We start from the raw sequence: 72089 nt of genomic DNA on the forward strand, positions 1-72089 counted from the left end.
CTTACCTGAGAGCCATTTCAGCATATATAGTAAAAATTCCTTCACTTGTTTCCACCCAGTTTCGAACTGGGGACCTTTCGCGTGTGAGGCAAACTTGATAACCACTACACTATGGAAACCTGTCGTGAGAAGCTTGCATGTTAAAAAACTTATATGTAAAAGAGAGCTAGATCCTCTTAGCACAGCAAGCAATTTATACTTTCTGTCAAAAGCAGACCGCTGTTTCTGCTCGGTTTCGAACCGAGGACCTTTCGCGTGTTAGGCGAACGTGATAACCACTACACTACAGAAACCTCACATTGGCTTTTGTGGCCTTTTTCCAAGCAAGGTTCATCCCATAATCTGCCCTGCAAGCAGATTGTTAGTCTGTGTAAATTCCACAGACAACAGGACAGAGCTCATTCGGCTTGGCAGTCTTGCTTGAGATCCTTGGTACAATTGCCTTCAACTAGCTTGCAAGTAAGGCTTTTGTAGCGTGGACATCTGCTTACCTGAGAGCAGAGTGTAGGTCTGTGTAAATTCCACAAACAACAGGACAGAGCTCATTCGTCTTGGTAGTCTGGCTTGAGATCCTTAGTATGATTGCCTTCAACTAGCCTGAAAGTGAAGCCTTTGTAGTGTGGACATCTGCTTGCCGGAGAGCCATTTCAGCATGTTTAGTTTAAAAAAAGGCTCCATTTGTTTCTGCCCAGTTTCGAACTGAGGACCTTTCGCGTGTAAAGCGAACGTGATAACCACTAATCTACAGAAACCTCACATTGGCCTTTTTCCAAGCAAGGTTCATCCCATAATCTGCCCTGCAAGCAGAGTGTCAGTCTGTGTAGATTCCACAGACAACAGGACAGAACTCCTTCAGCATGGTTGTCTGGCTTGAGATCCTTAGTATGGTTGCCTTCAACTAGCTTGAAAGTGAGGCCTTTGTAGTGTGGACATCTGCTTACCTGAGAGCCATTTCAGCATATATAGTAATAATTCGTTCACTTGTTTCCACCCAGTTTCGAACTGGGGACCTTTCGCGTGTTAGGCGAACATGATAACCACTACACTACAGAAACCTCACATTGGCTTTTGTGGCCTTTTTCCAAGCAAGGTTCATCCCATAATCTGCCCTGCAAGCAGATTGTTAGTCTGTGTAAATTCCACAGACAACAGGACAGAGCTCATTCGGCTTGGCAGTCTTGCTTGAGATCCTTGGTACAGTTGCCTTCAACTAGCTTGCAAGTAAGGCTTTTGTAGCGTGGACATCTGCTTACCTGAGAGCAGAGTGTAGGTCTGTGTAAATTCCACAAACAACAGGCCAGAGCTCATTCGTCTTGGTAGTCTGGCTTGAGATCCCTAGTATGATTGCCTTCAACTAGCCTGAAAGTGAAGCCTTTGTAGTGTGGACATCTGCTTGCCGGAGAGCCATTTCAGCATGTTTAGTTTAAAAAAAGGCTCCATTTGTTTCTGCCCAGTTTCGAACTGAGGACCTTTCGCGTGTAAAGCGAACGTGATAACCACTAAACTACAGAAACCTCACATTGGCTTTTTTGGCCTTTTTCCAAGCAAGGTTCATCCCATAATCTGCCCTGCAAGCAGAGTGTCAGTCTGTGTAGATTCCACAGACAACAGGACAGAACTCCTTCAGCATGGTTGTCTGGCTTGAGATCCTTAGTATGGTTGCCTTCAACTAGCTTGAAAGTGAGGCCTTTGTAGTGTGGACATCTGCTTACCTGAGAGCCATTTCAGCATATATAGTAATAATTCGTTCACATGTTTCCACCCAGTTTCGAACTGGGGACCTTTCGCGTGTTAGGCGAACATGATAACCACTACACTACAGAAACCTCACATTGGCTTTTGTGGCCTTTTTCCAAGCAAGGTTCATCCCATAATCTGCCCTGCAAGCAGATTGTTAGTCTGTGTAAATTCCACAGACAACAGGACAGATCTCATTCGGCTTGGCAGTCTTGCTTGAGATCCTTAGTATGGTTGCCTTCAACTAGCTTGAAAGTGAGGCCTTTGTAGTGTGGACATCCGCTTACCTGAGAGCCATTTCAGCATATATAGTAAAAATTGCTTCACTTGTTTCCACCCAGTTTCGAACTGGGGACCTTTCGCGTGTTAGGCGAACGTGATAACCACTACACTACAGAAATCTCACATTGGCTTTTGTGGCCTTTTTCCAAGCAAGGTTCATCCAATAATCTGCCCTGCAAGCAGATTGTTAGTCTGTGTAAATTCCACAGACAACAGGACAGAGCTCATTCGGCTTGGCAGTCTTGCTTGAGATCCTTGGTACAATTGCCTTCAACTAGCTTGCAAGTAAGGCTTTTGTAGCGTGGACATCTGCTTACCTGAGAGCAGAGTGTAGGTCTGTGTAAATTCCACAAACAACAGGACAGAGCTCATTCGTCTTGGTAGTCTGGCTTGAGATCCTTAGTATGATTGCCTTCAACTAGCCTGAAAGTGAAGCCTTTGTAGTGTGGACATCTGCTTGCCGGAGAGCCATTTCAGCATGTTTAGTTTAAATAAAGGCTCCATTTGTTTCTGCCCAGTTTCGAACTGAGGACCTTTCGCGTGTAAAGCGAACGTGATAACCACTACACTACAGAAACCTCACATTGGCCTTTTTCCAAGCAAGGTTTACCCCATAATCTGCCCTGCAAGCAGAGTGTCAGTCTGTGTAGATTCCACAGACAACAGGACAGAACTCCTTCAGCATGGTTGTCTGGCTTGAGATCCTTAGTATGGTTGCCTTCAACTAGCTTGAAAGTGAGGCCTTTGTAGTGTGGACATCCGCTTACCTGAGAGCCATTTCAGCATATATAGTAAAAATTCCTTCACTTGTTTCCACCCAGTTTCGAACTGGGGACCTTTCGCGTGTGAGGCAAACGTGATAACCACTACACTATGGAAACCTGTCATGAGAAGCTTGCATGTTAAAAAACTTATATGTAAAAGAGAGCTAGATCCTCTTAGCACAGCAAGCAATTTATACTTTCTGTCAAAAGCAGACCGATGTTTCTGCTCGGTTTCGAACCGAGGACCTTTCGCGTGTTAGGCGAACGTGATAACCACTACACTACAGAAACCTCTCATTGCCTTTTGTGGCCTTTATCCAAGCAAGGTTCATCCCATAATCTGCCCTGCAAGCAGATTGTTAGTCTGTGTAAATTCCACAGACAACAGGACAGAGCTCATTCGGCTTGGCAGTCTTGCTTGAGATCCTTGGTACAGTTGCCTTCAACTAGCTTGCAAGTAAGGCTTTTGTAGCGTGGACATCTGCTTACCTGAGAGCAGAGTGTAGGTCTGTGTAAATTCCACAAACAACAGGCCAGAGCTCATTCGTCTTGGTAGTCTGGCTTGAGATCCCTAGTATGATTGCCTTCAACTAGCCTGAAAGTGAAGCCTTTGTAGTGTGGACATCTGCTTGCCGGAGAGCCATTTCAGCATGTTTAGTTTAAAAAAAGGCTCCATTTGTTTCTGCCCAGTTTCGAACTGAGGACCTTTCGCGTGTAAAGCGAACGTGATAACCACTAAACTACAGAAACCTCACATTGGCTTTTTTGGCCTTTTTCCAAGCAAGGTTCATCCCATAATCTGCCCTGCAAGCAGAGTGTCAGTCTGTGTAGATTCCACAGACAACAGGACAGAACTCCTTCAGCATGGTTGTCTGGCTTGAGATCCTTAGTATGGTTGCCTTCAACTAGCTTGAAAGTGAGGCCTTTGTAGTGTGGACATCTGCTTACCTGAGAGCCATTTCAGCATATATAGTAATAATTCGTTCACTTGTTTCCACCCAGTTTCGAACTGGGGACCTTTCGCGTGTTAGGCGAACATGATAACCACTACACTACAGAAACCTCACATTGGCTTTTGTGGCCTTTTTCCAAGCAAGGTTCATCCCATAATCTGCCCTGCAAGCAGATTGTTAGTCTGTGTAAATTCCACAGACAACAGGACAGATCTCATTCGGCTTGGCAGTCTTGCTTGAGATCCTTGGTACAATTGCCTTCAACTAGCTTGCAAGTAAGGCTTTTGTAGCGTGGACATCTGCTTACCTGAGAGCAGAGTGTAGGTCTGTGTAAATTCCACAAACAACAGGACAGAGCTCATTCGTCTTGGTAGTCTGGCTTGAGATCCTTAGTATGATTGCCTTCAACTAGCCTGAAAGTGAAGCCTTTGTAGTGTGGACATCTGCTTGCCGGAGAGCCATTTCAGCATGTTTAGTTTAAAAAAAGGCTCCATTTGTTTCTGCCCAGTTTCGAACTGAGGACCTTTCGCGTGTAAAGCGAACGTGATAACCACTACACTACAGAAACCTCACATTGGCCTTTTTCCAAGCAAGGTTCATCCCATAATCTGCCCTGCAAGCAGAGTGTCAGTCTGTGTAGATTCCACAGACAACAGGACAGAACTCCTTCAGCATGGTTGTCTGGCTTGAGATCCTTAGTATGGTTGCTTTCAACTGGCTTGAAAGTGAGGCCTTTGTAGTGTGGACATCCGCTTACCTGAGAGCCATTTCAGCATATATAGTAAAAAATCCTTCACTTGTTTCCACCCAGTTTCGAACTGGAGACCTTTCGCGTGTGAGGCGAACGTGATAACCACTACACTATGGAAACCTGTCATGAGAAGGTTGCATGTTAAAAACTTATATGTAAAAGAGAGCTAGATCCTCTTAGCACAGCAAGCAATTTATACTTTCTGTCAAAAGCAGACCGCTGTTTCTGCTCGGTTTCGAACCGAGGACCTTTCGCGTGTTAGGCGAACGTGATAACCACTACACTACAGAAACCTCACATTGCCTTTTGTGGCCTTTTTCCAAGAAAGGTTCATCCCATAATCTGCCCTGCAAGCAGATTGTTAGTCTGTGTAAATTCCACAGACAACAGGACAGATCTCATTCGGCTTGGCAGTCTTGCTTGAGATCCTTGGTACAATTGCCTTCAACTAGCTTGCAAGTAAGGCTTTTGTAGCGTGGACATCTGCTTACCTGAGAGCAGAGTGTAGGTCTGTGTAAATTCCACAAACAACAGGACAGAGCTCATTCGTCTTGGTAGTCTGGCTTGAGATCCTTAGTATGATTGCCTTCAACTAGCCTGAAAGTGAAGCCTTTGTAGTGTGGACATCTGCTTGCCGGAGAGCCATTTCAGCATGTTTAGTTTAAAAAAAGGCTCCATTTGTTTCTGCCCAGTTTCGAACTGAGGACCTTTCGCGTGTAAAGCGAACGTGATAACCACTACACTACAGAAACCTCACATTGGCCTTTTTCCAAGCAAGGTTCATCCCATAATCTGCCCTGCAAGCAGAGTGTCAGTCTGTGTAGATTCCACAGACAACAGGACAGAACTCCTTCAGCATGGTTGTCGGGCTTGAGATCCTTTGTATGGTTGCCTTCAACTAGCTTGAAAGTGAGGCCTTTGTAGTGTGGACATCCGCTTACCTGAGAGCCATTTCAGCATATATAGTAAAAATTCCTTCACTTGTTTCCACCCAGTTTCGAACTGGGGACCTTTCGCGTGTGAGGCGAACGTGATAACCACTACACTATGGAAACCTGTCATGAGAAGCTTGCATGTTAAAAAACTTATATGTAAAAGAGAGCTAGATCCTCTTAGCACGGCAAGCAATTTATACTTTCTGTCAAAAGCAGACCGCTCTTTCTGCTCGGTTTCGAACCGAGGACCTTTCGCGTGTTAGGCGAACGTGATAACCACTACACTACAGAAACCTCACATTGCCTTTTGTGGCCTTTTTCCAAGCAAGGTTCATCCCATAATCTGCCCTGCAAGCAGATTGTTAGTCTGTGTAAATTCCACAGACAACAGGACAGATCTCATTCGGCTTGGCAGTCTTGCTTGAGATCCTTGGTACAATTGCCTTCAACTAGCTTGCAAGTAAGGCTTTTGTAGCGTGGACATCTGCTTACCTGAGAGCAGAGTGTAGGTCTGTGTAAATTCCACAAACAACAGGACAGAGCTCATTCGTCTTGGTAGTCTGGCTTGAGATCCTTAGTATGATTGCCTTCAACTAGCCTGAAAGTGAAGCCTTTGTAGTGTGGACATCTGCTTGCCGGAGAGCCATTTCAGCATGTTTAGTTTAAATAAAGGCTCCATTTGTTTCTGCCCAGTTTCGAACTGAGGACCTTTCGCGTGTAAAGCGAACGTGATAACCACTACACTACAGAAACCTCACATTGGCCTTTTTCCAAGCAAGGTTCATCCCATAATCTGCCCTGCAAGCAGAGTGTCAGTCTGTGTAGATTCCACAGACAACAGGACAGAACTCCTTCAGCATGGTTGTCTGGCTTGAGATCCTTAGTATGGTTGCTTTCAACTGGCTTGAAAGTGAGGCCTTTGTAGTGTGGACATCCGCTTACCTGAGAGCCATTTCAGCATATATAGTAAAAATTCCTTCACTTGTTTCCACCCAGTTTCGAACTGGGGACCTTTCGCGTGTGAGGCGAACGTGATAACCACTACACTATGGAAACCTGTCGAGAGAAGCTTGCAGGTTAAAAAACTTATATGTAAAAGAGAGCTAGATCCTCTTAGCACAGCAAGCAATTTATACTTTCTGTCTAAAGCAGACCGCTGTTTCTGCTCGGTTTCGAACCGAGGACCTTTCGCGTGTTAGGCGAACGTGATAACCACTACACTACAGAAACCTCACATTGGCTTTTGTGGCCTTTTTCCAAGCAAGGTTCATCCCATAATCTGCCCTGCAAGCAGATTGTTAGTCTGTGTAAATTCCACAGACAACAGGACAGATCTCATTCGGCTTGGCAGTCTTGCTTGAGATCCTTAGTATGGTTGCCTTCAACTAGCTTGAAAGTGAGGCCTTTGTAGTGTGGACATCCGCTTACCTGAGAGCCATTTCAGCACATATAGTAAAAATTGCTTCACTTGTTTCCACCCAGTTTCGAACTGGGGACCTTTCGCGTGTTAGGCGAACGTGATAACCACTACACTACAGAAATCTCACATTGGCTTTTGTGGCCTTTTTCCAAGCAAGGTTCATCCCATAATCTGCCCTGCAAGCAGATTGTTAGTCTGTGTAAATTCCACAGACAACAGGACAGATCTCATTCGGCTTGGCAGTCTTGCTTGAGATCCTTGGTACAATTGCCTTCAACTAGCTTGCAAGTAAGGCTTTTGTAGCGTGGACATCTGCTTACCTGAGAGCAGAGTGTAGGTCTGTGTAAATTCCACAAACAACAGGACAGAGCTCATTCGTCTTGGTAGTCTGGCTTGAGATCCTTAGTATGATTGCCTTCAACTAGCCTGAAAGTGAAGCCTTTGTAGTGTGGACATCTGCTTGCCGGAGAGCCATTTCAGCATGTTTAGTTTAAAAAAAGGCTCCATTTGTTTCTGCCCAGTTTCGAACTGGGACCTTTCGCGTGTAAAGCGAACGTGATAACCACTACACTACAGAAACCTCACATTGGCCTTTTTCCAAGCAAGGTTCATCCCATAATCTGCCCTGCAAGCAGAGCGTCCGTCTGTGTAGATTCCACAGACAACAGGACAGAACTCCTTCAGCATGGTTGTCTGGCTTGAGATCCTTAGTATGGTTGCCTTCAACTAGCTTGAAAGTGAGGCCTTTGTAGTGTGGACATCCGCTTACCTGAGAGCCATTTCAGCATATATAGTAAAAATTCCTTCACTTGTTTCCACCCAGTTTCGAACTGGGGACCTTTCGCGTGTGAGGCGAACGTGATAACCACAACACTATGGAAACCAGTCATGAGAAGCTTGCATGTTAAAAAACTTATATGTAAAAGAGAGCTAGATCCTCTTAGCACAGCAAGCAATTTATACTTTCTGTCAAAAGCAGACCGCTGTTTCTATTCGGTTTCGAACCGAGGACCTTTCGCGTGTTAGACGAACGTGATAACCACTACACTACAGAAACCTCATATTGGCTTTTGTGGCCTTTTTCCAAGCAAGGTTCATCCCATAATCTGCCCTGCAAGCAGATTGTTAGTCTGTGTAAATTCCACAGACAACAGGACAGATCTCATTCGGCTTGGCAGTCTTGCTTGAGATCCTTGGTACAATTGCCTTCAACTAGCTTGCAAGTAAGGCTTTTGTAGCGTGGACATCTGCTTACCTGAGAGCAGAGTGTAGGTCTGTGTAAATTCCACAAACAACAGGACAGAGCTCATTCGTCTTGGTAGTCTGGCTTGAGATCCTTAGTATGATTGCCTTCAACTAGCCTGAAAGTGAAGCCTTTGTAGTGTGGACATCTGCTTGCCGGAGAGCCATTTCAGCATGTTTAGTTTAAAAAAAGGCTCCATTTGTTTCTGCCCAGTTTCGAACTGGGACCTTTCGCGTGTAAAGCGAACGTGATAACCACTACACTACAGAAACCTCACATTGGCCTTTTTCCAAGCAAGGTTCATCCCATAATCTGCCCTGCAAGCAGAGCGTCAGTCTGTGTAGATTCCACAGACAACAGGACAGAACTCCTTCAGCATGGTTGTCTGGCTTGAGATCCTTAGTATGGTTGCCTTCAACTAGCTTGAAAGTGAGGCCTTTGTAGTGTGGACATCCGCTTACCTGAGAGCCATTTCAGCATATATAGTAAAAATTCCTTCACTTGTTTCCACCCAGTTTCGAACTGGGGACCTTTCGCGTGTGAGGCGAACGTGATAACCACTACACTATGGAAACCTGTCATGAGAAGCTTGCATGTTAAAAAACTTATATGTAAAAGAGAGCTAGATCCTCTTAGCACAGCAAGCAATTTATACTTTCTGTCAAAAGCAGACCGCTGTTTCTGCTCGGTTTCGAAACGAGGACCTTTCGCGTGTTAGGCGAACGTGATAACCACTACACTACAGAAACCTCACATTAGATTTTGTGGCCTTTTTCCAAGCAAGGTTCATCCCATAATCTGCCCTGCAAGCAGATTGTTAGTCTGTGTAAATTCCACAGACAACAGGACAGATCTCATTCGGCTTGGCAGTCTTGCTTGAGATCCTTGGTACAATTGCCTTCAACTAGCTTGCAAGTAAGGCTTTTGTAGCGTGGACATCTGCTTACCTGAGAGCAGAGTGTAGGTCTGTGTAAATTCCACAAACAACAGGACAGAGCTCATTCGTCTTGGTAGTCTGGCTTGAGATCCTTAGTATGATTGCCTTCAACTAGCCTGAAAGTGAAGCCTTTGTAGTGTGGACATCTGCTTGCCGGAGAGCCATTTCAGCATGTTTAGTTTAAAAAAAGGCTCCATTTGTTTCTGCCCAGTTTCGAACTGAGGACTTTTCGCGTGTAAAGCGAACGTGATAACCACTACACTACAGAAACCTCACATTGGCCTTTTTCCAAGCAAGGTTCATCCCATAATCTGCCCTGCAAGCAGAGTGTCAGTCTGTGTAGATTCCACAGACAACAGGACAGAACTCCTTCAGCATGGTTGTCTGGCTTGAGATCCTTAGTATGGTTGCCTTCAACTAGCTTGAAAGTGAGGCCTTTGTAGTGTGGACATCCGCTTACCTGAGAGCCATTTCAGCATATATAGTAAAAATTCCTTCACTTGTTTCCACCCAGTTTCGAACTGGTGACCTTTCGCGTGTGAGGCAAACGTGATAACCACTACACTATGGAAACCTGTCATGAGAAGCTTGCATGTTAAAAAACTTATATGTAAAAGAGAGCTAGATCCTCTTAGCACAGCAAGCAATTTATACTTTCTGTCAAAAGCAGACCGCTGTTTCTGCTCGGTTTCGAACCGAGGACCTTTTGCGTGTTAGGCGAACGTGATAACCACTACACTACAGAAACCTCACGTTGGCTTTCGTGGCCTTTTTCCAAGCAAGGTTCATCCCATGATCTGCCCTGCAAGCAGATTGTTAGTCTGTGTAAATTCCACAGACAACAGGACAGAGCTCATTCGGCTTGGCAGTCTGGCTTGAGATCCTTAGTATGATTGCCTTCAACTAGCCTGAAAGTGAAGCCTTTGTAGTGTGGACATCTGCTTGCCGGAGAGCCATTTCAGCATGTTTAGTTTAAAAAAAGGCTCCATTTGTTTATGCCCAGTTTCGAACTGGGACCTTTCGCGTGTAAAGCGAACGTGATAACCACTACAATACAGAAACCTCACATTGGCCTTTTTCCAAGCAAGGTTCATCCCATAATCTGCCCTGCAAGCAGATTGTTAGTCTGTGTAAATTCCACAGACAACAGGACAGAGCTCATTCGGCTTGGCAGTCTTGCTTGAGATCCTTGGTACAATTGCCTTCAACTAGCTTGCAAGTAAGGCTTTTGTAGCGTGGACATCTGCTTACCTGAGAGCAGAGTGTAGTTCTGTGTAAATTCCACAAACAACAGGACAGAGCTCATTCGTCTTGGTAGTCTGGCTTGAGATCCTTAGTATGATTGCCTTCAACTAGCCTGAAAGTGAAGCCTTTGTAGTGTGGACATCTGCTTGCCGAAGAGCCATTTCAGCATGTTTAGTTTAAAAAAAGGCTCCATTTGTTTCTGCCCAGTTTCCAACTGAGGACCTTTCGCGTGTAAAGCAAACGTGATAACCACTACACTACAGAAACCTCTCATTGGCCTTTTTCCAAGCAAGGTTCATCCCATAATCTGCCCTGCAAGCAGAGCGTCAGTCTGTGTAGATTCCACAGACAACAGGACAGAACTCCTTCAGCATGGTTGTCTGGCTTGAGATCCTTAGTATGGTTGCCTTCAACTAGCTTGAAAGTGAGGCCTTTGTAGTGTGGACATCCGCTTACCTGAGAGCCATTTCAGCATATATAGTAAAAATTCCTTCACTTGTTTCCACCCAGTTTCGAACTGGGGACCTTTCGCATGTGAGGCGAACGTGATAACCACTACACTACAGAAACCTCACATTGGCTTTTGTGGCCTTTTTCCAAGCAAGGCTCATCCCATAATCTGCCCTGCAAGCAGATTGTTAGTCTGTGTAAATTCCACAGACAACAGGACAGAGCTCATTCGGCTTGGCAGTCTTGCTTGAGATCCTTGTTACAATTGCCTTCAACTAGCTTGCAAGTAAGGCTTTTGTAGCGTGGACATCTGCTTACCTGAGAGCAGAGTGTAGGTCTGTGTAAATTCCACAAACAACAGGACAGAGCTCATTCGTCTTGGTAGTCTGGCTTGAGATCCTTAGTATGATTGCCTTCAACTAGCCTGAAAGTGAAGCCTTTGTAGTGTGGACATCTGCTTGCCGGATAGCCATTTCAGCATGTTTAGTTTAAAAAAAGGCTCCATTTGTTTCTGCCCAGTTTCGAACTGAGGACCTTTCGCGTGTAAAGCGAACGTGATAACCACTACACTACAGAAACCTCACATTGTCCTTTTTCCAAGCAAGGTTCATCCCATAATCTGCCCTGCAAGCAGAGTGTCAGTCTGTGTAGATTCCACAGACAACAGGACAGAACTCCTTCAGCATGGTTGTCTGGCTTGAGATCCTTAGTATGGTTGCCTTCAACTAGCTTGAAAGTGAGGCCTTTGTAGTGTGGACATCCGCTTACCTGAGAGCCATTTCAGCATATATAGTAAAAATTCCTTCACTTGTTTCCACCCAGTTTCGAACTGGGGACCTTTCGCGTGTGAGGCAAACGTGATAACCACTACACTATGGAAACCTGTCATGAGAAGCTTGCATGTTAAAAAACTTATATGTAAAAGAGAGCTAGATCCTCTTAGCACAGCAAGCAATTTATACTTTCTGTCAAAAGCAGACCGCTGTTTCTGTTCGGTTTCGAACCGAGGTCCTTTCGCGTGTTAGACGAACGTGATAACCACTACACTACAGAAACCTCACATTGGCTTTTGTGGCCTTTTTCCAAGCAAGGTTCATCCCATAATCTGCCCTGCAAGCAGATTGTTAGTCTGTGTAAATTCCACAGACAACAGGACAGATCTCATTCGGCTTGGCAGTCTTGCTTGAGATCCTTGGTACAATTGCCTTCAACTAGCTTGCAAGTAAGGCTTTTGTAGCGTGGACATCTGCTTACCTGAGAGCAGAGTGTAGGTCTGTGTAAATTCCACAAACAACAGGACAGAGCTCATTCGTCTTGGTAGTCTGGCTTGAGATCCTTAGTATGATTGCCTTCAACTAGCCTGAAAGTGAAGCCTTTGTAGTGTGGACATCTGCTTTGCCGGAGAGCCATTTCAGCATGTTTAGTTTAAAAAAAGGCTCCATTTGCTTCTGCCCAGTTTCGAACTAAGGACCTTTCGCGTGTAAAGCGAACGTGATAACCACTACACTACAGAAACCTCACATTGGCCTTTTTCCAAGCAAGGTTCATCCCATAATCTGCCCTGCAAGCAGAGTGTCAGTCTGTGTAGATTCCACAGACAACAGGACAGAACTCCTTCAGCATGGTTGTCTGGCTTGAGATCCTTAGTATGGTTGCCTTCAACTAGCTTGAAAGTGAGGCCTTTGTAGTGTGGACATCTGCTTACCTGAGAGGCATTTCAGCATATATAGTAAAAATTCCTTCACTTGTTTCCACCCAGTTTCGAACTGGGGACCTTTCGCGTGTGAGGCGAACGTGATAACCACAACACTATGGAAACCAGTCATGAGAAGCTTGCATGTTAAAAAACTTATATGTAAAAGAGAGCTAGATCCTCTTAGCACAGCAAGCAATTTATACTTTCTGTCAAAAGCAGACCGCTGTTTCTGTTCGGTTTCGAACCGAGGACCTTTCGCGTGTTAGACGAACGTGATAACCACTACACTACAGAAACCTCATATTGGCTTTTGTGGCCTTTTTCCAAGCAAGGTTCATCCCATAATCTGCCCTGCAAGCAGATTGTTAGTCTGTGTAAATTCCACAGACAACAGGACAGATCTCATTCGGCTTGGCAGTCTTGCTTGAGATCCTTGGTACAATTGCCTTCAACTAGCTTGCAAGTAAGGCTTTTGTAGCGTGGACATCTGCTTACCTGAGAGCAGAGTGTAGGTCTGTGTAAATTCCACAAACAACAGGACAGAGCTCATTCGTCTTGGTAGTCTGGCTTGAGATCCTTAGTATGATTGCCTTCAACTAGCCTGAAAGTGAAGCCTTTGTAGTGTGGACATCTGCTTGCCGGAGAGCCATTTCAGCATGTTTAGTTTAAAAAAAGGCTCCATTTGTTTCTGCCCAGTTTCGAACTGGGACCTTTCGCGTGTAAAGCGAACGTGATAACCACTACACTACAGAAACCTCACATTGGCCTTTTTCCAAGCAAGGTTCATCCCATAATCTGCCCTGCAAGCAGAGCGTCAGTCTGTGTAGATTCCACAGACAACAGGACAGAACTCCTTCAGCATGGTTGTCTGGCTTGAGATCCTTAGTATGGTTGCCTTCAACTAGCTTGAAAGTGAGGCCTTTGTAGTGTGGACATCCGCTTACCTGAGAGCCATTTCAGCATATATAGTAAAAATTCCTTCACTTGTTTCCACCCAGTTTCGAACTGGGGACCTTTCGCGTGTGAGGCGAACGTGATAACCACTACACTATGGAAACCTGTCATGAGAAGCTTGCATGTTAAAAAACTTATATGTAAAAGAGAGCTAGATCCTCTTAGCACAGCAAGCAATTTATACTTTCTGTCAAAAGCAGACCGCTGTTTCTGCTCGGTTTCGAAACGAGGACCTTTCGCGTGTTAGGCGAACGTGATAACCACTACACTACAGAAACCTCACATTGGCTTTTGTGGCCTTTTTCCAAGCAAGGTTCATCCCATAATCTGCCCTGCAAGCAGATTGTTAGTCTGTGTAAATTCCACAGACAACAGGACAGATCTCATTCGGCTTGGCAGTCTTGCTTGAGATCCTTGGTACAATTGCCTTCAACTAGCTTGCAAGTAAGGCTTTTGTAGCGTGGACATCTGCTTACCTGAGAGCAGAGTGTAGGTCTGTGTAAATTCCACAAACAACAGGACAGAGCTCATTCGTCTTGGTAGTCTGGCTTGAGATCCTTAGTATGATTGCCTTCAACTAGCCTGAAAGTGAAGCCTTTGTAGTGTGGACATCTGCTTGCCGGAGAGCCATTTCAGCATGTTTAGTTTAAAAAAAGGCTCCATTTGTTTCTGCCCAGTTTCGAACTGAGGACTTTTCGCGTGTAAAGCGAACGTGATAACCACTACACTACAGAAACCTCACATTGGCCTTTTTCCAAGCAAGGTTCATCCCATAATCTGCCCTGCAAGCAGAGTGTCAGTCTGTGTAGATTCCACAGACAACAGGACAGAACTCCTTCAGCATGGTTGTCTGGCTTGAGATCCTTAGTATGGTTGCCTTCAACTAGCTTGAAAGTGAGGCCTTTGTAGTGTGGACATCCGCTTACCTGAGAGCCATTTCAGCATATATAGTAAAAATTCCTTCACTTGTTTCCACCCAGTTTCGAACTGGTGACCTTTCGCGTGTGAGGCAAACGTGATAACCACTACACTATGGAAACCTGTCATGAGAAGCTTGCATGTTAAAAAACTTATATGTAAAAGAGCGCTAGATCCTCTTAGCACAGCAAGCAATTTATACTTTCTGTCAAAAGCACACCGCTGTTTCTGCTCGGTTTCGAACCGAGGACCTTTTGCGTGTTAGGCGAACGTGATAACCACTACACTACAGAAACCTCACGTTGGCTTTCGTGGCCTTTTTCCAAGCAAGGTTCATCCCATAATCTGCCCTGCAAGCAGATTGTTAGTCTGTGTAAATTCCACAGACAACAGGACAGAGCTCATTCGGCTTGGCAGTCTGGCTTGAGATCCTTAGTATGATTGCCTTCAACTAGCCTGAAAGTGAAGCCTTTGTAGTGTGGACATCTGCTTGCCGGAGAGCCATTTCAGCATGTTTAGTTTAAAAAAAGGCTCCATTTGTTTCTGCCCAGTTTCGAACTGGGACCTTTCGCGTGTAAAGCGAACGTGATAACCACTACACTACAGAAACCTCACATTGGCCTTTTTCCAAGCAAGGTTCATCCCATAATCTGCCCTGCAAGCAGATTGTTAGTCTGTGTAAATTCCACAGACAACAGGACAGAGCTCATTCGGCTTGGCAGTCTTGCTTGAGATCCTTGGTACAATTGCCTTCAACTAGCTTGCAAGTAAGGCTTTTGTAGCGTGGACATCTGCTTACCTGAGAGCAGAGTGTAGTTCTGTGTAAATTCCACAAACAACAGGACAGAGCTCATTCGTCTTGGTAGTCTGGCTTGAGATCCTTAGTATGATTGCCTTCAACTAGCCTGAAAGTGAAGCCTTTGTAGTGTGGACATCTGCTTGCCGAAGAGCCATTTCAGCATGTTTAGTTTAAAAAAAGGCTCAATTTGTTTCTGCCCAGTTTCCAACTGAGGACCTTTCGCGTGTAAAGCGAACGTGATAACCACTACACTACAGAAACCTCTCATTGGCCTTTTTCCAAGCAAGGTTCATCCCATAATCTGCCCTGCAAGCAGAGCGTCAGTCTGTGTAGATTCCACAGACAACAGGACAGAACTCCTTCAGCATGGTTGTCTGGCTTGAGATCCTTAGTATGGTTGCCTTCAACTAGCTTGAAAGTGAGGCCTTTGTAGTGTGGACATCCGCTTACCTGAGAGCCATTTCAGCATATATAGTAAAAATTCCTTCACTTGTTTCCACCCAGTTTTGAACTGGGGACCTTTCGCGTGTGAGGCGAACGTGATAACCACTACACTATGGAAACCTGTCATGAGAAGCTTGCATGTTAAAAAACTTATATGTAAAAGAGAGCTAGATCCTCTTAGCACAGCAAGCAATTTATACTTTCTGTCAAAAGCAGACCGCTGTTTCTGCTCGGTTTCGAGCCGAGGACCTTTCGCGTGTTAGGCGAACGTGATAACCACTACACTACAGAAACCTCACATTAGCTTTTGTGGCCTTTTTCCAAGCAAGGTTCATCCAATAATCTGCCCTGCAAGCAGATTGTTAGTCTGTGTAAATTCCACAGACAACAGGACAGAGCTCATTCGGCTTGGCAGTCTTGCTTGAGATCCTTGGTACAATTGCCTTCAACTAGCTTGCAAGTAAGGCTTTTGTAGCGTGGACATCTGCTTACCTGAGAGCAGAGTGTAGGTCTGTGTAAATTCCACAAACAACAGGACAGAGCTCATTCGTCTTGGTAGTCTGGCTTGAGATCCTTAGTATGATTGCCTTCAACTAGCCTGAAAGTGAAGCCTTTGTAGTGTGGACATCTGCTTGCCGGAGAGCCATTTCAGCATGTTTAGTTTAAAAAAAGGCTCCATTTGTTTCTGCCCAGTTTCGAACTGAGGACCTTTCGCGTGTAAAGCGAACGTGATAACCACTACACTACAGAAACCTCACATTGGCCTTTTTCCAAGCAAGGTTCATCCCATAATCTGCCCTGCAAGCAGAGTGTCAGTCTGTGTAGATTCCACAGACAACAGGACAGAACTCCTTCAGCATGGTTGTCTGGCTTGAGATCCTTAGTATGGTTGCCTTCAACTAGCTTGAAAGTGAGGCCTTTGTAGTGTGGACATCCGCTTACCTGAGAGCCATTTCAGCATATATAGTAAAAATTCCTTCACTTGTTTCCACCCAGTTTCGAACTGGGGACCTTTCGCGTGTGAGGCGAACGTGATAACCACTACACTACAGAAACCTCACATTGGTTTTTGTGGCCTTTTTCCAAGCAAGGCTCATCCCATAATCTGCCCTGCAAGCAGATTGTTAGTCTGTGTAAATTCCACAGACAACAGGACAGAGCTCATTCGGCTTGGCAGTCTTGCTTGAGATCCTTGTTACAATTGCCTTCAACTAGCTTGCAAGTAAGGCTTTTGTAGCGTGGACATCTGCTTACCTGAGAGCAGAGTGTAGGTCTGTGTAAATTCCACAAACAACAGGACAGAGCTCATTCGTCTTGGTAGTCTGGCTTGAGATCCTTAGTATGATTGCCTTCAACTAGCCTGAAAGTGAAGCCTTTGTAGTGTGGACATCTGCTTGCCGGATAGCCATTTCAGCATGTTTAGTTTAAAAAAAGGCTCCATTTGTTTCTGCCCAGTTTCGAACTGAGGACCTTTCGCGTGTAAAGCGAACGTGATAACCACTACACTACAGAAACCTCACATTGGCCTTTTTCCAAGCAAGGTTCATCCCATAATCTGCCCTGCAAGCAGAGTGTCAGTCTGTGTAAATTCCACAGACAACAGGACAGATCTCATTCGGCTTGGCAGTCTTGCTTGAGATCCTTGGTACAATTGCCTTCAACTAGCTTGCAAGTAAGGCTTTTGTAGCGTGGACATCTGCTTACCTGAGAGCAGAGTGTAGGTCTGTGTAAATTCCACAAACAACAGGACAGAGCTCATTCGTCTTGGTAGTCTGGCTTGAGATCCTTAGTATGATTGCCTTCAACTAGCCTGAAAGTGAAGCCTTTGTAGTGTGGACATCTGCTTGCCGGAGAGCCATTTCAGCATGTTTAGTTTAAAAAAAGGCTCCATTTGTTTCTGCCCAGTTTCGAACTGAGGACCTTTCGCGTGTAAAGCGAACGTGATAACCACTACACTACAGAAACCTCACATTGGCCTTTTTCCAAGCAAGGTTCATCCCATAATCTGCCCTGCAAGCAGAGCGTCAGTCTGTGTAGATTCCACAGACAACAGGACAGAACTCCTTCAGCATGGTTGTCTGGCTTGAGATCCTTAGTATGGTTGCCTTCAACTAGCTTGAAAGTGAGGCCTTTGTAGTGTGGACATCCGCTTACCTGAGAGCCATTTCAGCATATATAGTAAAAATTCCTTCACTTGTTTCCACCCAGTTTCGAACTGGGGACCTTTCGCGTGTGAGGCGAACGTGATAACCACTACACTATGGAAACCTGTCATGAAAAGCTTGCATGTTAAAAAACTTATATGTAAAAGAGAGCCAGATCCTCTTAGCACAGCAAGCAATTTATACTTTCTGTCAAAAGCAGACCGCTGTTTCTGCTCGGTTTCGAACCGAGGACCTTTCGCGTGTTAGGCGAACGTGATAACCACTACACTACAGAAACCTCATATTGGCTTTTGTCGCCTTTTTCCAAGCAAGGTTCATCCCATAATCTGCCCTGCAAGCAGATTGTTAGTCTGTGTAAATTCCACAGACAACAGGACAGATCTCATTCGGCTTGGCAGTCTTGCTTGAGATCCTTGGTACAATTGCCTTCAACTAGCTTGCAAGTAAGGCTTTTGTAGCGTGGACATCTGCTTACCTGAGAGCAGAGTGTAGGTCTGTGTAAATTCCACAAACAACAGGACAGAGCTCATTCGTCTTGGTAGTCTGGCTTGAGATCCTTAGTATGATTGCCTTCAACTAGCCTGAAAGTGAAGCCTTTGTAGTGTGGACATCTGCTTGCCGGAGAGCCATTTCAGCATGTTTAGTTTAAAAAAAGGCTCCATTTGTTTCTGCCCAGTTTCGAACTGGGACCTTTCGCGTGTAAAGCGAACGTGATAACCACTACACTACAGAAACCTCACATTGGCCTTTTTCCAAGCAAGGTTCATCCCATAATCTGCCCTGCAAGCAGATTGTTAGTCTGTGTAAATTCCACAGACAACAGGACAGAGCTCATTCGGCTTGGCAGTCTTGCTTGAGATCCTTGGTACAATTGCCTTCAACTAGCTTGCAAGTAAGGCTTTTGTAGCGTGGACATCTGCTTACCTGAGAGCAGAGTGTAGTTCTGTGTAAATTCCACAAACAACAGGACAGAGCTCATTCGTCTTGGTAGTCTGGCTTGAGATCCTTAGTATGATTGCCTTCAACTAGCCTGAAAGTGAAGCCTTTGTAGTGTGGACATCTGCTTGCCGAAGAGCCATTTCAGCATGTTTAGTTTAAAAAAAGGCTCAATTTGTTTCTGCCCAGTTTCCAACTGAGGACCTTTCGCGTGTAAAGCGAACGTGATAACCACTACACTACAGAAACCTCTCATTGGCCTTTTTCCAAGCAAGGTTCATCCCATAATCTGCCCTGCAAGCAGAGCGTCAGTCTGTGTAGATTCCACAGACAACAGGACAGAACTCCTTCAGCATGGTTGTCTGGCTTGAGATCCTTAGTATGGTTGCCTTCAACTAGCTTGAAAGTGAGGCCTTTGTAGTGTGGACATCCGCTTACCTGAGAGCCATTTCAGCATATATAGTAAAAATTCCTTCACTTGTTTCCACCCAGTTTCGAACTGGGGACCTTTCGCGTGTGAGGCGAACGTGATAACCACTACACTACAGAAACCTCATATTGGTTTTTGTGGCCTTTTTCCAAGCAAGGCTCATCCCATAATCTGCCCTGCAAGCAGATTGTTAGTCTGTGTAAATTCCACAGACAACAGGACAGAGCTCATTCGGCTTGGCAGTCTTGCTTGAGATCCTTGTTACAATTGCCTTCAACTAGCTTGCAAGTAAGGCTTTTGTAGCGTGGACATCTGCTTACCTGAGAGCAGAGTGTAGGTCTGTGTAAATTCCACAAACAACAGGACAGAGCTCATTCGTCTTGGTAGTCTGGCTTGAGATCCTTAGTATGATTGCCTTCAACTAGCCTGAAAGTGAAGCCTTTGTAGTGTGGACATCTGCTTGCCGGATAGCCATTTCAGCATGTTTAGTTTAAAAAAAGGCTCCATTTGTTTCTGCCCAGTTTCGAACTGAGGACCTTTCGCGTGTAAAGCGAACGTGATAACCACTACACTACAGAAACCTCACATTGGCCTTTTTCCAAGCAAGGTTCATCCCATAATCTGCCCTGCAAGCAGAGTGTCAGTCTGTGTAAATTCCACAGACAACAGGACAGATCTCATTCGGCTTGGCAGTCTTGCTTGAGATCCTTGGTACAATTGCCTTCAACTAGCTTGCAAGTAAGGCTTTTGTAGCGTGGACATCTGCTTACCTGAGAGCAGAGTGTAGGTCTGTGTAAATTCCACAAACAACAGGACAGAGCTCATTCGTCTTGGTAGTCTGGCTTGAGATCCTTAGTATGATTGCCTTCAACTAGCCTGAAAGTGAAGCCTTTGTAGTGTGGACATCTGCTTGCCGGAGAGCCATTTCAGCATGTTTAGTTTAAAAAAAGGCTCCATTTGTTTCTGCCCAGTTTCGAACTGGGACCTTTCGCGTGTAAAGCGAACGTGATAACCACTACACTACAGAAACCTCACATTGGCCTTTTTCCAAGCAAGGTTCATCCCATAATCTGCCCTGCAAGCAGAGCGTCAGTCTGTGTAGATTCCACAGACAACAGGACAGAACTCCTTCAGCATGGTTGTCTGGCTTGAGATCCTTAGTATGGTTGCCTTCAACTAGCTTGAAAGTGAGGCCTTTGTAGTGTGGACATCCGCTTACCTGAGAGCCATTTCAGCATATATAGTAAAAATTCCTTCACTTGTTTCCACCCAGTTTCGAACTGGGGACCTTTCGCGTGTGAGGCGAACGTGATAACCACTACACTATGGAAACCTGTCATGAAAAGCTTGCATGTTAAAAAACTTATATGTAAAAGAGAGCTAGATCCTCTTAGCACAGCAAGCAATTTATACTTTCTGTCAAAAGCAGACCGCTGTTTCTGCTCGGTTTCGAACCGAGGACCTTTCGCGTGTTAGGCGAACGTGATAACCACTACACTACAGAAACCTCACATTGGCTTTTGTGGCCTTTTTCCAAGCAAGGTTCATCCCATAATCTGCCCTGCAAGCAGATTGTTAGTCTGTGTAAATTCCACAGACAACAGGACAGATCTCATTCGGCTTGGCAGTCTTGCTTGAGATCCTTGGTACAATTGCCTTCAACTAGCTTGCAAGTAAGGCTTTTGTAGCGTGGACATCTGCTTACCTGAGAGCAGAGTGTAGGTCTGTGTAAATTCCACAAACAACAGGACAGAGCTCATTCGTCTTGGTAGTCTGGCTTGAGATCCTTAGTATGATTGCCTTCAACTAGCCTGAAAGTGAAGCCTTTGTAGTGTGGACATCTGCTTGCCGGAGAGCCATTTCAGCATGTTTAGTTTAAAAAAAGGCTCCATTTGTTTCTGCCCAGTTTCGAACTGGGACCTTTCGCGTGTAAAGCGAACGTGATAACCACTACACTACAGAAACCTCACATTGGCCTTTTTCCAAGCAAGGTTCATCCCATAATCTGCCCTGCAAGCAGATTGTTAGTCTGTGTAAATTCCACAGACAACAGGACAGAGCTCATTCGGCTTGGCAGTCTTGCTTGAGATCCTTGGTACAATTGCCTTCAACTAGCTTGCAAGTAAGGCTTTTGTAGCGTGGACATCTGCTTACCTGAGAGCAGAGTGTAGTTCTGTGTAAATTCCACAAACAACAGGACAGAGCTCATTCGTCTTGGTAGTCTGGCTTGAGATCCTTAGTATGATTGCCTTCAACTAGCCTGAAAGTGAAGCCTTTGTAGTGTGGACATCTGCTTGCCGAAGAGCCATTTCAGCATGTTTAGTTTAAAAAAAGGCTCAATTTGTTTCTGCCCAGTTTCCAACTGAGGACCTTTCGCGTGTAAAGCGAACGTGATAACCACTACACTACAGAAACCTCTCATTGGCCTTTTTCCAAGCAAGGTTCATCCCATAATCTGCCCTGCAAGCAGAGCGTCAGTCTGTGTAGATTCCACAGACAACAGGACAGAACTCCTTCAGCATGGTTGTCTGGCTTGAGATCCTTAGTATGGTTGCCTTCAACTAGCTTGAAAGTGAGGCCTTTGTAGTGTGGACATCCGCTTACCTGAGAGCCATTTCAGCATATATAGTAAAAATTCCTTCACTTGTTTCCACCCAGTTTCGAACTGGGGACCTTTCGCGTGTGAGGCGAACGTGATAACCACTACACTATGGAAACCTGTCATGAGAAGCTTGCATGTTAAAAAACTTATATGTAAAAGAGAGCTAGATCCTCTTAGCACAGCAAGCAATTTATACTTTCTGTCAAAAGCAGACCGCTGTTTCTGCTCGGTTTCGAGCCGAGGACCTTTCGCGTGTTAGGCGAACGTGATAACCACTACACTACAGAAACCTCACATTGGCTTTTGTGGCCTTTTTCCAAGCAAGGTTCATCCAATAATCTGCCCTGCAAGCAGATTGTTAGTCTGTGTAAATTCCACAGACAACAGGACAGAGCTCATTCGGCTTGGCAGTCTTGCTTGAGATCCTTGGTACAATTGCCTTCAACTAGCTTGCAAGTAAGGCTTTTGTAGCGTGGACATCTGCTTACCTGAGAGCAGAGTGTAGGTCTGTGTAAATTCCACAAACAACAGGACAGAGCTCATTCGTCTTGGTAGTCTGGCTTGAGATCCTTAGTATGATTGCCTTCAACTAGCCTGAAAGTGAAGCCTTTGTAGTGTGGACATCTGCTTGCCGGAGAGCCATTTCAGCATGTTTAGTTTAAAAAAAGGCTCCATTTGTTTCTGCCCAGTTTCGAACTGAGGACCTTTCGCGTGTAAAGCGAACGTGATAACCACTACACTACAGAAACCTCACATTGGCCTTTTTCCAAGCAAGGTTCATCCCATAATCTGCCCTGCAAGCAGAGTGTCAGTCTGTGTAGATTCCACAGACAACAGGACAGAACTCCTTCAGCATGGTTGTCTGGCTTGAGATCCTTAGTATGGTTGCCTTCAACTAGCTTGAAAGTGAGGCCTTTGTAGTGTGGACATCCGCTTACCTGAGAGCCATTTCAGCATATATAGTAAAAATTCCTTCACTTGTTTCCACCCAGTTTCGAACTGGGGACCTGTCGCGTGTGAGGCGAACGTGATAACCACTACACTACAGAAACCTCACATTGGCTTTTGTGGCCTTTTTCCAAGCAAGCCTCATCCCATAATCTGCCCTGCAAGCAGATTGTTAGTCTGTGTAAATTCCACAGACAACAGGACAGAGCTCATTCGGCTTGGCAGTCTTGCTTGAGATCCTTGTTACAATTGCCTTCAACTAGCTTGCAAGTAAGGCTTTTGTAGCGTGGACATCTGCTTACCTGAGAGCAGAGTGTAGGTCTGTGTAAATTCCACAAACAACAGGACAGAGCTCATTCGTCTTGGTAGTCTGGCTTGAGATCCTTAGTATGATTGCCTTCAACTAGCCTGAAAGTGAAGCCTTTGTAGTGTGGACATCTGCTTGCCGGATAGCCATTTCAGCATGTTTAGTTTAAAAAAAGGCTCCATTTGTTTCTGCCCAGTTTCGAACTGAGGATCTTTCGCGTGTAAAGCGAACGTGATAACCACTACACTACAGAAACCTCACATTGGCCTTTTTCCAAGCAAGGTTCATCCCATAATCTGCCCTGCAAGCAGAGTGTCAGTCTGTGTAGATTCCACAGACAACAGGACAGAACTCCTTCAGCATGGTTGTCTGGCTTGAGATCCTTAGTATGGTTGCCTTCAACTAGCTTGAAAGTGAGGCCTTTGTAGTGTGGACATCCGCTTACCTGAGAGCCATTTCAGCATATATAGTAAAAATTCCTTCACTTGTTTCCACCCAGTTTCGAACTGGGGACCTTTCGCGTGTGAGGCGAACGTGATAACCACTACACTATGGAAACCTGTCATGAGAAGCTTGCATGTTAAAAAACTTATATGTAAAAGAGAGTTAGATCCTCTTAGCACAGCAAGCAATTTATACTTTCTGTCAAAAGCAGACCGCTGTTTCTGCTCGGTTTCGAACCGAGGACCTTTCGCGTGTTAGGCGAACATGATAACCACTACACTACAGAAACCTCACATTGGCTCTTGTGGCCTTTTTCCAAGCAAGGTTCATCCCATAATCTGCCCTGCAAGCATATTGTTCGTCTGTGTAAATTCCACAGACAACAGGACAGATCTCATTCGGCTTGGCAGTCTTGCTTGAGATCCTTGGTACAATTGCCTTCAACTAGCTTGCAAGTAAGGCTTTTGTAGCGTGGACATCTGCTTACCTGAGAGCAGAGTGTAGGTCTGTGTAAATTCCACAAACAACAGGACAGAGCTCATTCGTCTTGGTAGTCTGGCTTGAGATCCTTAGTATGATTGCCTTCAACTAGCCTGAAAGTGAAGCCTTTGTAGTGTGGACATCTGCTTGCCGGAGAGCCATTTCAGCATGTTTAGTTTAAAAAAAGGCTCCATTTGTTTCTGCCCAGTTTCGAACTGAGGACCTTTCGCGTGTAAAGCGAACGTGATAACCACTACACTACAGAAACCTCACATTGGCCTTTTTCCAAGCAAGGTTCATCCCATAATCTGCCCTGCAAGCAGAGTGTCAGTCTGTGTAGATTCCACAGACAACAGGACAGAACTCCTTCAGCATGGTTGTCTGGCTTGAGATCCTTAGTATGGTTGCCTTCAACTAGCTTGAAAGTGAGGCCTTTGTAGTGTGGACATCCGCTTACCTGAGAGCCATTTCAGCATATATAGTAAAAATTCCTTCACTTGTTTCCACCCAGTTTCGAACTGGGGACCTTTCGCGTGTGAGGCAAACGTGATAACCACTACACTATGGAAACCTGTCATGAGAAGCTTGCATGTTAAAAAACTTATATGTAAAAGAGAGCTAGATCCTCTTAGCACAGCAAGCAATTTATACTTTCTGTCAAAAGCAGACCACTGTTTCTGCTCGGTTTCGAACCGAGGACCTTTCGCGTGTTAGGCGAACGTGATAACCACTACACTACAGAAACCTCACGTTGGCTTTTGTGGCCTTTTTCCAAGCAAGGTTCATCCCATAATCTGCCCTGCAAGCAGATTGTTAGTCTGTGTAAATTCCACAGACAACAGGACAGAGCTCATTCGGCTTGGCAGTCTTGCTTGAGATCCTTGGTACAATTGCCTTCAACTAGCTTGCAAGTAAGGCTTTTGTAGCGTGGACATCTGCTTACCTGAGAGCAGAGTGTAGGTCTGTGTAAATTCCACAAACAACAGGACAGAGCTCATTCATCTTGGTAGTCTGGCTTGAGATCCTTAGTATGATTGCCTTCAACTAGCCTGAAAGTGAAGCCTTTGTAGTGTGGACATCTGCTTTGCCGGAGAGCCATTTCAGCATGTTTAGTTTAAAAAAAGGCTCCATTTGTTTCTGCCCAGTTTCGAACTAAGGACCTTTCGCGTGTTAAGCGAACGTGATAACCACTACACTACAGAAACCTCACATTGGCCTTTTTCCAAGCAAGGTTCATCCCATAATCTGCCCTGCAAGCAGAGTGTCAGTCTGTGTAGATTCCACAGACAACAGGACAGAACTCCTTCAGCATGGTTGTCTGGCTTGAGTTCCTTAGTATGGTTGCCTTCAACTAGCTTGAAAGTGAGGCCTTTGTAGTGTGGACATCTGCTTACCTGAGAGGCATTTCAGCATATATAGTAAAAATTCCTTCACTTGTTTCCACCCAGTTTCGAACTGGGGACCTTTCGCGTGTGAGGCGAACGTGATAACCACTACACTATGGAAACCTGTCATGAGAAGCTTGCATGTTAAAAAACTTATATGTAAAAGAGAGCTAGATCCTCTTAGCACAGCAAGCAATTTATACTTTCTGTCAAAAGCAGACCGCTGTTTCTGCTCGGTTTCGAACCGAGGACCTTTCGCGTGTTAGGCGAACGTGATAACCACTACACTACAGAAACCTCACATTGGCTATGGTGGCCTTTTTCCAAGCAAGGTTCATCCCATAATCTGCCCTGCAAGCAGATTGTTAGTCTGTGTAAATTCCACAGACAACAGGACAGATCTCATTCGGCTTGGCAGTCTTGCTTGAGATCCTTGGTACAATTGCCTTCAACTAGCTTGCAAGTAAGGCTTTTGTAGCGTGGACATCTGCTTACCTGAGAGCAGAGTGTAGGTCTGTGTAAATTCCACAAACAACAGGACAGAGCTCATTCGTCTTGGTAGTCTGGCTTGAGATCCTTAGTATGATTGCCTTCAACTAGCCTGAAAGTGAAGCCTTTGTAGTGTGGACATCTGCTTGCCGGAGAGCCATTTCAGCATGTTTAGTTTAAAAAAAGGCTCCATTTGTTTCTGCCCAGTTTCGAACTGAGGACCTTTCGCGTGTAAAGCGAACGTGATAACCACTACACTACAGAAACCTCACATTGGCCTTTTTCCAAGCAAGGTTCATCCCATAATCTGCCCTGCAAGCAGAGTGTCAGTCTGTGTAGATTCCACAGACAACAGGACAGAACTCCTTCAGCATGGTTGTCTGGCTTGAGATCCTTAGTATGGTTGCCTTCAACTAGCTTGAAAGTGAGGCCTTTGTAGTGTGGACATCTGCTTACCTGAGAGCCATTTCAGCATATATAGTAAAAATTCCTTCACTTGTTTCCACCCAGTTTCGAACTGGGGACCTTTCGCGTGTGAGGCGAACGTGATAACCACTACACTATGGAAACCTGTCATGAGAGGCTTGCATGTTAAAAAACTTATATGTAAAAGAGAGCTAGATCCTCTTAGCACAGCAAGCAATTTATACTTTCTGTCAAAAGCAGACCGCTGTTTCTGCTCGGTTTCGAACCGAGGACCTTTCGCGTGTTAGGCGAACGTGATAACCACTACACTACAGAAACCTCATATTGACTTTTGTGGCCTTTTTCCAAGCAAGGTTCATCCCATAATCTGCCCTGCAAGCAGATTGTTAGTCTGTGTAAATTCCACAGACAACAGGACAGATCTCATTCGGCTTGGCAGTCTTGCTTGAGATCCTTGGTACAATTGCCTTCAACTAGCTTGCAAGTAAGGCTTTTGTAGCGTGGACATCTGCTTACCTGAGAGCAGAGTGTAGGTCTGTGTAAATTCCACAAACAACAGGACAGAGCTCATTCGTCTTGGTAGTCTGGCTTGAGATCCTTAGTATGATTGCCTTCAACTAGCCTGAAAGTGAAGCCTTTGTAGTGTGGACATCTGCTTGCCGGAGAGCCATTTCAGCATGTTTAGTTTAAAAAAAGGCTCCATTTGTTTCTGCCCAGTTTCGAACTGGGACCTTTCGCGTGTAAAGCGAACGTGATAACCACTACACTACAGAAACCTCACATTGGCCTTTTTCCAAGCAAGGTTCATCCCATAATCTGCCCTGCAAGCAGAGCGTCAGTCTGTGTAGATTCCACAGACAACAGGACAGAATTCCATCAGCATGGTTGTCTGGCTTGAGATCCTTAGTATTGTTTCCTTCAACTAGCTTGAAAGTGAGGCCTTTGTAGTTTGGACATCCGCTTACCTGAGAGCCATTTCAGCATATATAGTAAAAATTCCTTCACTTGTTTCCACCCAGTTTCGAACTGGGGACCTTTCGCGTGTGAGGCGAACGTGATAACCACTACACTATGGAAACCTGTCATGAGAAGGTTGCATGTTAAAAAACTTATATGTAAAAGAGAGCTAGATCCTCTTAGCACAGCAAGCAATTTATACTTTCTGTCAAAAGCAGACCGCTGTTTCTGCTCGGTTTCGAACCGAGGACCTTTCGCGTGTTAGGCGAACGTGATAACCACTACACTACAGAAACCTCACATTGCCTTTTGTGGCCTTTTTCCAAGCAAGGTTCATCCCATAATCTGCCCTGCAAGCAGATTGTTAGTCTGTGTAAATTCCACAGACAACAGGACAGATCTCATTCGGCTTGGCAGTCTTGCTTGAGATCCTTGGTACAATTGCCTTCAACTAGCTTGCAAGTAAGGCTTTTGTAGCGTGGACATCTGCTTACCTGAGAGCAGAGTGTAGGCCTGTGTAAATTCCACAAACAACAGGACAGAGCTCATTCGTCTTGGTAGTCTGGCTTGAGATCCTTAGTATGATTGCCTTCAACTAGCCTGAAAGTGAAGCCTTTGTAGTGTGGACATCTGCTTGCCGGAGAGCCATTTCAGCATGTTTAGTTTAAAAAAAGGCTCCATTTGTTTCTGCCCAGTTTCGAACTGGGACCTTTCGCGTGTAAAGCGAACGTGATAACCACTACACTACAGAAACCTCACATTGGCCTTTTTCCAAGCAAGGTTCATCCCATAATCTGCCCTGCAAGCAGAGCGTCAGTCTGTGTAGATTCCACAGACAACAGGACAGAACTCCTTCAGCATGGTTGTCTGGCTTGAGATCCTTAGTATGGTTGCCTTCAACTAGCTTGAAAGTGAGGCCTTTGTAGTGTGGACATCCGCTTACCTGAGAGCCATTTCAGCATATATAGTAAAAATTCCTTCACTTGTTTCCACCCAGTTTCGAACTGGGGGCCTTTCCCGTGTGAGGCGAACGTGATAACCACTACACTATGGACACCTGTCATGAGAAGCTTGCATGTTAAATAACTTATATGTAAAAGAGAGCTAGATCCTGTTAGCACAGCAAGCAATTTATACTTTCTGTCAAAAGCAGACCGCTGTTTCTGCTCGGTTTCGAACCGAGGACCTTTCGCGTGTTAGGCGAACGTGATAACCACTACACTACAGAAACCTCACATTGGCTTTTGTGGCCTTTTTCCAAGCAAGGTTCATCCAATAATCTGCCCTGCAAGCAGATTGTTAGTCTGTGTAAATTCCACAGACAACAGGACAGAGCTCATTCGGCTTGGCAGTCTTGCTTGAGATCCTTGGTACAATTGCCTTCAACTAGCTTGCAAGTAAGGCTTTTGTAGCGTGGACATCTGCTTACCTGAGAGCAGAGTGTAGGTCTGTGTAAATTCCACAAACAACAGGACAGAGCTCATTCGTCTTGGTAGTCTGGCTTGAGATCCTTAGTATGATTGCCTTCAACTAGCCTGAAAGTGAAGCCTTTGTAGTGTGGACATCTGCTTGCCGGAGAGCCATTTCAGCATGTTTAGTTTAAAAAAAGGCTCCATTTGTTTCTACCCAGTTTCGAACTGAGGACCTTTCGCGTGTAAAGCGAACGTGATAACCACTACACTACAGAAACCTCACATTGGCCTTTTTCCAAGCAAGGTTCATCCCACAATCTGCCCTGCAAGCAGAGTGTCAGTCTGTGTAGATTCCACAGACAACAGGACAGAACTCCTTCAGCATGGTTGTCTGGCTTGAGATCCTTAGTATGGTTGCCTTCAACTAGCTTGAAAGTGAGGCCTTTGTAGTGTGGACATCCGCTTACCTGAGAGCCATTTCAGCATATATAGTAAAAATTCCTTCACTTGTTTCCACCCAGTTTCGAACTGGGGACCTTTCGCGTGTGAGGCGAACGTGATAACCACTACACTATGGAAACCTGTCATGAGAAGGTTGCATGTTAAAAAACTTATATGTAAAAGAGAGCTAGATCCTCTTAGCACAGCAAGCAATTTATACTTTCTGTCAAAAGCAGACCGCTGTTTCTGCTCGGTTTCGAACCGAGGACCTTTCGCGCGTTAGGCGAACGTGATAACCACTACACTACAGAAACCTCACATTGCCTTTTGTGGCCTTTTTCCAAGCAAGGTTCATCCCATAATCTGCCCTGCAAGCAGATTGTTAGTCTGTGTAAATTCCACAGACAACAGGACAGAGCTCATTCGGCTTGGCAGTCTTGCTTGAGATCCTTGGTACAGTTGCCTTCAACTAGCTTGCAAGTAAGGCTTTTGTAGCGTGGACATCTGCTTACCTGAGAGCAGAGTGTAGGTCTGTGTAAATTCCACAAACAACAGGACAGAGCTCATTCGTCTTGGTAGTCTGGCTTGAGATCCTTAGTATGATTGCCTTCAACTAGCCTGAAAGTGAAGCCTTTGTAGTGTGGACATCTGCTTGCCGGAGAGCCATTTCAGCATGTTTAGTTTAAAAAAAGGCTCCATTTGTTTCTGCCCAGTTTCGAACTGAGGACCTTTCGCGTGTAAAGCGAACGTGATAACCACTACACTACAGAAACCTCACATTGGCCTTTTTCCAAGCAAGGTTCATCCCATAATCTGCGCTGCAAGCAGAGCGTCAGTCTGTGTAGATTCCACAGACAACAGGACAGAACTCCTTCAGCATGGTTGTCTGGCTTGAGATCCTTAGTATGGTTGCCTTCAACTAGCTTGAAAGTGAGGCCTTTGTAGTGTGGACATCCGCTTACCTGAGAGCCATTTCAGCATATATAGTAAAAATTCCTTCACTTGTTTCCACCCAGTTTCGAACTGGGGACCTTTCGCGTGTGAGGCGAACGTGATAACCACTACACTATGGAAACCTGTCATGAGAAGCTGGCATGTTAAATAACTTATATGTAAAAGAGAGCTAGATCCTGTTAGCACAGCAAGCAATTTATACTTTCTGTCAAAAGCAGACCGCTGTTTCTGCTCGGTTTCGAACCGAGGACCTTTCGCGTGTTAGGCGAACGTGATAACCACTACACTACAGAAACCTCACATTGGCTTTTGTGGCCTTTTTCCAAGCAAGGTTCATCCAATAATCTGCCCTGCAAGCAGATTGTTAGTCTGTGTAAATTCCACAGACAACAGGACAGAGCTCATTCGGCTTGGCAGTCTTGCTTGAGATCCTTGGTACAATTGCCTTCAACTAGCTTGCAAGTAAGGCTTTTGTAGCGTGGACATCTGCTTACCTGAGAGCAGAGTGTAGGTCTGTGTAAATTCCACAAACAACAGGACAGAGCTCATTCGTCTTGGTAGTCTGGCTTGAGATCCTTAGTATGATTGCCTTCAACTAGCCTGAAAGTGAAGCCTTTGTAGTGTGGACATCTGCTTGCCGGAGAGCCATTTCAGCATGTTTAGTTTAAAAAAAGGCTCCATTTGTTTCTGCCCAGTTTCGAACTGAGGACTTTTCGCGTGTAAAGCGAACGTGATAACCACTACACTACAGAAACCTCACATTGGCCTTTTTCCAAGCAAGGTTCATCCCATAATCTGCCCTGCAAGAAGAGTGTCAGTCTGTGTAGATTCCACAGACAACAGGACAGAACTCCTTCAGCATGGTTGTCTGGCTTGAGATCCTTAGTATGGTTGCCTTCAACTAGCTTGAAAGTGAGGCCTTTGTAGTGTGGACATCCGCTTACCTGAGAGCCATTTCAGCATATATAGTAAAAATTCCTTCACTTGTTTCCACCCAGTTTCGAACTGGGGACCTTTCGCGTGTGAGGCGAACGTGATAACCACTACACTATGGAAACCTGTCATGAGTAGGTTGCATGTTAAAAAACTTATATGTAAAAGAGAGCTAGATCCTCTTAGCACAGCAAGCAATTTATACTTTCTGTCAAAAGCAGACCGCTGTTTCTGCTCGGTTTCGAACCGAGGACCTTTCGCGTGTTAGGCGAACGTGATAACCACTACACTACAGAAACCTCACATTGCCTTTTGTGGCCTTTTTCCAAGCAAGGTTCATCCCATAATCTGCCCTGCAAGCAGATTGTTAGTCTGTGTAAATTCCACAGACAACAGGACAGAGCTCATTTGGCTTGGCAGTCTTGCTTGAGATCCTTGGTACAGTTGCCTTCAACTAGCTTGCAAGTAAGGCTTTTGTAGCGTGGACATCTGCTTACCTGAGAGCAGAGTGTAGGTCTGTGTAAATTCCACAAACAACAGGACAGAGCTCATTCGTCTTGGTAGTCTGGCTTGAGATCCTTAGTATGATTGCCTTCAACTAGCCTGAAAGTGAAGCCTTTGTAGTGTGGACATCTGCTTGCCGGAGAGCCATTTCAGCATGTTTAGTTTAAAAAAAGGCTCCATTTGTTTCTGCCCAGTTTCGAACTGAGGACTTTTCGCGTGTAAAGCGAACGTGATAACCACTACACTACAGAAACCTCACATTGGCCTTTTTCCAAGCAAGGTTCATCCCATAATCTGCCCTGCAAGCAGAGCGTCAGTCTGTGTAGATTCCACAGACAACAGGACAGAACTCCTTCAGCATGGTTGTCTGGCTTGAGATCCTTAGTATGGTTGCTTTCAACTAGCTTGAAAGTGAGGCCTTTGTAGTGTGGACATCCGCTTACCTGAGAGCCATTTCAGCATATATAGTAAAAATTCCTTCACTTGTTTCCACCCAGTTTCGAACTGGGGACCTTTTGCGTGTGAGGCGAACGTGATAACCACTACACTATGGAAACCTGTCATGAGAAGCTTGCATGTTAAAAAAACTTATATGTAAAAGAGAGCTAGATCCTCTTAGCACAGCAAGCAATTTATACTTTCTGTCAAAAGCAGACCGCTGTTTCTGCTCGGTTTCGAACCGAGGACCTTTCGCGTGTTAGGCGAACGTGATAACCACTACACTACAGAAACCTCACATTGGCTTTTGTGGCCTTTTTCCAAGCAAGGTTCATCCAATAATCTGCCCTGCAAGCAGATTGTTAGTCTGTGTAAATTCCACAGACAACAGGACAGAGCTCATTCGGCTTGGCAGTCTTGCTTGAGATCCTTGGTACAATTGCCTTCAACTAGCTTGCAAGTAAGGCTTTTGTAGCGTGGACATCTGCTTACCTGAGAGCAGAGTGTAGGTCTGTGTAAATTCCACAAACAACAGGACAGAGCTCATTCGTCTTGGTAGTCTGGCTTGAGATCCTTAGTATGATTGCCTTCAACTAGCCTGAAAGTGAAGCCTTTGTAGTGTGGACATCTGCTTGCCGGAGAGCCATTTCAGCATGTTTAGTTTAAAAAAAGGCTCCATTTGTTTCTACCCAGTTTCGAACTGAGGACCTTTCGCGTGTAAAGCGAACGTGATAACCACTACACTACAGAAACCTCACATTGGCCTTTTTCCAAGCAAGGTTCATCCCATAATCTGCCCTGCAAGCAGAGTGTCAGTCTGTGTAGATTCCACAGACAACAGGACAGAACTCCTTCAGCATGGTTGTCTGGCTTGAGATCCTTAGTATGGTTGCCTTCAACTAGCTTGAAAGTGAGGCCTTTGTAGTGTGGACATCCGCTTACCTGAGAGCCATTTCAGCATATATAGTAAAAATTCCTTCACTTGTTTCCACCCAGTTTCGAACTGGGGACCTTTCGCGTGTGAGGCGAACGTGATAACCACTACACTATGGAAACCTGTCATGAGAAGGTTGCATGTTAAAAAACTTATATGTAAAAGAGAGCTAGATCCTCTTAGCACAGCAAGCAATTTATACTTTCTGTCAAAAGCAGACCGCTGTTTCTGCTCGGTTTCGAACCGAGGACCTTTCGCGTGTTAGGCGAACGTGATAACCACTACACTACAGAAACCTCACATTGCCTTTTGTGGCCTTTTTCCAAGCAAGGTTCATCCCATAATCTGCCCTGCAAGCAGATTGTTAGTCTGTGTAAATTCCACAGACAACAGGACAGATCTCATTCGGCTTGGCAGTCTTGCTTGAGATCCTTGGTACAATTGCCTTCAACTAGCTTGCAAGTAAGGCTTTTGTAGCGTGGACATCTGCTTACCTGAGAGCAGAGTGTAGGTCTGTGTAAATTCCACAAACAACAGGACAGAGCTCATTCGTCTTGGTAGTCTGGCTTGAGATCCTTAGTATGATTGCCTTCAACTAGCCTGAAAGTGAAGCCTTTGTAGTGTGGACATCTGCTTGCCGGAGAGCCATTTCAGCATGTTTAGTTTAAAAAAAGGCTCCATTTGTTTCTGCCCAGTTTCTAAAGGACCTTTCGCGTGTAAAGCGAACGTGATAACCACTACACTACAGAAACCTCACATTGGCCTTTTTCCAAGCAAGGTTCATCCCATAATCTGCCCTGCAAGCAGAGTGTCAGTCTGTGTAGATTCCACAGACAACAGGACAGAACTCCTTCAGCATGGTTGTCTGGCTTGAGATCCTTAGTATGGTTGCCTTCAACTAGCTTGAAAGTGAGGCCTTTGTAGTGTGGACATCCGCTTACCTGAGAGCCATTTCAGCATATATAGTAAAAATTCCTTCACTTGTTTCCACCCAGTTTCGAACTGGGGACCTTTCGCGTGTGAGGCGAACGTGATAACCACTACACTATGGAAACCTGTCATGAGTAGGTTGCATGTTAAAAAACTTATATGTAAAAGAGAGCTAGATCCTCTTAGCACAGCAAGCAATTTATACTTTCTGTCAAAAGCAGACCGCTGTTTCTGCTCGGTTTCGAACCGAGGACCTTTCGCGTGTTAGGCGAACGTGATAACCACTACACTACAGAAACCTCACATTGCCTTTTGTGGCCTTTTTCCAAGCAAGGTTCATCCCATAATCTGCCCTGCAAGCAGATTGTTAGTCTGTGTAAATTCCACAGACAACAGGACAGAGCTCATTCGGCTTGGCAGTCTTGCTTGAGATCCTTGGTACAGTTGCCTTCAACTAGCTTGCAAGTAAGGCTTTTGTAGCGTGGACATCTGCTTACCTGAGAGCAGAGTGTAGGTCTGTGTAAATTCCACAAACAACAGGACAGAGCTCATTCGTCTTGGTAGTCTGGCTTGAGATCCTTAGTATGATTGCCTTCAACTAGCCTGAAAGTGAAGCCTTTGTAGTGTGGACATCTGCTTGCCGGAGAGCCATTTCAGCATGTTTAGTTTAAAAAAAGGCTCCATTTGTTTCTGCCCAGTTTCGAACTGAGGACTTTTCGCGTGTAAAGCGAACGTGATAACCACTACACTACAGAAACCTCACATTGGCCTTTTTCCAAGCAAGGTTCATCCCATAATCTGCCCTGCAAGCAGAGCGTCAGTCTGTGTAGATTCCACAGACAACAGGACAGAACTCCTTCAGCATGGTTGTCTGGCTTGAGATCCTTAGTATGGTTGCTTTCAACTAGCTTGAAAGTGAGGCCTTTGTAGTGTGGACATCCGCTTACCTGAGAGCCATTTCAGCATATATAGTAAAAATTCCTTCACTTGTTTCCACCCAGTTTCGAACTGGGGACCTTTCGCGTGTGAGGCGAACGTGATAACCACTACACTATGGAAACCTGTCATGAGAAGCTTGCATGTTAAAAAAACTTATATGTAAAAGAGAGCTAGATCCTCTTAGCACAGCAAGCAATTTATACTTTCTGTCAAAAGCAGACCGCTGTTTCTGCTCGGTTTCGAACCGAGGACCTTTCGCGTGTTAGGCGAACGTGATAACCACTACACTACAGAAACCTCACATTGGCTTTTGTGGCCTTTTTCCAAGCAAGGTTCATCCCATAATCTGCCCTGCAAGCAGATTGTTAGTCTGTGTAAATTCCACAGACAACAGGACAGAGCTCATTCGGCTTGGCAGTCTTGCTTGAGATCCTTGGTACAATTGCCTTCAACTAGCTTGCAAGTAAGGCTTTTGTAGCGTGGACATCTGCTTACCTGAGAGCAGAGTGTAGGTCTGTGTAAATTCCACAAACAACAGGACAGAGCTCATTCGTCTTGGTAGTCTGGCTTGAGATCCTTAGTATGATTGCCTTCAACTAGCCTGAAAGTGAAGCCTTTGTAGTGTGGACATCTGCTTGCCGGAGAGCCATTTCAGCATGTTTAGTTTAAAAAAAGGCTCCATTTGTTTCTGCCCAGTTTCGAACTGAGGACCTTTCGCGTGTAAAGCGAACGTGATAACCACTACACTACAGAAACCTCACATTGGCCTTTTTCCAAGCAAGGTTCATCCCATAATCTGCCCTGCAAGCAGAGCGTCAGTCTGTGTAGATTTCACAGACAACAGGACAGAACTCCTTCAGCATGGTTGTCTGGCTTGAGATCCTTAGTATGGTTGCCTTCAACTAGCTTGAAAGTGAGGCCTTTGTAGTGTGGACATCCGCTTACCTGAGAGCCATTTCAGCATATATAGTAAAAATTGCTTCACTTGTTTCCACCCAGTTTCGAACTGGGGACCTTTCGCGTGTGACGCGAACGTGATAACCACTACACTATGGAAACCTGTCGTGAGAAGCTTGCATGTTAAAAAACTTATATGTAAAAGAGAGCTAGATCCTCTTAGCACAGCAAGCAATTTATACTTTCTGTCAAAAGCAGACCGCTGTTTCTGCTCGGTTTCGAACCGAGGACCTTTCGCAAGTTAGGCGAACGTGATAACCACTACACTACAGAAACCTCACATTGGCTTTTGTGGCCTTTTTCCAAGCAAGGTTCATCCCATAATCTGCCCTGCAAGCAGATTGTTAGTCTGTGTAAATTCCACAGACAGGACAGAGCTCATTCGAATTGGCAGTCTTGCTTGAGATCCTTGGTACAATTGCCTTCAACTAGCTTGCAAGTAAGGCTTTTGTAGCGTGGACATCTGCTTACCTGAGAGCAGAGTGTAGGTCTGTGTAAATTCCACAAACAACAGGACAGAGCTCATTCGTCTTGGTAGTCTGGCTTGAGATCCTTAGTATGATTGCCTTCAACTAGCCTGAAAGTGAAGCCTTTGTAGTGTGGACATCTGCTTGCTGGAGAGCCATTTCAGCATGTTTAGTTTAAAAAAAGGCTCCATTTGTTTCTGCCCAGTTTCGAACTGAGGACCTTTCGCGTGTAAAGCGAACGTGATAACCACTACACTACAGAAACCTCACATTGGCCTTTTTCCAAGCAAGGTTCATCCCATAATCTGCCCTGCAAGCAGAGTGTCAGTCTGTGTAGATTCCACAGACAACAGGACAGAACTCCTTCAGCATGGTTGTCTGGCTTGAGATCCTTAGTATGGTTGCCTTCAACTAGCTTGAAAGTGAGGCCTTTGTAGTGTGGACATCCGCTTACCTGAGAGCCATTTCAGCATATATAGTAAAAATTCCTTCACTTGGTTCCACCCAGTTTCGAACTGGGGACCTTTCGCGTGTGAGGCGAACGTGATAACCACTACACTATGGAAACCTGTCATGAGAAGGTTGCATGTTAAAAAACTTATATGTAAAAGAGAGCTAGATCCTCTTGGCACAGCAAGCAATTTATACTTTCTGTCAAAAGCAGACCGCTGTTTCTGCTCGGTTTCGAACCGAGGACCTTTCGCGTGTTAGGCGAACGTGATAACCACTACACTACAGAAACCTCACATTGCCTTTTGTGGCCTTTTTCCAAGCAAGGTTCATCCCATAATCTGCCCTGCAAGCAGATTGTTAGTCTGTGTAAATTCCACAGACAACAGGACAGAGCTCATTCGGCTTGGCAGTCTTGCTTGAGATCCTTGGTACAGTTGCCTTCAACTAGCTTGCAAGTAAGGCTTTTGTAGCGTGGACATCTGCTTACCTGAGAGCAGAGTGTAGGTCTGTGTAAATTCCACAAACAACAGGACAGAGCTCATTCGTCTTGGTAGTCTGGCTTGAGATCCTTAGTATGATTGCCTTCAACTAGCCTGAAAGTGAAGCCTTTGTAGTGTGGACATCTGCTTGCCGGATAGCCATTTCAGCATGTTTAGTTTAAAAAAAGGCTCCATTTGTTTCTGCCCAGTTTCAAACTGAGGACCTTTCGCGTGTAAAGCGAACGTGATAACCACTACACTACAGAAACCTCACATTGGCCTTTTTCCAAGCAAGGTTCATCCCATAATCTGCCCTGCAAGCAGAGTGTCAGTCTGTGTAGATTCCACAGACAACAGGACAGAACTCCTTCAGCATGGTTGTCTGGCTTGAGATCCTTAGTATGGTTGCCTTCAACTAGCTTGAAAGTGAGGCCTTTGTAGTTTGGACATCCACTTACCTGAGAGCCATTTCAGCATATATAGTAAAAATTCCTTCACTTGTTTCCACCCAGTTTCGAACTGGGGACCTTTCGCGTGTGAGGCGAACGTGATAACCACTACACTATGGAAACCTGTCATGAGAAGCTTGCATGTTAAAAAACTTATATGTAAAAGAGAGCTAGATGCTCTTAGCACAGCAAGCAATTTATACTTTCTGTCAAAAGCAGACCGCTGTTTCTGCTCGGTTTCAAACCGAGGACCTTTCGCGTGTTAGGCGAACGTGATAACCACTACACTACAGAAACCTCACATTGGCTTTTGTGGCCTTTTTCCAAGCAAGGTTCATCCCATAATCTGCCCTGCAAGCAGATTGTTAGTCTGTGTAAATTCCACAGACAACAGGACAGATCTCATTCGGCTTGGCAGTCTTGCTTGAGATCCTTGGTACAATTGCCTTCAACTAGCTTGCAAGTAAGGCTTTTGTAGCGTGGACATCTGCTTACCTGAGAGCAGAGTGTAGGTCTGTGTAAATTCCACAAACAACAGGACAGAGCTCATTCGTCTTGGTAGTCTGGCTTGAGATCCTTAGTATGATTGCCTTCAACTAGCCTGAAAGTGAAGCCTTTGTAGTGTGGACATCTGCTTGCCGGAGAGCCATTTCAGCATGTTTAGTTTAAAAAAAGGCTCCATTTGTTTCTGCCCAGTTTCGAACTGAGGACCTTTCGCGTGTAAAGCGAACGTGATAACCACTACACTACAGAAACCTCACATTGGCCTTTTTCCAAGCAAGGTTCATCCCATAATCTGCGCTGCAAGCAGAGCGTCAGTCTGTGTAGATTCCACAGACAACAGGACAGAACTCCTTCAGCATGGTTGTCTGGCTTGAGATCCTTAGTATGGTTGCCTTCAACTAGCTTGAAAGTGAGGCCTTTGTAGTGTGGACATCCGCTTACCTGAGAGCCATTTCAGCATATATAGTAAAAATTCCTTCACTTGTTTCCACCCAGTTTCGAACTGGGGGCCTTTCGCGTGTGAGGCGAACGTGATAACCACTACACTATGGACACCTGTCATGAGAAGCTTGCATGTTAAATAACTTATATGTAAAAGAGAGCTAGATCCTGTTAGCACAGCAAGCAATTTATACTTTCTGTCAAAAGCAGACCGCTGCTTCTGCTCGGTTTCGAACCGAGGACCTTTCGCGTGTTAGGCGAACGTGATAACCACTACACTACAGAAACCTCACATTGGCTTTTGTGGCCTTTTTCCAAGCAAGGTTCATCCAATAATCTGCCCTGCAAGCAGATTGTTAGTCTGTGTAAATTCCACAGACAACAGGACAGAGCTCATTCGGCTTGGCAGTCTTGCTTGAGATCCTTGGTACAATTGCCTTCAACTAGCTTGCAAGTAAGGCTTTTGTAGCGTGGACATCTGCTTACCTGAGAGCAGAGTGTAGGTCTGTGTAAATTCCACAAACAACAGGACAGAGCTCATTCGTCTTGGTAGTCTGGCTTGAGATCCTTAGTATGATTGCCTTCAACTAGCCTGAAAGTGAAGCCTTTGTAGTGTGGACATCTGCTTGCCGGAGAGCCATTTCAGCATGTTTAGTTTAAAAAAAGGCTCCATTTGTTTCTACCCAGTTTCGAACTGAGGACCTTTCGCGTGTAAAGCGAACGTGATAACCACTACACTACAGAAACCTCACATTGGCCTTTTTCCAAGCAAGGTTCATCCCATAATCTGCCCTGCAAGCAGAGTGTCAGTCTGTGTAGATTCCACAGACAACAGGACAGAACTCCTTCAGCATGGTTGTCTGGCTTGAGATCCTTAGTATGGTTGCCTTCAACTAGCTTGAAAGTGAGGCCTTTGTAGTGTGGACATCCGCTTACCTGAGAGCCATTTCAGCATATATAGTAAAAATTCCTTCACTTGTTTCCACCCAGTTTCGAACTGGGGACCTTTCGCGTGTGAGGCGAACGTGATAACCACTACACTATGGAAACCTGTCATGAGAAGGTTGCATGTTAAAAAACTTATATGTAAAAGAGAGCTAGATCCTCTTAGCACAGCAAGCAATTTATACTTTCTGTCAAAAGCAGACCGCTGTTTCTGCTCGGTTTCGAACCGAGGACCTTTCGCGTGTTAGGCGAACGTGATAACCACTACACTACAGAAACCTCACATTGCCTTTTGTGGCCTTTTTCCAAGCAAGGTTCATCCCATAATCTGCCCTGCAAGCAGATTGTTAGTCTGTGTAAATTCCACAGACAACAGGACAGATCTCATTCGGCTTGGCAGTCTTGCTTGAGATCCTTGGTACAATTGCCTTCAACTAGCTTGCAAGTAAGGCTTTTGTAGCGTGGACATCTGCTTACCTGAGAGCAGAGTGTAGGTCTGTGTAAATTCCACAAACAACAGGACAGAGCTCATTCGTCTTGGTAGTCTGGCTTGAGATCCTTAGTATGATTGCCTTCAACTAGCCTGAAAGTGAAGCCTTTGTAGTGTGGACATCTGCTTGCCGGAGAGCCATTTCAGCATGTTTATTTTAAAAAAAGGCTCAATTTGTTTTTGCCCAGTTTCGAACTGAGGACCTTTCGCGTGTAAAGCGAACGTGATAACCACTACACTACAGAAACCTCACATTGGCCTTTTTCCAAGCAAGGTTCATCCCATAATCTGCGCTGCAAGCAGAGCGTCAGTCTGTGTAGATTCCACAGACAACAGGACAGAACTCCTTCAGCATGGTTGTCTGGCTTGAGATCCTTAGTATGGTTGCCTTCAACTAGCTTGAAAGTGAGGCCTTTGTAGTGTGGACATCCGCTTACCTGAGAGCCATTTCAGCATATATAGTAAAAATTCCTTCACTTGTTTCCACCCAGTTTCGAACTGGGGGCCTTTCGCGTGTGAGGCGAACGTGATAACCACTACACTATGGACACCTGTCATGAGAAGCTTGCATGTTAAATAACTTATATGTAAAAGAGAGCTAGATCATGTTAGCACAGCAAGCAATTTATACTTTCTGTCAAAAGCAGACCGCTGTTTCTGCTCGGTTTCGAACCGAGGACCTTTCGCGTGTTAGGCGAACGTGATAACCACTACACTACAGAAACCTCACATTGGCTTTTGTGGCCTTTTTCCAAGCAAGGTTCATCCAATAATCTGCCCTGCAAGCAGATTGTTAGTCTGTGTAAATTCCACAGACAACAGGACAGAGCTCATTCGGCTTGGCAGTCTTGCTTGAGATCCTTGGTACAATTGCCTTCAACTAGCTTGCAAGTAAGGCTTTTGTAGCGTGGACATCTGCTTACCTGAGAGCAGAGTGTAGGTCTGTGTAAATTCCACAAACAACAGGACAGAGCTCATTCGTCTTGGTAGTCTGGCTTGAGATCCTTAGTATGATTGCCTTCAACTAGCCTGAAAGTGAAGCCTTTGTAGTGTGGACATCTGCTTGCCGGAGAGCCATTTCAGCATGTTTAGTTTAAAAAAAGGCTCCATTTGTTTCTGCCCAGTTTCAAACTGAGGACCTTTCGCGTGTAAAGCGAACGTGATAACCACTACACTACAGAAACCTCACATTGGCCTTTTTCCAAGCAAGGTTCATCCCATAATCTGCCCTGCAAGCAGAGTGTCAGTCTGTGTAGATTCCACAGACAACAGGACAGAACTCCTTCAGCATGGTTGTCTGGCTTGAGATCCTTAGTATGGTTGCCTTCAACTAGCTTGAAAGTGAGGCCTTTGTAGTGTGGACATCCGCTTACCTGAGAGCCATTTCAGCATATATAGTAAAAATTCCTTCACTTGTTTCCACCCAGTTTCGAACTGGGGACCTTTCGCGTGTGAGGCGAACGTGATAACCACTACACTATGGAAACCTGTCATAAGAAGCTTGCATGTTAAAAAACTTATATGTAAAAGAGAGCTAGATGCTCTTAGCACAGCAAGCAATTTATACTTTCTGTCAAAAGCAGACCGCTGTTTCTGCTCGGTTTCAAACCGAGGACCTTTCGCGTGTTAGGCGAACGTGATAACCACTACACTACAGAAACCTCACATTGGCTTTTGTGGCCTTTTTCCAAGCAAGGTTCATCCCATAATCTGCCCTGCAAGCAGATTGTTAGTCTGTGTAAATTCCACAGACAACAGGACAGATCTCATTCGGCTTGGCAGTCTTGCTTGAGATCCTTGGTACAATTGCCTTCAACTAGCTTGCAAGTAAGGCTTTTGTAGCGTGGACATCTGCTTACCTGAGAGCAGAGTGTAGGTCTGTGTAAATTCCACAAACAACAGGACAGAGCTCATTCGTCTTGGTAGTCTGGCTTGAGATCCTTAGTATGATTGCCTTCAACTAGCCTGAAAGTGAAGCCTTTGTAGTGTGGACATCTGCTTGCCGGAGAGCCATTTCAGCATGTTTAGTTTAAAAAAAGGCTCCATTTGTTTCTGCCCAGTTTCGAACTGGGACCTTTCGCGTGTAAAGCGAACGTGATAACCACTACACTACAGAAACCTCACATTGGCCTTTTTCCAAGCAAGGTTCATCCCATAATCTGCCCTGCAAGCAGAGTGTCAGTCTGTGTAGATTCCACAGACAACAGGACAGAACTCCTTCAGCATGGTTGTCTGGCTTGAGATCCTTAGTATGGTTGCCTTCAACTAGCTTGAAAGTGAGGCCTTTGTAGTGTGGACATCCGCTTACCTGAGAGCCATTTCAGCATATATAGTAAAAATTCCTTCACTTGTTTCCACCTGGGGACCTTTCGCGTGTGAGGCGAACGTGATAACCACTACACTATGGAAACCTGTCATGAGAAGCTGGCATGTTAAAAAACTTATATGTAAAAGAGAGCTAGATCCTCTTAGCACAGCAAGCAATTTATACTTTCTGTCAAAAGCAGACCGCTGTTTCTGCTCGGTTTCGAACCGAGGACCTTTCGCGTGTTAGGCGAACGTGATAACCACTACACTACAGAAACCTCACAGTGGCTTTTGTGGCCTTTTTCCAAGCAAGGTTCATCCCATAATCTGCCCTGCAAGCAGATTGTTAGTCTCTGTAAATTCCACAGACAACAGGACAGAGCTCATTCGGCTTGGCAGTCTTGCTTGAGATCCTTGGTACAGTTGCCTTCAACTAGCTTGCAAGTAAGGCTTTTGTAGCGTGGACATCTGCTTACCTGAGAGCAGAGTGTAGGTCTGTGTAAATTCCACAAACAACAGGACAGAGCTCATTCGTCTTGGTAGTCTGGCTTGAGATCCTTAGTATGATTGCCTTCAACTAGCCTGAAAGTGAAGCCTTTGTAGTGTGGACATCTGCTTGCCGGAGAGCCATTTCAGCATGTTTAGTTTAAAAAAAGGCTCCATTTGTTTCTGCCCAGTTTCGAACTGAGGACCTTTCGCGTGTAAAGCGAACGTGATAACCACTACACTACAGAAACCTCACATTGGCCTTTTTCCAAGCAAGGTTCATCCCATAATCTGCCCTGCAAGCAGAGTGTCAGTCTGTGTAGATTCACCAGACAACAGGACAGAACTCCTTCAGCATGGTTGTCTGGCTTGAGATCCTTAGTATGGTTGCCTTCAACTAGCTTGAAAGTGAGGCCTTTGTAGTGTGGACATCCGCTTACCTGAGAGCCATTTCAGCATATATAGTAAAAATTCCTTCACTTGTTTCCACCCAGTTTCGAACTGGGGACCTTTCGCGTGTGAGGCGAACGTGATAACCACTACACTATGGAAACCTGTCATGAGAAGGTTGCATGTTAAAAAACTTATATGTAAAAGAGAGCTAGATCCTCTTAGCACAGCAAGCAATTTATACTTTCTGTCAAAAGCAGACCGCTGTTTCTGCTCGGTTTCGAAACGAGGACCTTTCGCGTGTTAGGCGAACGTGATAACCACTACACTACAGAAACCTCATATTGGCCTTTTTCCAAGCAAGGTTCATCCCATAATCTGCCCTGCAAGCAGAGTGTCAGTGTGTGTAGATTCCACAGACAACAGGACAGAACTCCTTCAGCATGGTTGTCTGGCTTGAGATCCTTAGTATGGTTGCCTTCAACTAGCTTGAAAGTGAGGCCTTTGTAGTGTGGACATCTGCTTGCCGGAGAGCCATTTCAGCATGTTTAGTTTAAAAAAAGGCTCCATTTGTTTCTGCCCAGTTTCGAACTGAGGACCTTGCGCGTGTAAAGCGAACGTGATAACCACTACACTACAGAAACCTCACATTGGCCTTTTTCCAAGCAAGGTTCATCCCATAATCTGCCCTGCAAGCAGAGTGTCAGTCTGTGTAGATTCCACAGACAACAGGACAGAACTCCTTCAGCATGGTTGTCTGGCTTGAGATCCTTAGTATGGTTGCCTTCAACTAGCTTGAAAGTGAGGCCTTTGTAGTGTGGACATCCGCTTACCTGAGAGCCATTTCAGCATATATAGTAAAAATTCCTTCACTTGTTTCCACCCAGTTTCGAACTGGGGACCTTTCGCGTGTGAGGCGAACGTGATAACCACTACACTATGGAAACCTGTCATGAGAAGGTTGCATGTTAAAAAACTTATATGTAAAAGAGAGCTAGATCCTCTTAGCACAGCAAGCAATTTATACTTTCTGTCAAAAGCAGACCGCTGTTTCTGCTCGGTTTCGAACCGAGGACCTTTCGCGTGTTAGGCGAACGTGATAACCACTACACTACAGAAACCTCACATTGGCTTTTGTGGCCTTTTTCAAAGCAAGGTTCATCCCATAATCTGCCCTGCAAGCAGATTGTTAGTCTGTGTAAATTCCACAGACAACAGGACAGAGCTCATTCGGCTTGGCAGTCTTGCTTGAGATCCTTGGTACAGTTGCCTTCAACTAGCTTGCAAGTAAGGCTTTTGTAGCGTGGACATCTGCTTACCTGAGAGCAGAGTGTAGGTCTGTGTAAATTCCACAAACAACAGGACAGAGCTCATTCATCTTGGTAGTCTGGCTTGAGATCCTTAGTATGATTGCTTTCAACTAGCCTGAAAGTGAAGCCTTTGTAGTGTGGACATCTGCTTGCCGGAGAGCCATTTCAGCATGTTTAGTTTAAAAAAAGGCTCCATTTGTTTCTGCCCAGTTTCGAACTGAGGACCTTTCGCGTGTAAAGCGAACGGGATAACCACTAAACTACAGAAACCTCACATTGGCTTTTTTGGCCTTTTTCCAAGCAAGGTTCATCCCATAATCTGCCCTGCAAGCAGAGTGTCAGTCTGTGTAGATTCCACAGACAACAGGACAGAACTCCTTCAGCATGGTTGTCTGGCTTGAGATCCTTAGTATGGTTGCCTTCAACTAGCTAGAAAGTGAGGCCTTTGTAGTGTGGACATCTGCTTACCTGAGAGCAATTTCAGCATATATAGTAATAATTCGTTCACTTGTTTCCACCCAGTTTCGAACTGGGGACCTTTCGCGTGTTAGGCGAACATGATAACCACTACACTACAGAAACCTCACATTGGCTTTTGTGGCCTTTTTCCAAGCAAGGTTCATCCCATAATCTGCCCTGCAAGCAGATTGTTAGTCTGTGTAAATTCCACAGACAACAGGACAGAGCTCATTCGTCTTGGTAGTCTGGCTTGAGATCCTTAGTATGGTTGCCTTCAACTAGCTTGAAAGTGAGGCCTTTGTAGTGTGGACATCCGCTTACCTGAGAGCCATTTCAGCATATATAGTAAAAATTCCTTCACTTGTTTCCACCCAGTTTCGAACTGGGGACCTTTCGCGTGTGAGGCGAACGTGATAACCACTACACTATGGAAACCTGTCATGAGAAGGTTGCATGTTAAAAAACTTATATGTAAAAGAGAGCTAGATCCTCTTAGCACAGCAAGCAATTTATACTTTCTGTCAAAAGCAGACCGCTGTTTCTGCTCGGTTTCGAACCGAGGACCTTTCGCGTGTTAGGCGAACGTGATAACCACTACACTACAGAAACCTCACATTGGCTTTTGTGGCCTTTTTCAAAGCAAGGTTCATCCCATAATCTGCCCTGCAAGCAGATTGTTAGTCTGTGTAAATTCCACAGACAACAGGACAGAGCTCATTCGGCTTGGCAGTCTTGCTTGAGATCCTTGGTACAGTTGCCTTCAACTAGCTTGCAAGTAAGGCTTTTGTAGCGTGGACATCTGCTTACCTGAGAGCAGAGTGTAGGTCTGTGTAAATTCCACAAACAACAGGACAGAGCTCATTCATCTTGGTAGTCTGGCTTGAGATCCTTAGTATGATTGCTTTCAACTAGCCTGAAAGTGAAGCCTTTGTAGTGTGGACATCTGCTTGCCGGAGAGCCATTTCAGCATGTTTAGTTTAAAAAAAAGGCTCCATTTGTTTCTGCCCAGTTTCGAACTGAGGACCTTTCGCGTGTAAAGCGAACGGGATAACCACTAAACTACAGAAACCTCACATTGGCTTTTTTGGCCTTTTTCCAAGCAAGGTTCATCCCATAATCTGCCCTGCAAGCAGAGTGTCAGTCTGTGTAGATTCCACAGACAACAGGACAGAACTCCTTCAGCATGGTTGTCTGGCTTGAGATCCTTAGTATGGTTGCCTTCAACTAGCTAGAAAGTGAGGCCTTTGTAGTGTGGACATCTGCTTACCTGAGAGCAATTTCAGCATATATAGTAATAATTCGTTCACTTGTTTCCACCCAGTTTCGAACTGGGGACCTTTCGCGTGTTAGGCGAACATGATAACCACTACACTACAGAAACCTCACATTGGCTTTTGTGGCCTTTTTCCAAGCAAGGTTCATCCCATAATCTGCCCTGCAAGCAGATTGTTAGTCTGTGTAAATTCCACAGACAACAGGACAGAGCTCATTCGGCTTGGCAGTCTTGCTTGAGATCCTTGGTACAATTGCCTTCAACTAGCTTGCAAGTAAGGCTTTTGTAGCGTGGACATCTGCTTACCTGAGAGCAGAGTGTAGGTCTGTGTAAATTCCACAAACAACAGGACAGAGCTCATTCGTCTTGGTAGTCTGGCTTGAGATCCTTAGTATGATTGCCTTCAACTAGCCTGAAAGTGAAGCCTTTGTAGTGTGGACATCTGCTTGCCGGAGAGCCATTTCAGCATGTTTAGTTTAAAAAAAGGCTCCATTAGTTTCTGCCCAGTTTCGAACTGAGGACCTTGCGCGTGTAAAGCGAACGTGATAACCACTACACTACAGAAACCTCACATTGGCCTTTTTCCAAGCAAGGTTCATCCCATAATCTGCCCTGCAAGCAGAGCGTCAGTCTGTGTAGATTCCACAGACAACAGGACAGAACTCCTTCAGCATGGTTGTCTGGCTTGAGATCCTTAGTATGGTTGCCTTCAACTAGCTTGAAAGTGAGGCCTTTGTAGTGTGGACATCCGCTTACCTGAGAGCCATTTCAGCATATATAGTAAAAATTCCTTCACTTGTTTCCACCCAGTTTCGAACTGGGGACCTTTCGCGTGTGAGGCGAACGTGATAACCACTACACTATGGAAACCTGTCATGAGAAGGTTGCATGTTAAAAAACTTATATGTAAAAGAGAGCTAGATCCTCTTAGCACAGCAAGCAATTTATACTTTCTGTCAAAAGCAGACCGCTGTTTCTGCTCGGTTTCCAACCGAGGACCTTTCGCGTGTTAGGCGAACGTGATAACCACTACACTACAGAAACCTCACATTGGCTTTTGTGGCCTTTTTCAAAGCAAGGTTCATCCCATAATCTGCCCTGCAAGCAGATTGTTAGTCTGTGTAAATTCCACAGACAACAGGACAGAGCTCATTCGGCTTGGCAGTCTTGCTTGAGATCCTTGGTACAGTTGCCTTCAACTAGCTTGCAAGTAAGGCTTTTGTAGCGTGGACATCTGCTTACCTGAGAGCAGAGTGTAGGTCTGTGTAAATTCCACAAACAACAGGCCAGAGCTCATTCGTCTTGGTAGTCTGGCTTGAGATCCCTAGTATGATTGCCTTCAACTAGCCTGAAAGTGAAGCTTTTGTAGTGTGGACATCTGCTTGCCGGAGAGCCATTTCAGCATGTTTAGTTTAAAAAAAGGCTCCATTTGTTTCTGCCCAGTTTCGAACTGAGGACCTTTCGCGTGTAAAGCAAACGTGATAACCACTAAACTACAGAAACCTCACATTGGCTTTTTTGGCCTTTTTCCAAGCAAGGTTCATCCCATAATCTGCCCTGCAAGCAGAGTGTCAGTCTGTGTAGATTCCACAGACAACAGGACAGAACTCCTTCAGCATGGTTGTCTGGCTTGAGATCCTTAGTATGGTTGCCTTCAACTAGCTTGAAAGTGAGGCCTTTGTAGTGTGGACATCCGCTTACCTGAGAGCCATTTCAGCATATATAGTAAAAATTCCTTCACTTGTTTCCACCCAGTTTCGAACTGGGGACCTTTCGCGTGTGAGGCGAACGTGATAACCACTACACTATGGAAACCTGTCATGAGAAGGTTGCATGTTAAAAAACTTATATGTAAAAGAGAGCTAGATCCTCTTAGCACAGCAAGCAATTTATACTTTCTGTCATAGGCAGACCGCTGTTTCTGCTCGGTTTCGAACCGAGGACCTTTCGCGTGTTAGGCGAACGTGATAACCACTACACTACAGAAACCTCACATTGGCTTTTGTGGCCTTTTTCAAAGCAAGGTTCATCCCATAATCTGCCCTGCAAGCAGATTGTTAGTCTGTGTAAATTCCACAGACAACAGGACAGAGCTCATTCGGCTTGGCAGTCTTGCTTGAGATCCTTGGTACAGTTGCCTTCAACTAGCTTGCAAGTAAGGCTTTTGTAGCGTGGACATCTGCTTACCTGAGAGCAGAGTGTAGGTCTGTGTAAATTCCACAAACAACAGGACAGAGCTCATTCATCTTGGTAGTCTGGCTTGAGATCCTTAGTATGATTGCTTTCAACTAGCCTGAAAGTGAAGCCTTTGTAGTGTGGACATCTGCTTGCCGGAGAGCCATTTCAGCATGTTTAGTTTAAAAAAAGGCTCCATTTGTTTCTGCCCAGTTTCGAACTGAGGACCTTTCGCGTGTAAAGCGAACGGGATAACCACTAAACTACAGAAACCTCACATTGGCTTTTTTGGCCTTTTTCCAAGCAAGGTTCATCCCATAATCTGCCCTGCAAGCAGAGTGTCAGTCTGTGTAGATTCCACAGACAACAGGACAGAACTCCTTCAGCATGGTTGTCTGGCTTGAGATCCTTAGTATGGTTGCCTTCAACTAGCTAGAAAGTGAGGCCTTTGTAGTGTGGACATCTGCTTACCTGAGAGCAATTTCAGCATATATAGTAATAATTCGTTCACTTGTTTCCACCCAGTTTCGAACTGGGGACCTTTCGCGTGTTAGGCGAACATGATAACCACTACACTACAGAAACCTCACATTGGCTTTTGTGGCCTTTTTCCAAGCAAGGTTCATCCCATAATCTGCCCTGCAAGCAGATTGTTAGTCTGTGTAAATTCCACAGACAACAGGACAGAGCTCATTCGTCTTGGTAGTCTGGCTTGAGATCCTTAGTATGGTTGCCTTCAACTAGCTTGAAAGTGAGGCCTTTGTAGTGTGGACATCCGCTTACCTGAGAGCCATTTCAGCATATATAGTAAAAATTCCTTCACTTGTTTCCACCCAGTTTCGAACTGGGGACCTTTCGCGTGTGAGGCGAACGTGATAACCACTACACTATGGAAACCTGTCATGAGAAGGTTGCATGTTAAAAAACTTATATGTAAAAGAGAGCTAGATCCTCTTAGCACAGCAAGCAATTTATACTTTCTGTCAAAAGCAGACCGCTGTTTCTGCTCGGTTTCGAACCGAGGACCTTTCGCGTGTTAGGCGAACGTGATAACCACTACACTACAGAAACCTCACATTGGCTTTTGTGGCCTTTTTCAAAGCAAGGTTCATCCCATAATCTGCCCTGCAAGCAGATTGTTAGTCTGTGTAAATTCCACAGACAACAGGACAGAGCTCATTCGGCTTGGCAGTCTTGCTTGAGATCCTTGGTACAGTTGCCTTCAACTAGCTTGCAAGTAAGGCTTTTGTAGCGTGGACATCTGCTTACCTGAGAGCAGAGTGTAGGTCTGTGTAAATTCCACAAACAACAGGACAGAGCTCATTCATCTTGGTAGTCTGGCTTGAGATCCTTAGTATGATTGCTTTCAACTAGCCTGAAAGTGAAGCCTTTGTAGTGTGGACATCTGCTTGCCGGAGAGCCATTTCAGCATGTTTAGTTTAAAAAAAAGGCTCCATTTGTTTCTGCCCAGTTTCGAACTGAGGACCTTTCGCGTGTAAAGCGAACGGGATAACCACTAAACTACAGAAACCTCACATTGGCTTTTTTGGCCTTTTTCCAAGCAAGGTTCATCCCATAATCTGCCCTGCAAGCAGAGTGTCAGTCTGTGTAGATTCCACAGACAACAGGACAGAACTCCTTCAGCATGGTTGTCTGGCTTGAGATCCTTAGTATGGTTGCCTTCAACTAGCTAGAAAGTGAGGCCTTTGTAGTGTGGACATCTGCTTACCTGAGAGCAATTTCAGCATATATAGTAATAATTCGTTCACTTGTTTCCACCCAGTTTCGAACTGGGGACCTTTCGCGTGTTAGGCGAACATGATAACCACTACACTACAGAAACCTCACATTGGCTTTTGTGGCCTTTTTCCAAGCAAGGTTCATCCCATAATCTGCCCTGCAAGCAGATTGTTAGTCTGTGTAAATTCCACAGACAACAGGACAGAGCTCATTCGGCTTGGCAGTCTTGCTTGAGATCCTTGGTACAATTGCCTTCAACTAGCTTGCAAGTAAGGCTTTTGTAGCGTGGACATCTGCTTACCTGAGAGCAGAGTGTAGGTCTGTGTAAATTCCACAAACAACAGGACAGAGCTCATTCGTCTTGGTAGTCTGGCTTGAGATCCTTAGTATGATTGCCTTCAACTAGCCTGAAAGTGAAGCCTTTGTAGTGTGGACATCTGCTTGCCGGAGAGCCATTTCAGCATGTTTAGTTTAAAAAAAGGCTCCATTAGTTTCTGCCCAGTTTCGAACTGAGGACCTTGCGCGTGTAAAGCGAACGTGATAACCACTACACTACAGAAACCTCACATTGGCCTTTTTCCAAGCAAGGTTCATCCCATAATCTGCCCTGCAAGCAGAGCGTCAGTCTGTGTAGATTCCACAGACAACAGGACAGAACTCCTTCAGCATGGTTGTCTGGCTTGAGATCCTTAGTATGGTTGCCTTCAACTAGCTTGAAAGTGAGGCCTTTGTAGTGTGGACATCCGCTTACCTGAGAGCCATTTCAGCATATATAGTAAAAATTCCTTCACTTGTTTCCACCCAGTTTCGAACTGGGGACCTTTCGCGTGTGAGGCGAACGTGATAACCACTACACTATGGAAACCTGTCATGAGAAGGTTGCATGTTAAAAAACTTATATGTAAAAGAGAGCTAGATCCTCTTAGCACAGCAAGCAATTTATACTTTCTGTCAAAAGCAGACCGCTGTTTCTGCTCGGTTTCGAACCGAGGACCTTTCGCGTGTTAGGCGAACGTGATAACCACTACACTACAGAAACCTCACATTGGCTTTTGTGGCCTTTTTCAAAGCAAGGTTCATCCCATAATCTGCCCTGCAAGCAGATTGTTAGTCTGTGTAAATTCCACAGACAACAGGACAGAGCTCATTCGGCTTGGCAGTCTTGCTTGAGATCCTTGGTACAGTTGCCTTCAACTAGCTTGCAAGTAAGGCTTTTGTAGCGTGGACATCTGCTTACCTGAGAGCAGAGTGTAGGTCTGTGTAAATTCCACAAACAACAGGACAGAGCTCATTCATCTTGGTAGTCTGGCTTGAGATCCTTAGTATGATTGCTTTCAACTAGCCTGAAAGTGAAGCCTTTGTAGTGTGGACATCTGCTTGCCGGAGAGCCATTTCAGCATGTTTAGTTTAAAAAAAAGGCTCCATTTGTTTCTGCCCAGTTTCGAACTGAGGACCTTTCGCGTGTAAAGCGAACGGGATAACCACTAAACTACAGAAACCTCACATTGGCTTTTTTGGCCTTTTTCCAAGCAAGGTTCATCCCATAATCTGCCCTGCAAGCAGAGTGTCAGTCTGTGTAGATTCCACAGACAACAGGACAGAACTCCTTCAGCATGGTTGTCTGGCTTGAGATCCTTAGTATGGTTGCCTTCAACTAGCTAGAAAGTGAGGCCTTTGTAGTGTGGACATCTGCTTACCTGAGAGCAATTTCAGCATATATAGTAATAATTCGTTCACTTGTTTCCACCCAGTTTCGAACTGGGGACCTTTCGCGTGTTAGGCGAACATGATAACCACTACACTACAGAAACCTCACATTGGCTTTTGTGGCCTTTTTCCAAGCAAGGTTCATCCCATAATCTGCCCTGCAAGCAGATTGTTAGTCTGTGTAAATTCCACAGACAACAGGACAGAGCTCATTCGGCTTGGCAGTCTTGCTTGAGATCCTTGGTACAATTGCCTTCAACTAGCTTGCAAGTAAGGCTTTTGTAGCGTGGACATCTGCTTACCTGAGAGCAGAGTGTAGGTCTGTGTAAATTCCACAAACAACAGGACAGAGCTCATTCGTCTTGGTAGTCTGGCTTGAGATCCTTAGTATGATTGCCTTCAACTAGCCTGAAAGTGAAGCCTTTGTAGTGTGGACATCTGCTTGCCGGAGAGCCATTTCAGCATGTTTAGTTTAAAAAAAGGCTCCATTAGTTTCTGCCCAGTTTCGAACTGAGGACCTTGCGCGTGTAAAGCGAACGTGATAACCACTACACTACAGAAACCTCACATTGGCCTTTTTCCAAGCAAGGTTCATCCCATAATCTGCCCTGCAAGCAGAGCGTCAGTCTGTGTAGATTCCACAGACAACAGGACAGAACTCCTTCAGCATGGTTGTCTGGCTTGAGATCCTTAGTATGGTTGCCTTCAACTAGCTTGAAAGTGAGGCCTTTGTAGTGTGGACATCCGCTTACCTGAGAGCCATTTCAGCATATATAGTAAAAATTCCTTCACTTGTTTCCACCCAGTTTCGAACTGGGGACCTTTCGCGTGTGAGGCGAACGTGATAACCACTACACTATGGAAACCTGTCATGAGAAGGTTGCATGTTAAAAAACTTATATGTAAAAGAGAGCTAGATCCTCTTAGCACAGCAAGCAATTTATACTTTCTGTCAAAAGCAGACCGCTGTTTCTGCTCGGTTTCCAACCGAGGACCTTTCGCGTGTTAGGCGAACGTGATAACCACTACACTACAGAAACCTCACATTGGCTTTTGTGGCCTTTTTCAAAGCAAGGTTCATCCCATAATCTGCCCTGCAAGCAGATTGTTAGTCTGTGTAAATTCCACAGACAACAGGACAGAGCTCATTCGGCTTGGCAGTCTTGCTTGAGATCCTTGGTACAGTTGCCTTCAACTAGCTTGCAAGTAAGGCTTTTGTAGCGTGGACATCTGCTTACCTGAGAGCAGAGTGTAGGTCTGTGTAAATTCCACAAACAACAGGCCAGAGCTCATTCGTCTTGGTAGTCTGGCTTGAGATCCCTAGTATGATTGCCTTCAACTAGCCTGAAAGTGAAGCTTTTGTAGTGTGGACATCTGCTTGCCGGAGAGCCATTTCAGCATGTTTAGTTTAAAAAAAGGCTCCATTTGTTTCTGCCCAGTTTCGAACTGAGGACCTTTCGCGTGTAAAGCGAACGTGATAACCACTAAACTACAGAAACCTCACATTGGCTTTTTTGGCCTTTTTCCAAGCAAGGTTCATCCCATAATCTGCCCTGCAAGCAGAGTGTCAGTCTGTGTAGATTCCACAGACAACAGGACAGAACTCCTTCAGCATGGTTGTCTGGCTTGAGATCCTTAGTATGGTTGCCTTCAACTAGCTTGAAAGTGAGGCCTTTGTAGTGTGGACATCTGCTTACCTGAGAGCCATTTCAGCATATATAGTATTAATTCGTTCACTTGTTTCCACCCAGTTTCGAACTGGGGACCTTTCGCGTGTTAGGCGAACATGATAACCACTACACTACAGAAACCTCACATTGGCTTTTGTGGCCTTTTTCCAAGCAAGGTTCATCCCATAATCTGCCCTGCAAGCAGATTGTTAGTCTGTGTAAATTCCACAGACAACAGGACAGAGCTCATTCGGCTTGGCAGTCTTGCTTGAGATCCTTGGTACAATTGCCTTCAACTAGCTTGCAAGTAAGGCTTTTGTAGCGTGGACATCTGCTTACCTGAGAGCAGAGTGTAGGTCTGTGTAAATTCCACAAACAACAGGACAGAGCTCATTCGTCTTGGTAGTCTGGCTTGAGATCCTTAGTATGATTGCCTTCAACTAGCCTGAAAGTGAAGCCTTTGTAGTGTGGACATCTGCTTGCCGGAGAGCCATTTCAGCATGTTTAGTTTAAAAAAAGGCTCCATTTGTTTCTGCCCAGTTTCGAACTGAGGACCTTTCGCGTGTAAAGCGAACGTGATAACCACTACACTACAGAAACCTCACATTGGCCTTTTTCCAAGCAAGGTTCATCCAATAATCTGCCCTGCAAGCAGAGTGTCAGTCTGTGTAGATTACACAGACAACAGGACAGAACTCCTTTAGCATGGTTGTCTGGCTTGAGATCCTTAGTATGGTTGCCTTCAACTAGCTTGAAAGTGAGGCCTTTGTAGTGTGGACATCCGCTTACCTGAGAGCCATTTCAGCATATATAGTAAAAATTCCTTCACTTGTTTCCACCCAGTTTCGAACTGGGGACCTTTCGCGTGTGAGGCGAACGTGATAACCACTACACTATGGAAACCTGTCATGAGAAGGTTGCATGTTAAAAAACTTATATGTAAAAGAGAGCTAGATCCTCTTAGCACAGCAAGCAATTTATACTTTCTGTCAAAAGCAGACCGCTGTTTCTGCTCGGTTTCGAACCGAGGACCTTTCGCGTGTTAGGCGAACGTGATAACCACTACACTACAGAAACCTCACATTGGCCTGTTTCCAAGCAAGGTTCATCCCATAATCTGCCCTGCAAGCAGAGTGTCAGTCTGTGTAGATTCCACAGACAACAGGACAGAACTCCTTCAGCATGGTTGTCTGGCTTGAGATCCTTAGTATGGTTGCCTTCAACTAGCTTGAAAGTGAGGCCTTTGTAGTATGGACATCCGCTTACCTGAGAGCCATTTCAGCATATATAGTAAAAATTCCTTCACTTGTTTCCACCCAGTTTCGAACTGGGGACCTTTCGCGTGTGAGGCGAACGTGATAACCACTACACTATGGAAACCTGTCATGAGAAACTTGCATGTTAAAAAACTTATATGTAAAAGAGAGCTAGATCCTCTTAGCACAGCAAGCAATTTATACTTTCTGTCAAAAGCAGACCGCTGTTTCTGCTCGGTTTCGAACCGAGGACCTTTCGCGTGTTAGGCGAACGTGATAACCACTACACTACAGAAACCTCACATTGGCTTTTGTGGCCTTTTTCCAAGCAAGGTTCATCCCATAATCTGCCCTGCAAGCAGATTGTTAGTCTGTGTAAATTCCACAGACAACAGGACAGATCTCATTCGGCTTGGCAGTCTTGCTTGAGATCCTTGGTACAATTGCCTTCAACTAGCTTGCAAGTAAGGCTTTTGTAGCGTGGACATCTGCTTACCTGAGAGCAGAGTGTAGGTCTGTGTAAATTCCACAAACAACTGGACAGAGCTCATTCGTCTTGGTAGTCTGGCTTGAGATCCTTAGTATGATTGCCTTCAACTAGCCTGAAAGTGAAGCCTTTGTAGTGTGGACATCTGCTTGCCGGAGAGCCATTTCAGCATGTTTAGTTTAAAAAAAGGCTCCATTTGTTTCTGCCCAGTTTCGAACTGAGGACCTTTCGCGTGTAAAGCGAACGTGATAACCACTACACTACAGAAACTTCACATTGGCCTTTTTCCAAGCAAGGTTCATCCCATAATCTGCCCTGCAAGCAGAGTGTCAGTCTGTGTAGATTACACAGACAACAGGACAGAACTCCTTTAGCATGGTTGTCTGGCTTGAGATCCTTAGTATGGTTGCCTTCAACTAGCTTGAAAGTGAGGCCTTTGTAGTGTGGACATCCGCTTACCTGAGAGCCATTTCAGCATATATAGTAAAAATTCCTTCACTTGTTTCCACCCAGTTTCGAACTGGGGACCTTTCGCGTGTGAGGCGAACGTGATAACCACTACACTATGGAAACCTGTCATGAGAAGGTTGCATGTTAAAAAACTTATATGTAAAAGAGAGCTAGATCCTCTTAGCACAGCAAGCAATTTATACTTTCTGTCAAAAGCAGACCGCTGTTTCTGCTCGGTTTCGAACCGAGGACCTTTCGCGTGTTGGGCGAACGTGATAACCACTACACTACAGAAACCTCACATTGGCCTGTTTCCAAGCAAGGTTCATCCCATAATCTGCCCTGCAAGCAGAGTGTCAGTCTGTGTAGATTCCACAGACAACAGGACAGAACTCCTTCAGCATGGTTGTCTGGCTTGAGATCCTTAGTATGGTTGCCTTCAACTAGCTTGAAAGTGAGGCCTTTGTAGTATGGACATCCGCTTACCCGAGAGCCATTTCAGCATATATAGTAAAAATTCCTTCACTTGTTTCCACCCAGTTTCGAACTGGGGACCTTTCGCGTGTGAGGCGAACGTGATAACCACTACACTATGGAAACCTGTCATGAGAAGGTTGCATGTTAAAAAACTTATATGTAAAAGAGAGATAGATCCTCTTAGCACAGCAAGCAATTTATACTTTCTGTCAAAAGCAGACCGCTGTTTCTGCTCGGTTTCGAACCGAGGACCTTTCGCGTGTTAGGCGAACGTGATAACCACTACACTACAGAAACCTCACATTGGCTTTTGTGGCCTTTTTCAAAGCAAGGTTCATCCCATAATCTGCCCTGCAAGCAGATTGTTAGTCTGTGTAAATTCCACAGACAACAGGACAGATCTCATTCGGCTTGGCAGTCTTGCTTGAGATCCTTGGTACAATTGCCTTCAACTAGCTTGCAAGTAAGGCTTTTGTAGCGTGGACATCTGCTTACCTGAGAGCAGAGTGTAGGTCTGTGTAAATTCCACAAACAACTGGACAGAGCTCATTCGTCTTGGTAGTCTGGCTTGAGATCCTTAGTATGATTGCCTTCAACTAGCCTGAAAGTGAAGCCTTTGTAGTGTGGACATCTGCTTGCCGGAGAGCCATTTCAGCATGTTTAGTTTAAAAAAAGGCTCCATTTGTTTCTGCTCAGTTTCGAACTGAGGACCTTTCGCGTGTAAAGCGAACGTGATAACCACTACACTACAGAAACCTCACATTGGCCTTTTTCCAAGCAAGGTTCATCCCATAATCTGCCCTGCAAGCAGAGTGTCAGTCTGTGTAGATTACACAGACAACAGGACAGAACTCCTTTAGCATGGTTGTCTGGCTTGAGATCCTTAGTATGGTTGCCTTCAACTAGCTTGAAAGTGAGGCCTTTGTAGTGTGGACATCCGCTTACCTGAGAGCCATTTCAGCACATATAGTAAAAATTCCTTCACTTGTTTCCACCCAGTTTCGAACTGGGGACCTTTCGCGTGTGAGGCGAACGTGATAACCACTACACTATGGAAACCTGTCATGAGAAGGTTGCATGTTAAAAAACTTATATGTAAAAGAGAGCTAGATCCTCTTAGCACAGCAAGCAATTTATACTTTCTGTCAAAAGCAGACCGCTGTTTCTGCTCGGTTTCGAACCGAGGACCTTTCGCGTGTTAGGCGAACGTGATAACCACTACACTACAGAAACCTCACATTGGCCTTTTTCCAAGCAAGGTTCATCCCATAATCTGCCCTGCAAGCAGAGTGTCAGTGTGTGTAGATTCCACAGACAACAGGACAGAACTCCTTCAGCATGGTTGTCTGGCTTGAGATCCTTAGTATGGTTGCCTTCAACTAGCTTGAAAGTGAGGCCTTTGTAGTGTGGACATCCGCTTACCTGAGAGCCATTTCAGCATATATAGTAAAAATTCCTTCACTTGTTTCCACCCAGTTTCGAACTGGGGACCTTTCGCGTGTGAGGCGAACGTGATAACCACTACACTATGGAAACCTGTCATGAGAAGGTTGCATGTTAAAAAACTTATATGTAAAAGAGAGATAGATCCTCTTAGCACAGCAAGCAATTTATACTTTCTGTCAAAAGCAGACCGCTGTTTCTGCTCGGTTTCGAACCGAGGACCTTTCGCGTGTTAGGCGAACGTGATAACCACTACACTACAGAAACCTCACATTGGCTTTTGTGGCCTTTTTCAAAGCAAGGTTCATCCCATAATCTGCCCTGCAAGCAGATTGTTAGTCTGTGTAAATTCCACAGACAACAGGACAGAGCTCATTCGGCTTGGCAGTCTTGCTTGAGATCCTTGGTACAGTTGCCTTCAACTAGCTTGCAAGTAAGGCTTTTGTAGCGTGGACATCTGCTTACCTGAGAGCAGAGTGTAGGTCTGTGTAAATTCCACAAACAACAGGCCAGAGCTCATTCGTCTTGGTAGTCTGGCTTGAGATCCCTAGTATGATTGCCTTCAACTAGCCTGAAAGTGAAGCCTTTGTAGTGTGGACATCTGCTTGCCGGAGAGCCATTTCAGCATGTTTAGTTTAAAAAAAGGCTCCATTTGTTTCTGCCCAGTTTCGAACTGAGGACCTTTCGCGTGTAAAGCGAACGTGATAACCACTAAACTACAGAAACCTCACATTGGCTTTTTTGGCCTTTTTCCAAGCAAGGTTCATCCCATAATCTGCCCTGCAAGCAGAGTGTCAGTCTGTGTAGATTCCACAGACAACAGGACAGAACTCCTTCAGCATGGTTGTCTGGCTTGAGATCCTTAGTATGGTTGCCTTCAACTAGCTTGAAAGTGAGGACTTTGTAGTGTGGACATCTGCTTACCTGAGAGCCATTTCAGCATATATAGTAATAATTCGTTCACTTGTTTCCACCCAGTTTCGAACTGGGGACCTTTCGCGTGTTAGGCGAAGCAGACCGCTGATAACCATGATAACCACTACACTACAGAAACCTCACATTGGCTTTTGTGGCCTTTTTCCAAGCAAGGTTCATCCCATAATCTGCCCTGCAAGCAGATTGTTAGTCTGTGTAAATTCCACAGACAACAGGACAGAGCTCATTCGGCTTGGCAGTCTTGCTTGAGATCCTTGGTACAATTGCCTTCAACTAGCTTGCAAGTAAGGCTTTTGTAGCGTGGACATCTGCTTACCTGAGAGCAGAGTGTAGGTCTGTGTAAATTCCACAAACAACAGGACAGAGCTCATTCGTCTTGGTAGTCTGGCTTGAGATCCTTAGTATGATTGCCTTCAACTAGCCTGAAAGTGAAGCCTTTGTAGTGTGGACATCTGGTTGCCGGAGAGCCATTTCAGCATGTTTAGTTTAAAAAAAGGCTCCATTTGTTTCTGCCCAGTTTCGAACTGAGGACCTTTCGCGTGTAAAGCGAACGTGATAACCACTACACTACAGAAACCTCACATTGGCCTTTTTCCAAGCAAGGTTCATCCCATAATCTGCCCTGCAAGCAGAGTGTCAGTCTGTGTAGATTCCACAGACAACAGGACAGAACTCCTTTAGCATGGTTGTCTGGCTTGAGATCCTTAGTATGGTTGCCTTCAACTAGCTTGAAAGTGAGGCCTTTGTAGTGTGGACATCCGCTTACCTGAGAGCCATTTCAGCATATATAGTAAAAATTCCTTCACTTGTTTCCACCCAGTTTCGAACTGGGGACCTTTCGCGTGTGAGGCGAACGTGATAACCACTACACTATGGAAACCTGTCATGAGAAGCTTGCGTGTTAAAAAACTTATATGTAAAAGAGAGCTAGATCCTCTTAGCACAGCAAGCAATTTATACTTTCTGTCAAAAGCAGACCGCTGTTTCTGCTCGGTTTTGAACCGAGGACCTTTCGCGTGTTAGGCGAACGTGATAACCACTACACTACAGAAACCTCACATTGGCCTTTTTCCAAGCAAGGTTCATCCCATAATCTGCCCTGCAAGCAGAGTGTCAGTGTGTGTAGATTCCACAGACAACAGGACAGAACTCCTTCAGCATGGTTGTCTGGCTTGAGATCCTTAGTATGGTTGCCTTCAACTAGCTTGAAAGTGAGGCCTTTGTAGTGTGGACATCTGCTTACCTGAGACCCATTTCAGCATATATAGTAAAAAGTCGTTCACTTGTTTCCACCCAGTTTCGAACTGGGGACCTTTCGCGTGTGAGGCGAACGTGATAACCACTACACTATGGAAACCTGTCATGAGAAACTTGCATGTTAAAAAACTTATATGTAAAAGAGAGCTAGATCCTCTTAGCACAGCAAGCAATTTATACTTTCTGTCAAAAGCAGACCGCTGTTTCTGCTCGGTTTCGAACCGAGGACCTTTCGCGTGTTAGGCGAACGTGATAACCACTACACTACAGAAACCTCACATTGGCTTTTGTGGCCTTTTTCCAAGCAAGGTTCATCCCATAATCTGCCCTGCAAGCAGATTGTTAGTCTGTGTAAATTCCACAGACAACAGGACAGATCTCATTCGGCTTGGCAGTCTTGCTTGAGATCCTTGGTACAATTGCCTTCAACAAGCTTGCAAGTAAGGCTTTTGTAGCGTGGACATCTGCTTACCTGAGAGCAGAGTGTAGGTCTGTGTAAATTCCACAAACAACAGGACAGAGCTCATTCGTCTTGGTAGTCTGGCTTGAGATCCTTAGTATGATTGCCTTCAACTAGCCTGAAAGTGAAGCCTTTGTAGTGTGGACATCTGCTTGCCGGAGAGCCATTTCAGCATGTTTAGTTTAAAAAAAGGCTCCATTTGTTTCTGCCCAGTTTCGAACTGAGGACCTTTCGCGTGTAAAGCGAACGTGATAACCACTATACTACAGAAACCTCACATTGGCCTTTTTCCAAGCAAGGTTCATCCCATAATCTGCCCTGCAAGCAGAGTGTCAGTCTGTGTAGATTCCACAGACAACAGGACAGAACTCCTTCAGCATGGTTGTCTGGCTTGAGATCCTTAGTATGGTTGCCTTCAACTAGCTTGAAAGTGAGGCCTTTGTAGTGTGGACATCCGCTTACCTGAGAGCCATTTCAGCATATATAGTAAAAATTCCTTCACTTGTTTCCACCCAGTTTCGAACTGGGGACCTTTCGCGTGTGAGGCGAACGTGATAACCACTACACTATGGAAACCTGTCATGAGAAGGTTGCATGTTAAAAAACTTATATGTAAAAGAGAGCTAGATCCTCTTAGCACAGCAAGCAATTTATACTTTCTGTCAAAAGCAGACCGCTGTTTCTGCTCGGTTTCGAACCGAGGACCTTTCGCGTGTTAGGCGAACGTGATAACCACTACACTACAGAAACCTCACATTGGCCTTTTTCCAAGCAAGGTTCATCCCATAATCTGCCCTGCAAGCAGAGTGTCAGTCTGTGTAGATTACACAGACAACAGGACAGAACTCCTTTAGCATGGTTGTCTGGCTTGAGATCCTTAGTATGGTTGCCTTCAACTAGCTTGAAAGTGAGGCCTTTGTAGTGTGGACATCCGCTTACCTGAGAGCCATTTCAGCATATATAGTAAAAATTCCTTCACTTGTTTCCACCCAGTTTCGAACTGGGGACCTTTCGCGTGTGAGGCGAACGTGATAACCACTACACTATGGAAACCTGTCATGAGAAGGTTGCATGTTAAAAAACTTATATGTAAAAGAGAGCTAGATCCTCTTAGCACAGCAAGCAATTTATACTTTCTGTCAAAAGCAGACCGCTGTTTCTGCTCGGTTTCGAACCGAGAACCTTTCGCGTGTTAGGCGAACGTGATAACCACTACACTACAGAAACCTCACATTGGCCTTTTTCCAAGCAAGGTTCATCCCATAATCTGCCCTGCAAGCAGAGTGTCAGTGTGTGTAGATTCCACAGACAACAGGACAGAACTCCTTCAGCATGGTTGTCTGGCTTGAGATCCTTAGTATGGTTGCCTTCAACTAGCTTGAAAGTGAGGCCTTTGTAGTGTGGACATCCGCTTACCTGAGAGCCATTTCAGCATATATAGTAAAAATTCCTTCACTTGTTTCCACCCAGTTTCGAACTGGGGACCTTTCGCTTGTGAGGCGAACGTGATAACCACTACACTATGGAAACCTGTCATGAGAAGGTTGCATGTTAAAAAACTTATATGTAAAAGAGAGCTAGATCCTCTTAGCACAGCAAGCAATTTATACTTTCTGTCAAAAGCAGACCGCTGTTTCTGCTCGGTTTCGAACCGAGGACCTTTCGCGTGTTAGGCGAACGTGATAACCACTACACTACAGAAACCTCACATTGGCTTTTGTGGCCTTTTTCAAAGCAAGGTTCATCCCATAATCTGCCCTGCAAGCAGATTGTTAGTCTGTGTAAATTCCACAGACAACAGGACAGAGCTCATTCGGCTTGGCAGTCTTGCTTGAGATCCTTGGTACAGTTGCCTTCAACTAGCTTGCAAGTAAGGCTTTTGTAGCGTGGACATCTGCTTACCTGAGAGCAGAGTGTAGGTCTGTGTAAATTCCACAAACAACAGGCCAGAGCTCATTCGTCTTGGTAGTCTGGCTTGAGATCCCTAGTATGATTGCCTTCAACTAGCCTGAAAGTGAAGCCTTTGTAGTGTGGACATCTGCTTGCCGGAGAGCCATTTCAGCATGTTTAGTTTAAAAAAAGGCTCCATTTGTTTCTGCCCAGTTTCGAACTGAGGACCTTTCGCGTGTAAAGCGAACGTGATAACCACTAAACTACAGAAACCTCACATTGGCTTTTTTGGCCTTTTTCCAAGCAAGGTTCATCCCATAATCTGCCCTGCAAGCAGAGTGTCAGTCTGTGTAGATTCCACAGACAACAGGACAGAACTCCTTCAGCATGGTTGTCTGGCTTGAGATCCTTAGTATGGTTGCCTTCAACTAGCTTGAAAGTGAGGCCTTTGTAGTGTGGACATCTGCTTAGCTGAGAGCCATTTCAGCATATATAGTAATAATTCGTTCACTTGTTTCCACCCAGTTTCGAACTGGGGACCTTTCGCGTGTTAGGCGAACATGATAACCACTACACTACAGAAACCTCACATTGGCTTTTGTGGCCTTTTTCCAAGCAAGGTTCATCCCATAATCTGCCCTGCAAGCAGATTGTTAGTCTGTGTAAATTCCACAGACAACAGGACAGAGCTCATTCGGCTTGGCAGTCTTGCTTGAGATCCTTGGTACAATTGCCTTCAACTAGCTTGCAAGTAAGGCTTTTGTAGCGTGGACATCTGCTTACCTGAGAGCAGAGTGTAGGTCTGTGTAAATTCCACAAACAACAGGACAGAGCTCATTCGTCTTGGTAGTCTGGCTTGAGATCCTTAGTATGATTGCCTTCAACTAGCCTGAAAGTGAAGCCTTTGTAGTGTGGACATCTGCTTGCCGGAGAGCCATTTCAGCATGTTTAGTTTAAAAAAAGGCTCCATTTGTTTCTGCCCAGTTTCGAACTGAGGACCTTTCGCGTGTAAAGCGAACGTGATAACCACTACACTACAGAAACCTCACATTGGCCTTTTTCCAAGCAAGGTTCATCCCATAATCTGCCCTGCAAGCAGAGTGTCAGTCTGTGTAGATTACACAGACAACAGGACAGAACTCCTTTAGCATGGTTGTCTGGCTTGAGATCCTTAGTATGGTTGCCTTCAACTAGCTTGAAAGTGAGGCCTTTGTAGTGTGGACATCCGCTTACCTGAGAGCCATTTCAGCATATATAGTAAAAATTCCTTCACTTGTTTCCACCCAGTTTCGAACTGGGGACCTTTCGCGTGTGAGGCGAACGTGATAACCACTACACTATGGAAACCTGTCATGAGAAGGTTGCATGTTAAAAAACTTATATGTAAAAGAGAGCTAGATCCTCTTAGCACAGCAAGCAATTTATACTTTCTGTCAAAAGCAGACCGCTGTTTCTGCTCGGTTTCGAACCGAGGACCTTTCGCGTGTTAGGCGAACGTGATAACCACTACACTACAGAAACCTCACATTGGCCTGTTTCCAAGCAAGGTTCATCCCATAATCTGCCCTGCAAGCAGAGTGTCAGTCTGTGTAGATTCCACAGACAACAGGACAGAACTCCTTCAGCATGGTTGTCTGGCTTGAGATCCTTAGTATGGTTGCCTTCAACTAGCTTGAAAGTGAGGCCTTTGTAGTATGGACATCCGCTTACCTGAGAGCCATTTCAGCATATATAGTAAAAATTCCTTCACTTGTTTCCACCCAGTTTCGAACTGGGGACCTTTCGCGTGTGAGGCGAACGTGATAACCACTACACTATGGAAACCTGTCATGAGAAACTTGCATGTTAAAAAACTTATATGTAAAAGAGAGCTAGATCCTCTTAGCACAGCAAGCAATTTATACTTTCTGTCAAAAGCAGACCACTGTTTCTGCTCGGTTTCGAACCGAGGACCTTTCGCGTGTTAGGCGAACGTGATAACCACTACACTACAGAAACCTCACATTGGCTTTTGTGGCTTTTTTCCAAGCAAGGTTCATCCCATAATCTGCCCTGCAAGCAGATTGTTAGTCTGTGTAAATTCCACAGACAACAGGACAGATCTCATTCGGCTTGGCAGTCTTGCTTGAGATCCTTGGTACAATTGCCTTCAACTAGCTTGCAAGTAAGGCTTTTGTAGCGTGGACATCTGCTTACCTGAGAGCAGAGTGTAGGTCTGTGTAAATTCCACAAACAACTGGACAGAGCTCATTCGTCTTGGTAGTCTGGCTTGAGATCCTTAGTATGATTGCCTTCAACTAGCCTGAAAGTGAAGCCTTTGTAGTGTGGACATCTGCTTGCCGGAGAGCCATTTCAGCATGTTTAGTTTAAAAAAAGGCTCCATTTGTTTCTGCCCAGTTTCGAACTGAGGACCTTTCGCATGTAAAGCGAACGTGATAACCACTACACTACAGAAACCTCACATTGGCCTTTTTCCAAGCAAGGTTCATCCCATAATCTGCCCTGCAAGCAGAGTGTCAGTCTGTGTAGATTACACAGACAACAGGACAGAACTCCTTTAGCATGGTTGTCTGGCTTGAGATCCTTAGTATGGTTGCCTTCAACTAGCTTGAAAGTGAGGCCTTTGTAGTGTGGACATCCGCTTACCTGAGAGCCATTTCAGCATATATAGTAAAAATTCCTTCACTTGTTTCCACCCAGTTTCGAACTGGGGACCTTTCGCGTGTGAGGCGAACGTGATAACCACTACACTATGGAAACCTGTCATGAGAAGGTTGCATGTTAAAAAACTTATATGTAAAAGAGAGCTAGATCCTCTTAGCACAGCAAGCAATTTATACTTTCTGTCAAAAGCAGACCGCTGTTTCTGCTCGGTTTCGAACCGAGGACCTTTCGCGTGTTAGGCGAACGTGATAACCACTACACTACAGAAACCTCACATTGGCCTTTTTCCAAGCAAGGTTCATCCCATAATCTGCCCTGCAAGCAGAGTGTCAGTGTGTGTAGATTCCACAGACAACAGGACAGAACTCCTTCAGCATGGTTGTCTGGCTTGAGATCCTTAGTATGGTTGCCTTCAACTAGCTTGAAAGTGAGGCCTTTGTAGTGTGGACATCCGCTTACCTGAGAGCCATTTCAGCATATATAGTAAAAATTCCTTCACTTGTTTCCACCCAGTTTCGAACTGGGGACCTTTCGCGTGTGAGGCGAACGTGATAACCACTACACTATGGAAACCTGTCATGAGAAGGTTGCATGTTAAAAAACTTATATGTAAAAGAGAGCTAGATCCTCTTAGCACAGCAAGCAATTTATACTTTTTGTCAAAAGCAGACCGCTGTTTCTGCTCGGTTTCGAACCGAGGACCTTTCGCGTGTTAGGCGAACGTGATAACCACTACACTACAGAAACCTCACATTGGCTTTTGTGGCCTTTTTCAAAGCAAGGTTCATCCCATAATCTGCCCTGCAAGCAGATTGTCAGTCTGTGTAAATTCCACAGACAACAGGACAGAGCTCATTCGGCTTGGCAGTCTTGCTTGAGATCCTTGGTACAGTTGCCTTCAACTAGCTTGCAAGTAAGGCTTTTGTAGCGTGGACATCTGCTTACCTGAGAGCAGAGTGTAGGTCTGTGTAAATTCCACAAACAACAGGCCAGAGCTCATTCGTCTTGGTAGTCTGGCTTGAGATCCCTAGTATGATTGCCTTCAACTAGCCTGAAAGTGAAGCCTTTGTAGTGTGGACATCTGCTTGCCGGAGAGCCATTTCAGCATGTTTAGTTTAAAAAAAGGCTCCATTTGTTTCTGCCCAGTTTCGAACTGAGGACCTTTCGCGTGTAAAGCGAACGTGATAACCACTAAACTACAGAAACCTCACATTGGCTTTTTTGGCCTTTTTCCAAGCAAGGTTCATCCCATAATCTGCCCTGCAAGCAGAGTGTCAGTCTGTGTAGATTCCACAGACAACAGGACAGAACTCCTTCAGCATGGTTGTCTGGCTTGAGATCCTTAGTATGGTTGCCTTCAACTAGCTAGAAAGTGAGGCCTTTGTAGTGTGGACATCTGCTTACCTGAGAGCAATTTCAGCATATATAGTAAAAAGTCGTTCACTTGTTTCCACCCAGTTTCGAACTGGGGACCTTTCGCGTGTGAGGCGAACGTGATAACCACTACACTATGGAAACCTGTCATGAGAAACTTGCATGTTAAAAAACTTATATGTAAAAGAGAGCTAGATCCTCTTAGCACAGCAAGCAATTTATACTTTCTGTCAAAAGCAGACCGCTGTTTCTGCTCGGTTTCGAACCGAGGACCTTTCGCGTGTTAGGCGAACGTGATAACCACTACACTACAGAAACCTCACATTGGCTTTTTTGGCCTTTTTCCAAGCAAGGTTCATCCCATAATCTGCCCTGCAAGCAGAGTGTCAGTCTGTGTAGATTCCACAGACAACAGGACAGAACTCCTTCAGCATGGTTGTCTGGCTTGAGATCCTTAGTATGGTTGCCTTCAACTAGCTTGAAAGTGAGGCCTTTGTAGTGTGGACATCTGCTTACCTGAGACCCATTTCAGCATATATAGTAAAAAGTCGTTCACTTGTTTCCACCCAGTTTCGAACTGGGGACCTTTCGCGTGTGAGGCGAACGTGATAACCACTACACTATGGAAACCTGTCATGAGAAACTTGCATGTTAAAAAACTTATATGTAAAAGAGAGCTAGATCCTCTTAGCACAGCAAGCAATTTATACTTTCTGTCAAAAGCAGACCGCTGTTTCTGCTCGGTTTCGAACCGAGGACCTTTCGCGTGTTAGGCGAACGTGATAACCACTACACTACAGAAACCTCACATTGGCTTTTGTGGCCTTTTTCCAAGCAAGGTTCATCCCATAATCTGCCCTGCAAGCAGATTGTTAGTCTGTGTAAATTCCACAGACAACAGGACAGATCTCATTCGGCTTGGCAGTCTTGCTTGAGATCCTTGGTACAATTGCCTTCAACTAGCTTGCAAGTAAGGCTTTTGTAGCGTGGACATCTGCTTACCTGAGAGCAGAGTGTAGGTCTGTGTAAATTCCACAAACAACAGGACAGAGCTCATTCGTCTTGGTAGTCTGGCTTGAGATCCTTAGTATGATTGCCTTCAACTAGCCTGAAAGTGAAGCCTTTGTAGTGTGGACATCTGCTTGCCGGAGAGCCATTTCAGCATGTTTAGTTTAAAAAAAGGCTCCATTTGTTTCTGCCCAGTTTCGAACTGAGGACCTTTCGCGTGTAAAGCGAACGTGATAACCACTATACTACAGAAACCTCACATTGGCCTTTTTCCAAGCAAGGTTCATCCCATAATCTGCCCTGCAAGCAGAGTGTCAGTCTGTGTAGATTCCACAGACAACAGGACAGAACTCCTTCAGCATGGTTGTCTGGCTTGAGATCCTTAGTATGGTTGCCTTCAACTAGCTTGAAAGTGAGGCCTTTGTAGTGTGGACATCCGCTTACCTGAGAGCCATTTCAGCATATATAGTAAAAATTCCTTCACTTGTTTCCACCCAGTTTCGAACTGGGGACCTTTCGCGTGTGAGGCGAACGTGAGAACCACTACACTATGGAAACCTGTCATGAGAAGGTTGCATGTTAAAAAACTTATATGTAAAAGAGAGCTAGATCCTCTTAGCACAGCAAGCAATTTATACTTTCTGTCAAAAGCAGACCGCTGTTTCTGCTCGGTATCGAACCGAGGACCTTTCGCGTGTTAGGCGAACGTGATAACCACTACACTACAGAAACCTCACATTGGCCTTTTTCCAAGCAAGGTTCATCCCATAATCTGCCCTGCAAGCAGAGTGTCAGTGTGTGTAGATTCCACAGACAACAGGACAGAACTCCTTCAGCATGGTTGTCTGGCTTGAGATCCTTAGTATGGTTGCCTTCAACTAGCTTGAAAGTGAGGCCTTTGTAGTGTGGACATCCGCTTACCTGAGAGCCATTTCAGCATATATAGTAAAAATTCCTTCACTTGTTTCCACCCAGTTTCGAACTGGGGACCTTTCGCGTGTGAGGCGAACGTGATAACCACTACACTATGGAAACCTGTCATGAGAAGGTTGCATGTTAAAAAACTTATATGTAAAAGAGAGCTAGATCCTCTTAGCACAGCAAGCAATTTATACTTTCTGTCAAAAGCAGACCGCTGTTTCTGCTCGGTTTCGAACCGAGGACCTTTCGCGTGTTAGGCGAACGTGATAACCACTACACTACAGAAACCTCACATTGGCTTTTGTGGCCTTTTTCAAAGCAAGGTTCATCCCATAATCTGCCCTGCAAGCAGATTGTTAGTCTGTGTAAATTCCACAGACAACAGGACAGAGCTCATTCGGCTTGGCAGTCTTGCTTGAGATCCTTGGTACAGTTGCCTTCAACTAGCTTGCAAGTAAGGCTTTTGTAGCGTGGACATCTGCTTACCTGAGAGCAGAGTGTAGGTCTGTGTAAATTCCACAAACAACAGGCCAGAGCTCATTCGTCTTGGTAGTCTGGCTTGAGATCCCTAGTATGATTGCCTTCAACTAGCCTGAAAGTGAAGCCTTTGTAGTGTGGACATCTGCTTGCCGGAGAGCCATTTCAGCATGTTTAGTTTAAAAAAAGGCTCCATTTGTTTCTGCCCAGTTTCGAACTGAGGACCTTTCGCGTGTAAAGCGAACGTGATAACCACTAAACTACAGAAACCTCACATTGGCTTTTTTGGACTTTTTCCAAGCAAGGTTCATCCCATAATCTGCCCTGCAAGCAGAGTGTCAGTCTGTGTAGATTCCACAGACAACAGGACAGAACTCCTTCAGCATGGTTGTCTGGCTTGAGATCCTTAGTATGGTTGCCTTCAACTAGCTTGAAAGTGAGGCCTTTGTAGTGTGGACATCTGCTTACCTGAGAGCCATTTCAGCATATATAGTAATAATTCGTTCACTTGTTTCCACCCAGTTTCGAACTGGGGACCTTTCGCGTGTTAGGCGAAGCAGACCGCTGATAACCATGATAACCACTACACTACAGAAACCTCACATTGGCTTTTGTGGCCTTTTTCCAAGCAAGGTTCATCCCATAATCTGCCCTGCAAGCAGATTGTTAGTCTGTGTAAATTCCACAGACAACAGGACAGAGCTCATTCGGCTTGGCAGTCTTGCTTGAGATCCTTGGTACAATTGCCTTCAACTAGCTTGCAAGTAAGGCTTTTGTAGCGTGGACATCTGCTTACCTGAGAGCAGAGTGTAGGTCTGTGTAAATTCCACAAACAACAGGACAGAGCTCATTCGTCTTGGTAGTCTGGCTTGAGATCCTTAGTATGATTGCCTTCAACTAGCCTGAAAGTGAAGCCTTTGTAGTGTGGACATCTGCTTGCCGGAGAGCCATTTCAGCATGTTTAGTTTAAAAAAAGGCTCCATTTGTTTCTGCCCAGTTTCGAACTGAGGACCTTTCGCGTGTAAAGCGAACGTGATAACCACTACACTACAGAAACCTCACATTTGGCCTTTTTCCAAGCAAGGTTCATCCCATAATCTGCCCTGCAAGCAGAGTGTCAGTCTGTGTAGATTCCACAGACAACAGGACAGAACTCCTTTAGCATGGTTGTCTGGCTTGAGATCCTTAGTATGGTTGCCTTCAACTAGCTTGAAAGTGAGGCCTTTGTAGTGTGGACATCCGCTTACCTGAGAGCCATTTCAGCATATATAGTAAAAATTCCTTCACTTGTTTCCACCCAGTTTCGAACTGGGGACCTTTCGCGTGTGAGGCGAACGTGATAACCACTACACTATGGAAACCTGTCATGAGAAGGTTGCATGTTAAAAAACTTATATGTAAAAGAGAGCTAGATCCTCTTAGCACAGCAAGCAATTTATACTTTCTGTCAAAAGCAGACCGCTGTTTCTGCTCGGTTTCGAACCAAGGACCTTTCGCGTGTTAGGCGAACGTGATAACCACTACACTACAGAAACCTCACATTGGCCTTTTTCCAAGCAAGGTTCATCCCATAATCTGCCCTGCAAGCAGAGTGTCAGTCTGTGTAGATTCCACAGACAACAGGACAGAACTCCTTCAGCATGGTTGTCTGGCTTGAAATCCTTAGTATGGTTGCCTTCAACTAGCTTGAAAGTGAGGCCTTTGTAGTATGGACATCCGCTTACCTGAGAGCCATTTCAGCATATATAGTAAAAATTCCTTCACTTGTTTCCACCCAGTTTCGAACTGGGGACCTTTCGCGTGTGAGGCGAACGTGATAACCACTACACTATGGAAACCTGTCACGAGAAACTTGCATGTTAAAAAACTTATATGTAAAAGAGAGCTAGATCCTCTTAGCACAGCAAGCAATTTATACTTTCTGTCAAAAGCAGACCGCTGTTTCTGCTCGGTTTCGAACCGAGGACCTTTCGCGTGTTAGGCGAACGTGATAACCACTACACTACAGAAACCTCACATTGGCTTTTGTGGCCTTTTTCCAAGCAAGGTTCATCCCATAATCTGCCCTGCAAGCAGATTGTTAGTCTGTGTAAATTCCACAGACAACAGGACAGATCTCATTCGGCTTGGCAGTCTTGCTTGAGATCCTTGGTACAATTGCCTTCAACTAGCTTGCAAGTAAGGCTTTTGTAGCGTGGACATCTGCTTACCTGAGAGCAGAGTGTAGGTCTGTGTAAATTCCACAAACAACAGGACAGAGCTCATTCGTCTTGGTAGTCTGGCTTGAGATCCTTAGTATGATTGCCTTCAACTAGCCTGAAAGTGAAGCCTTTGTAGTGTGGACATCTGCTTGCCGGAGAGCCATTTCAGCATGTTTAGTTTAAAAAAAGGCTCCATTTGTTTCTGCCCAGTTTCGAACTGAGGACCTTTCGAGTGTAAAGCGAACGTGATAACCACTACACTACAGAAACCTCACATTGGCCTTTTTCCAAGCAAGGTTCATCCCATAATCTGCCCTGCAAGCAGAGTGTCAGTCTGTGTAGATTCACCAGACAACAGGACAGAACTCCTTCAGCATGGTTGTCTGGCTTGAGATCCTTAGTATGGTTGCCTTCAACTAGCTTGAAAGTGAGGCCTTTGTAGTGTGGACATCCGCTTACCTGAGAGCCATTTCAGCATATATAGTAAAAATTCCTTCACTTGTTTCCACCTGGGGACCTTTCGCGTGTGAGGCGAACGTGATAACCACTACACTATGGAAACCTGTCATGAGAAGCTTGCATGTTAAAAAACTTATATGTAAAAGAGAGCTAGATCCTCTTAGCACAGCAAGCAATTTATACTTTCTGTCAAAAGCAGACCGCTGTTTCTGCTCGGTTTCGAACCGAGGACCTTTCGCGTGTTAGGCGAACGTGATAACCACTACACTACAGAAACCTCACATTGGCCTTTTTCCAAGCAAGGTTCATCCCATAATCTGCCCTGCAAGCAGAGTGTCAGTGTGTGTAGATTCCACAGACAACAGGACAGAACTCCTTCAGCATGGTTGTCTGGCTTGAGATCCTTAGTATGGTTGCCTTCAACTAGCTTGAAAGTGAGGCCTTTGTAGTGTGGACATCCGCTTACCTGAGAGCCATTTCAGCATATATAGTAAAAATTCCTTCACTTGTTTCCACCCAGTTTCGAACTGGGGACCTTTCGCGTGTGAGGCGAACGTGATAACCACTACACTATGGAAACCTGTCATGAGAAGGTTGCATGTTAAAAAACTTATATGTAAAAGAGAGCTAGATCCTCTTAGCACAGCAAGCAATTTATACTTTCTGTCAAAAGCAGACCGCTGTTTCTGCTCGGTTTCGAACCAGGACCTTTCGCGTGTTAGGCGAACGTGATAACCACTACACTACAGAAACCTCACATTGGCTTTTGTGGCCTTTTTCAAAGCAAGGTTCATCCCATAATCTGCCCTGCAAGCAGATTGTTAGTCTGTGTAAATTCCACAGACAACAGGACAGAGCTCATTCGGCTTGGCAGTCTTGCTTGAGATCCTTGGTACAGTTGCCTTCAACTAGCTTGCAAGTAAGGCTTTTGTAGCGTGGACATCTGCTTACCTGAGAGCAGAGTGTAGGTCTGTGTAAATTCCACAAACAACAGGCCAGAGCTCATTCGTCTTGGTAGTCTGGCTTGAGATCCCTAGTATGATTG

The sequence above is a fragment of the Gobio gobio genome (assembly GCF_949357685.1).
Source record: "Gobio gobio genome assembly, chromosome: 7".
Classification (NCBI taxonomy): Eukaryota; Metazoa; Chordata; class Actinopteri; order Cypriniformes; family Gobionidae; genus Gobio; species Gobio gobio.